Source organism: Hemicordylus capensis, chromosome 1 (assembly GCF_027244095.1).
Source record: "Hemicordylus capensis ecotype Gifberg chromosome 1, rHemCap1.1.pri, whole genome shotgun sequence".
NCBI lineage: Eukaryota > Metazoa > Chordata > Lepidosauria > Squamata > Cordylidae > Hemicordylus > Hemicordylus capensis.
In genome coordinates this window covers 458,029,618-458,099,263 of record NC_069657.1, presented here as the reverse complement: position 1 = coordinate 458,099,263, position 69,646 = coordinate 458,029,618, and the positions used below count along the sequence as shown (strand labels likewise).

The following is a 69,646-nucleotide window of genomic DNA, read 5'->3' as shown; positions in this document are numbered from 1 at the left end:
GAACTCAAGGAGGCCAGATATTGCTCTCCTCCACCCCACCCTGCAATTACATCTCAGCCCCTTTGGCCTTGAAAATCTGACTTGCCTATTAAGACTGGAGAAGAGAAGAACTAAAATTATGAACTATCATTAGGGCAAGATGCCCTAACCCTAACCACCTCCTTGAGTCATGAATCGAGTGCACCAAAGCTGCTGACTAATAATAATAATAGTAATAATGATGATAAAACTTTGTTCACCACCTCATAACAAGTTGTTCTCTGGGCGGCTCACAACACTGCATTAAAGCATGAAATAAAAATGCACAACACAGTACATCATAACAGACCAGACTAGAAGGGACCCCTGAAAGTAGCCAAGGAGCAGTGGGGGGCAGGGGCGGGGTCCACTTCTTCACGTTAACAGCATTAATAGGCAGGTTCCAATAAGTTACCCCAATTTCTCCACGGAAGAGGGCCCTTGTGGCACAAAGGAACGTGTTCAGTTCCACGTGGGCCACATCCCCCAGGGTTAGACTAAGCTGACCAGCCTGCACTAGGATTCTTCCCCTGCACCACAACCTTCGACAACATGTTCTCCATTGTGGCTCCTTCCGTCTATAGCAGAGGCAGTGATGTGCTTACTGCTCAACCCTGCCACATGCATCCAACTGGTTCGAACAGAAGCTTCAATGACAGATGAAGACTCCTTTCACAAGAGAATACTTTTCCAGTCTTTGTTGCAAGAATGCAGAGTCTTGTGGCCCTCTAAAGAGCTGTATTTTAGAATCAGTGTTTGTGGACTAGAGCTCCCTTAAGCAGAGAGGGACATAAGAGCAGCCCTGCCGGATCAGGCCCAAGGAGGCCCATCTAGTCCAGCATCCTGTTTCACACAGTGGCCCACCAGATGCCTCGGGGGAGCCCACAGGCTTCCAGGAGCACAGGAAGCTGCCTCTGAGAAAGCTTCGGCCACAAGCCATGTGCTCGTCTTTAAGGAGCCACAAGTCCCTTTGCTGACACAGGAGGCGGGATCCCTCCTCCTCCTCCGGGCGAGCCCAGCACTGCCCTTGCCTGGACAGGTGGTGAGAGCCCGTCGCTCTGGGGAGCAGCTTCCCTGCGCAGCGGAGGAGGGCGCAGCCAGGAGGGCCGGCTTCAGCAGCCCCCCAGCTCGGGCTCTCTGTCCTACACTGCCCCTTCCATACCCACGGGCGCGCCGGGGGGGCGGGGGGGGGCGGGCAGCACTCACAGCCTTCAGGGCCTCCTCCAGGGTCCGGAACTGGCCTTGCTTGCGCCCCGCGTCCCCCGGCGGCGGCTTCTTGGCGCCCTTCCCGAGCGGCGGCTTCTTCGGAGGCGGCCCGGACGGCGGCGGCACCTGCTCCTGGTTCTGCTTCTTAGGCGCCTTCTCGAAGCCCCGCTCAAAGAGGGTTTCCGAGGCGGCCAGGGGAGCAGCTGCGGAGAAAGGAGAAGGAGGCGGCGGCGGGCCCGTCAGCAGAGGCGGCGGGAGGCAGGGAGCCGGAGCCGGAGCCCGAAGGAGCAGGGCCGCCGCCGCCGCCCCCGCCCCCCTTGGGGGGCCCAGGAGGACCAGGCTCTGCAGAGACCTTGGGCGGCCGCACGGAGTGGCGCTCCCGCCCCCGAGGCTGCTGCTGCTGCTACTACGGAACACGAGGACCGGTTCCGCAGCGAGGAGCAGCTGCCCGCTGGCGCCGCGGAGGCCGCCTGAGGCCCGTGCCTCGTCCCCTCTGTCCTCCGGGCTCTCCCGCCGCCGCCGCCCGCGCTCTCTGGCCGCTCAGCTAGACTGCGCCTGGCCAGGGAAGCTCCACTCGGCCGGCCCACGCACCTGGCGGCGCCAGCCCGCGGCCCCCGTTGGCCTCGCCCAGCGCCTTCCGCCCCGTGGTGGTGCCGCCGCCGGGGCCCCTCCGGGAGGGCTTACGCACCACCTCCCAGCGCCCTGGGGCGGCCATCCCGTCCGGCTGAGGCGCGCCCTCGCCTCTTTCGCGGACCAGAGAGAGGAGAACGCAGCGCGCCTGCGCGGTCGCAGCCGTGCCTACACTGGCGCTTGCCGCCCGAGGGCGGCGCTGATTGGCCAACCCGCCCCCGAAGCGCGAGCCCGCGCTTGACGCTGCTTCTGCCACGTCTCCGCCGGGCCCCGCCCCAGAGTCACGTGGCAAGGCAGCTCCGCCCTCCTAGGGAAATGCCCGAGTAACCCTACTCGTGAGCTGGTTCCGGGAGCTTCCGGTCTGATACCGGAAGCCGCTCCTTGGTGGCGGAGAGAGAGAGAAGCCGGGAGGACAACAAGCCCGCCCTGCGGTGGCCTCTCTGTCGCCGTCAGCGCCGCTCGCTTGCTCGGGGGGGGGGCGGCGCCCCGGTGGCCCCCCGGCCCTCTTATCCTCACCACCACGCTTGATTAAGCCGGGAAACTGACCTGCCACGGGATGCTTGTTTCTTGTGTTTAGAAAGATCTCTATACCGCCCAAAACCTGCGTCTCTGGGCGGTTTACAATTAAAAGCATTTAAAACCTTAAAAACCTTTAAAACCCAAGATTAAAACTCTATGATCCAATGCAATGAACATGGATCGTGGCCTGGATATGGTGGGGCCTGGTGGCCACTAGCTTGGATGGCTTCGACTGACTGATGAAGTGATGCCGTCCCGTCGGTGCCGACTCTTAGCGACCACACGGAGAGATTCTCTCCAGGATGATGATCCGCCTTCGGCTTGGCCTTGACGCTCTCTCGGAGGTGCCTTCATGGCTGTCGCCATCGAGTCCATCCACCTGGCTGCTGGCCGTCCTCTTCTTCTCTTGCCTTCAGTGTTTCCCAGCATGAGGGACTTCTCAAGGGAGCTGGGTCCGCACATAATGTGTCCGAAGTAGGATAGTTTGAGCCTGGCCATTTGTGCCTCGAGTGAAAATTCTGGATGGATTTGTTCTGTGATCCATTTGTTTGTTCTCCTGGCTGTCTTTAAGAGGGGATTAGACAGATTCACAGAGGACAGGTCGATCAATGGCTGCTAGTCGGCTAAGGCCAATTCCAGCCTCTCAGTCCCAGTGGCAGGGGAGCAGTAGCAGAAGAGGAGGCATCCCCTCAGCTCTTGCCTGTGGGCTTCCTGGAGGCATCTGGTGGGCCACTGTGTGCAACCAGGTGCTGGCCCAGAGAGGCTTCCTCAGGCCTGTTACCCTTTGGCTTGTCTCCTGGGGCTGGACTGCAGCTCTCATTACCCCCAGCCACAATTTACTTTACCGGGGGGGGGGGAAGGGAGCCCTGGGAGTACCCAAGTAGCTCCTCTCTCTCCCACCCCACCCAAGAGCCACGCTGCCTGCAGGCTGGCTATTGGTCAGGTACAGTGTGGTGCAGATAACCATGCAGCTGTACCTGATGAATGTCAGGAGGGATGGCGGGAGAGAGAAGCAACCTCCGAGCTGCCTCCTTTGGGGCCCTCCTGGCTCATTAGGAGGAGCACTACTGGGGGGCAAAAGTGTGTGTTTGGGCGGGTGAGCTGTGCCGTGCCCAGGTTTGACTTCTGAAACAGAGAAGGGGGCTCAGCTACTTTTGTAAGGGATGCTCCCCAACTTTGCCACCTCCCCTGGAGCTGCCCTGGTTTCTCTAGCCGTCTCTCTAGGTATCAGGGGCACACCAGAGACCATCAAACAGAACCCTCGGCAGCCCACTGTGACCAATTTGCTTTACATGTTGTGGATAAAATTACTCCTATCTGTTCTGACTTGGATGCCAAGGGCTTTGTGGCACCAGAACTGGCTGCTGCCAATGCACCGTCAGGTCTTGGATGGTTTTCAGGCTGTGTTGCGAGGACAGGCTGCTTGGAAAGCTGAGGCCTACCAAATGTGCCCGTCCCTTGCCCTTCATGGTTGGTGGAGGCTGCTAGGGGGAGGGACTGGGTCCATGGGTAGCGGTGGTGGTGAATGCAGGGGGTAGTCCCCCCTCAGTTGAAGGAAGCCGTTATTCAGCCCCTCCTAAAAAAAACCCTCATCGGTGTCTAATCTCCCCTTCTTGGGCAAGGTCTTGGAGAGCATGGTGGTGTCTTAGCTCCAAATACTCCTCGATTACTTGGATCCTTTCCAGTCTGTCTTCCAACCTGGCTATGGGATAGAAACTGCCTCGGTCGCTCTGGTGGATGACCTACCCGGGGGATAAGACAGAGGGTATGACTCTGTTGATTCTCCTGGACCTCTTAGCGGCTTTTGATACCATCAACCATGGTATCCTTCTGGGACGACTCTGGGTTGGGACTTGGGAGCACAGTGATATGGTGGCTTCGCTCCTTCCTGGAGGATGGTACATGGAAGGTGGTGCTAGGAGACACTTGTCCCACCCCTTGGTCTATGGCCTCTGGGGTGGCACAGAGATCTATTCTGCACCCTATGATGTTTAACATCTACATCAGGGATTCTCAGCCTTGGGTCCCCAGATGTTCTTGGACTTCAACTCCCATAATCCCCAGCCCCAGTGGCCTTTGGTTGGGGATTATGGGAGTTGAAGTCCATCAACATCTGGGGACCCAAGGTTGAGAACCCCTGATCTACATGAATCCCCTGGGAGAGGTCATCTGTGGGTGTGGGCTGCGGTGCCATCAGTATGCAGATGACACCCAGCTCTACCTATCTTTGATGTCAGCAGACACCAGGGAGGCAGCAGATGCTCTGAACCGGGGCTTGGGGGCTGTTCTGGACTGGATGGGGCCAAGAAACAAGCTGAAACTTAATCCAGACAAGACTGAAGTGCTCTGTGTCGGCAAAACTGATTATCTGAGTAGTGAGGTAAATCTGGTCTTGGATGGGGTCACACTCCCCCTGAAAGACAAAGTCTGCAGCTTGGGGGTGCTTCTGGATCCAATGCCGTCCTTGGAGGAACAGGTGGCAGCAGGGTGCAGAAGTGCTCTTTAACAGCTGTGACTCGAGGAGAAGTCAGACTCGACCCTCATAAGAACAGTCCTGCTGGATCAGGCCCAAGGCCCATCTAGTCCAGCATCCTGTTTCTCACAGTGGCCCACCAGATGCTGCTGGAAGCCACAGGCAGGAATTGAGGGCGTGCTCTCTCTCCTGCCATTACTCCCCTGCAACTGGTTCTCAGAGCCATCCTGCCTTTGAGACTGGAGGTGGCCCACAGCCCTCCGACTAGTAGCCATTGATGGACCTCTCCTCCATGAAGTTATCCAAACCCCTCTTAAAGCCTTCCAGGTTGTTGGCTGTCACCACATCTTGTGGCAGAGAGTTCCACAAGTGGATCACACGTTGTGTGAAAAAGTACTTCTGTTTGTTGGTCCTAGACCTCCTGGCAATCAATTGCATAGAGTGACCCCTGGTTCTAGTGTTGGGTGAGAGGGAAAAGAATTTCTCTCTCTCCACTTTCTCCAAACCATGCATAATTTTATAGAACTCTATCAGGTCTCCCCGCAGTCGTCTTTTTCTAAACTAAAAAGCCCCAGGTGTTGTAGCCTGGCCTCATAAGGAAGGTGCTCTAGGCCCCTGATCATCTTGGTTGCCCTCTTCTGCACCTTTTCCAGTTCAACCATATCCTTTTTAAGATGTGGTGACCAGAATTGTATGCAGCACTCCAGGTGTGGCCGCACCATAGTTTTGTATAAGGGCATTATAATATTAACCATTTTATTTTCAATCCCCTTTCTAATGATCCCTAGCATGGAATTGGCCTTTTTCACAGCTGCCGCACATTGAGTCGACACTTTCAACGAGCTGTCCACCACAACCCCAAGATCCCTCTCCTGGTCCGTCACCGACAGCTCGGATCCCATCAGCATATACTTGGATGTGGGGTTTTTTGTCCCAATGTGCATCACTTTACACTTGCTAACATTGAACCGCATTTGCCATTTTGTCGCCCACTCTCCCAGTTTGGAGAGATACTTTTGGAACTGCTCACAATCTGTTTTGGATTTCACTACCCAGAAGAGTTTGGTATCATCTGCAAATTTGGTCACCTCGCTACTTACCCCTGCTTCTAGATAATTGATGAATAAATTAAAAAGCACCGGTCCCAGTACAGATCCCTGGGGGACCCCACTTCTTACTTCCCTCCATTGTGAAAACTCTCCATTTATACCTACCCTCTGTTTCCTGTCTTTCAGCCAGTTAGCAATCCACACATGTACTTGTCCCCTTATTCCATGACTGCTAAGTTTCCTCAGGAGTCTTTGATGAGGAACTTTGTCAAAAGCTTTTTGGAAGTCCAGGTATACTATGTCAACTGGATCACCTTGATCCACACACTCGTTGACACCCTCAAAGAAGTCCAAAAGGTTGGTGAGACAAGATTTACCTTTGCGGAAGCCATGCTGGCTCACTCCCAGCAGGGCCTGTTCTTCTAGGTGCGTTACAAATTTATCCTTGAGGATGCTTTCCATCAATTTGCCTGGAACGGATGTTAAGCTAACTGGCCTGTAATTTCCCGGATCGCCCCTGGATCCCTTTTTGAAAATCAGCGTTACATTTGCTACTCTCCAATCCTCTGGTACAGAGCCCGATTTCAGGGATAAGTGGGAAATTTTAGCGAGGAGGTCGGCAATTTCACGTTTGAGTTCTTTGAGGACTCTTGGATGGATGCCATCCGGCCCTGGTGATTTGTTAGCTTTCACTTTTTCCAGACAGTTTAGTACATCATCTCTTGTCACTTCTATCTGACTCAGCTCTCTAGCCTCCATCCTTTAAAAGCCTAGTTCAGGAACAGATATATGCTCAGTAGCCTCTGCCGTGAAGACAGATGCAAAGAACTCATTCAGCTTCTCTGCAATCTCCATATCCTCCTTAATAATCCCTTTCACTCCCTCATTAGCCAAAGGTCCAACTGCCTCCCTGGCAGGTTTCCTGCTTCTGGTGTACTTAAAGAAGTTTTTGTTATTCCCCTTGATACTTTTGGCTGAATGTTCCTCAAACTCTCTTTTTGCCTCCCTTATTGTTACCTTGCATTTCTTTTGCCAGAGTTTGTGTTCCTTTCTGTTCTCTTCATTTGGACAGGCCTTCCAATTTCGGAAGGAAGTCTTCTTCCCTTTTATGGCTTCCTTGACGGTACCCGTTAGCCATACTGGCATCCTCCTGGACTTAGTGGTACCTTTCCTCCTTTTGGGTATACAATCTAACTGGGTTTCTAGTATTGTGGTTTTGAGTAAACTCCATGCACTCCAGAGCAAAGTGACTCTCCTGGTTTTCCCTTTCAGCTTTCTTTTCACCATACTCCTCATTTTGGAGACGTTTCCTCTTCTGAAATTCAAAATGTCTGTGTTAGACATCCTTGGTGATTCTCTCCCCGCATGTATGCTGAATTTGATGGCACTGTGGTCACTGTTCCCTAAAGGGTCGATGACACTGACATCACGCACCAGGTCCTGGGTGTCACTCAGAATTAGATCCAAGGTCGCCTTCTCTCTGGTCGGTTCCATGACCAACTGTTCTAGGGCATAGTCATTTAGCGTATCTAGAAATTTGACCTCTTTGTCCTGACTTGAATGTGAATTTACCCAGTCTATGTGTGGGTAGTTGAAATCACCCATAATTACAGCTCTGCCTCTCCTTGACGCCTCCCTGATTTCCTCCTGCAACTCCCAGTCACTGTCAGCGTTTTGATCAGGAGGGCAATAGCACGTTCCCTTTCAGGCCTTGTACTGTCACCCACAGGGTTTCTGTGGAGGACTCCAGTCCACCTAGGTTTTCTAGCTTGTTAGATTCTATCCCTTCTCTAACATACAGTGCTACTCCACCTTCAAGGCCCCCCTCCCTGTCCTTTCTGTAGAGTTTATACCCAGGGATAACAGTGTCCCACTGGTTCTCACTGTTCCACCATGTTTCTGTCATGCCCACTATATCTATTTCTGCGTTAGCCACCAAGCACTCCAGCTCACCCATCTTGGCTCGGAGGCTTCTGGCATTGGCATATAAGCACCTATACGCTGAATCTCTCCCCTGATGTACGCTATTCTTATGACTTTGACCTGCTAGCACAGGCTCCCGTCTGCTCTTTATGCGGTTCTGCACTGTCCCCTTCTGTTTTATCTGAATCCTTTGCACCCTCACACTTTAAAGGATGGCTTTTGCCAAACGGGATACTGCCCAGCTCCCGTCGGCTGTTCCCCAGGTGTCATTTTAAAAGCTGCTCTGCAACCTTTTTTATTTTAAGCGCCAGCAGTCTGGTTCCATCTTGGTTCAAGTGCAGCCCGTCCCTTTTGTACAGGCCTTGCTTGCCCCAAAATGTGTCCCATTTCCTAACAAATCTAAACCTCTCCTCCCGGCACCAACGTCTCATCCACGCATTGAAACCCCTCAGCTCTGCCTGTCTCACTGCACCTGCGCGTGGAACAAGTAGCATTTCTGAGAATGCTACCTTGGGGGTCCTGGACTTCAATACACTACCTATCCGCCTAAATTTGGCTTCCAAGACCTCCCGACTACATTTCCCCACATCGTTGGTGCCGACATGCACCACGACAGCTGTCTCCTCCCCAGCACTGCCTAACAGCCTGTCCAGACGCTGCGTAATGTCCGCAACCTTCGCACCAGGCAGGCAAGGTTACAAACCCATCTCTCTATACCTCTAATGATCAAATCACCCACTACAAGGAGGCCCCCACCCCCCCAGAGGAGTATCCCCTGTGCGAGAGGATCTGGGGTCATCATCCACGGAAGGGGTCCCTTCTAAAGGAGCATTTCCTTCCTCAGACTGATATCCTCCTTGCCCAAGACCTTCATTCTCCCTGACAGCAGAGGAGCTATCAGCCCTGGAGTGGGATGCCTCTACCACGTCCCTGAAGGTCTTGTCCACATGCCTCTCCGAGCTTCTCCAGATCCGCCACCTTGGTCTCGAGGGAACGGATTTGTTCCCTGAGGGCCAGGAGCTCCTTGCACCAAGCACACACCCATGACTTCTGCCCATGGGGCAAATAGTCATACATGTGGCACTCTGTGCAATACACTGGGAAGTGCCCCCTCCCCTGCTGACTTTCTATCTTCATACTGTCTTGTTGGCGGTTTAGAGATACCTTATTGTAAGTAGTTTATTATCTGTTTATTAGAAGGATAGGTCTCAGCTGTAATGGTCAGCTATTTAACTGTCCAAACAGCCTTTCCCAAGAATATGAGGGATACAAGGGAGGAATATGTATTTACGTTCTCTTCTCCACCAGGCTCCTTGTGATCCAAACTCCCCCGCACACTTCCCGCTAAACTCCTGCAAAACTCCTATGTCCCGTTTGCTATGCTCTGTTCGCTATTCTCTCAGGCCTTCACCTATTTTTTAGAGTAGCCTTCCAACTCAGTCACTCATGCTTTGGTGATGTCCAGATTGGATTACTGCAATGTGCAGTATTGCATGGGGCTGCCCTTAAACACTGTTTGGAAGCTTCAGCTGGTCCAGAATGCTGCTGCAAGGATGCTCATGGGTGCAAGTCATTCATGAGTGTCACCCTCATCCTGTCACAGCTTCACTGGTTACTGGCCCAGAGGCTGGTTTTGACTTTTAAAGCTCTACATAGTTTGGGGCTGCAGTACCTGTTGGACCATCTGCCCATATGAATCTGCCAGGGCCCTCTGCTCATCATCTCAGGCCCTGCTCATGGCCCTGCCACTAACACAGATCTGGCTGGTGGGGAGAGACAGGGCCTTTTCAGTTGTGGCCCCTTGGCTTTGGAATGCCCTCCCTGAAGAGCTTGACCATACTCCCTCTCTCAGTGTTGTATTTTAAAAACACTGAGAGAGGGAGCATGGTCAAGCGGCAAGTTTCAAATTAAAAGTTATTTTAAAAGCTAAAAACTGCTATAAAATCTAAAGAACCTATCAGATATAAGCAACAGATGAAACATTTAAAAGCCTCTTTTAAAAGGTGCGTTTAATGGAAGCCCTCTTCAGCCACTGGGGATTAACCTTCCCCACACCTGCAAGAAAAGCCAGCTCAGCCAGTGGCCACCACCACCTCTTGGGCCATCTCCTTTTATAACCCTTGGTTGAGTTCCCCACTCCACATCTTTGTCTAAACCAAAATGCACTAAACCTGTTTGCCTTTCCCCGAATTCTGGACAGGAGAGTAGGCTGGGCTTAGAGCACCAACACCTTTTCTCTCTCCCCCCAGTAGGTACCATCTTGGGAGAGATCAGCTTGGTCCATCTCCCAGTGCGTCTTGTCTGTCTGGGCCTAGAATAGCCAATACAGGGTCTTGCTATCCACCATAGTGCTTGGCCCTGATAAACCAAGCAGCCTCCCACTTGGTGACAGCAGCTTCTCCGCAGTTCTCCCTCAGGAAAATGGCATCCCCAGGGAGGAGCAGCTGCTCGTACACCCAAGCCCCAATGCCCCTCCCTGGCAAGAGCTCACACTGGCCTGGCCTGGCCTGGGATGGAAGGTGGCTAGTCAGGAGAGGAGGAAAATGCCTCCAGCTGCTTCTACTAACCAAGGTGGCAACGAGGACAGGTGGGCAACGCAGAAAAAGGGGAAGCCACTCTGGCTACAGAAACCACCACCACCACCACGAGGAGGAGGAGGGCAGACCTCCCGCCCGGGCATGGAAAAGCATGTGAAGGCAGTCAGGTGACAGGAGTGCCTACCTTTCTTCGTGAGATCTTGCTCTTGAGCACTGGTGTGGAGTGGGATATTTCCTATCAAAAGTGTCCATGGAAAAGAGGCCACTACTCTCTTTTTCTGTGGCGAATCCTTTTCTAAAAATTAGGCATGATGCCTCATTCGGGATGGTGGAGTTGTGTATGGCATCACAATAGTGAACCCACTGAAGGCAGATGGCTGCCAAGTGTCAATATTGTTGGAAGTGTTGCTCAGAACCTGTCTGATTTACCTCAAGCCAGATTGGAATCAGGCAGCAGAAGGCCTTCTACAGACACTTACAGTGAACTGCAAGGCTGACCTTAGTGGAAGAAACTGCTGGAGATTGTTGGACATGCGAAAAAGCAGGATCCAGAACGCTGGTCTTTGTTCCGTGCCTTCATTTCCTAGTCACGCAAGTATTGACATTTGTTACAGTGCTGAGCTGCCATATTCAGCTATTTGCAAGCGCTCCAGTATGGTGTACAGTTTAGCGGGGTTTATTCCAAGTACATAGGTAACACGCCAGAGGTACACATCAAATCAGATCATGATCTATTTAGGGATTAAGAAAATATGCATAGTGAAATTTTCTGAGGAAAAATCTGTATGCAAACCAGGAAGAATGGCAGGAACCAGGAATTCAAAATTTTCCAGGAAACGGACATTATTGGGAGAGAGGTTGCTCCCTTCTCCAGGAAGCCCTCCTCTTTTGCAATCAGTCCAGCCTTTATTTCAGTCTTTGGCCAGCAAAAGCCCTCTGATTAGTGTCTGCAGTCTTTGCACACACCCCAGCCCCGCAACTCAACACAGGGAAAACTGAGCAAGGGGCCCAGCCCACTCTTGACCTCCAGGTGGGGGAGGGCACAGCCACGCCTGTCCATCCAGATGGAGTCCGAAAAGCAACGGGGCTTGACGGCACAGATACACTGGGACAGGATTGTAACCACACAAGTTTATTTTAAATAAAACGCAACACAGATGCAGGCTTTGCACACCAGTGTCTGTGGTCAAACAGGCAATGCAAACAGGGAACAGGTCAAGGCAGAGTCTGTGTGGCAATCCTGTCTGAACAGCATGAACTAAACCTCAGTGGGGCCAGAACCAGGGTGGGGGGCAAAGCCCTGGGCCCCTCCCAGCGGTGGGTCCCAAGTGCAATGGGTGGAACTCAAAGAGGCTTTTATGGGACAAAACAAACCGGGGGGGGGGGCCCTGCCACTCACCCTTCTCTTCCCAACAGCAAAGTTGTCACATTTCCATCCACCTCAGCCATGAGAAGGAGCACACACACACACACATACACCCCAGTCCAGTGTTCCTCTCACTCCCCTCAAGCCCACTCGATATGTCAGAGCAACTGGACAAGCCACATTCTCAGCAGCATCATTAAAATCCCACCCCCAATAAATAAATATTCAAAGTCCAACCCCTCCCCCCCCCACTGAGCCGCAGCCTTCTCCAGATTCACTTGCTCCCAAACTCTCTGGAGTCAGGGGGTGGGGGTGGGGGGGGCAGAGCAAGAACACAACAGGCAAAGTGCGAGTGAAATCCAGTACGGAAAAATATACAAAGAATTTGTCTCTCCATATAATACAAGAAGGATCGGGAGCGCTCACACCCAAGACAACTGAAAATCAATAAATAAGGAAAATGAGATGGGTAGGACAGGATGGAGGGGGAGGAGCCTGGGGGCCCCCAGCCAGGCGTCCTGCCCCACCACAGGCCTATTGACAGGCTGATCTCCTCTCTTCATTGACAGCTATTTACCATGTAATCGTGGGTTTCCCACGGAATCTGCAGAACGTACAGAAACCGGCGTGGGCCCCTCATGTCGCTAGAAACCTGTGATAATGTGTGTGCAGGACGAGGCTGTACAACGCAAAACCTTTAATGTCCATGGTCAGTGAGGAGCGTGGGGCGGTCTGTCACGGTGGGACTGCGAGTGAGCGGGCGCGCATGCGCACAGCTAGTATTCATCCTGGTCCTCTGGATGCTGCTCGTCCAGCTCGTCGTCCTCGGGGGGGGCAAAGCCTTCCTGCAAGGGCACAGGGAGGAGCACTGAGACCCCGCGAGGTGGCCCCCGCCCAGCACAAGCGGGCAGGCTCCCTCCCAGCACAAGCAGAGCCCACCCCCCCCACTGACCTCTGTGGCATACAGGATGCCGATGATGCCGGAAACGATGGGGCTGTTCTCACTCTCATGCTCCTGGCAGATCAGCTCGATGTCCCGCAGCTTGCTGAAGTAGAAGTCGCGCTCCTTCTCCAGCCCATCCACAGTCAGCTTCAGGTCCATCAACTGCCCCGGGGGGAGAAACCAGCGAGGGGAGGGGGCTAATGAGCCACTGAGCAAGGCTGGGTGGGAAGGAAGCAACCCTGTGTGTCTGCCGGGGGGGGCCCCCTGCTCTGAGCAGTGTCTGATGGGTGAGGAGAGCAGACCCCCTCTTGGTCAAGGGTTGGGGGAGAGAACGGAGCTGTGGCCTCCTCCCCAAAGGTGGCCTATGTGGGGACAACGTATCCAGGGACTGCAATGCCAAGACCTGCTTCACTTCAGCAGGGTGGCGGTTCCATGCGCCCTTAGAGCACGGCGGCGGCGGCTGCTGCTGGGGGAGTGAGATCTGCTCTGGGAAACAGCCGGGTGGCATGTGGTGCTTCAAGGGCTGGCCTAGTACCAGGGAGATCTGGCTTGAAGTCCCCATTCCGCCCCAGCCCTTCTTGGGTTCTCACTCTCTCACACTCAGCCTAGCCTGCTTCTCAGGATGACCTGAAGGGGCTGATGGTGGAGGAGGAGGAGAAGGCGGAGGAGAATGAGGCAGCCCACCTTGAAGAGTGAGATGAAACAATGCGAGGAGGAAGGCGCCTCTTGAAAGAGACTCTTGCTGGGGCCGTGCAGCTACCTGGAAGCCCTGCCCCAGAGATGATGTTCCCCCCAGCTCGCCCACTCTCCCCAGCCCAAGGAAGAGGTGTGGGAGGCTGGAGGGGCTTTAACCCAAACGATCGCCTCCGAGGGATGGGCCCCCCACGGGAGGAGAGGAGCCAGGCTGGCCGTTCCCACAGACAGGCGGGCCCTGCTTGCCTCTAGCAAGCACCGGGAGGAAGGGGGAGACACCCAGGTCAGCTTCATGTGGCTCTGTGGGGGCAAGCCCTCCCTCCCTCCCCACACCCAGAAAAGGAGGCATCATCTCCAAGGAACTGGTACCTGCTGGTTGAGTTCCAGGATCTGGGCATCAGCTTCACTGCCCCCGTTCCGGGCGGAAGGAGGATTCTTCCGGACAATATTGCTGGGAGCAACATTCATCCGAGCCGGATGCTGCAAATTCTTGGGGCCCGTCGGGGAGGTTCTCTGGGGGACTGTATGGAGAAGCCAGAGAGAAAGAGAGAGAGACTCGTCACCCGGGGCCCTCGGCCGGCCAGCCCCCCCGCCCCGCCACAGGCTGGGCCCCTCCGAGCGCATGTCAGAAACAAGGCGGGGGCTGAGGGGAAGGGGGCCAGGCACACTCCAGCGCAGCACCCGGGAGGAATGGACCAATGGGCCCCGGGGTGAGCCTCCCCCCCCTCCTGAAGACCAAGGCCAGCCTCTTTTCGAGCAAGCCCCCCCGCCCCCCCCACAAGCGGCCGAATGAAGCTACATGCAGGAAAGGGAGCTGCAGCCCTCACTCCTCCCGCTCCAGCCCTAAGCCCCCCCCTGCCCCCCGCAGCAAAGCAAGCGAGCCCAGCAGACCCAGGAGGCGGCAGCGTCGGGAGACTTCCCAGAGTACCGCTGCCTCCCAAAAAGCCCCCCCCTCCACCCAGCAGGCGTCTGCAAGCCACTCTGCCAGCGCTAGAAGAGGAGAGCTGGTCCCCTTTGCTAAGCAGGGTCCACCCTGGTTTGCATTTGAACGGGAGACTCCATGTGTGAGAGAGTCCTCTTCGGGGAGGGGGCCACTCTGGGAAGAGCCCCCGCCTGCCTACTTGCATGCAGAAGGTCCCACGTTCCCTCCCTGGCAGCAGCATCTCCCAGAGAGGGCGGAGAGAGACTCCTGCCTGCCTGCCGCTGCCGGTCTGAGCAGATGATCCTGAGCTAGACGGGCCCAGGGTCTGACTCGGGAGAAGGCCGCTTCCTGTGTCCCTAGAGGCCTCGCCCCAGGAGCCCTGCCACTGCTGCGAGACACAGGCGGGGCTCTGCTGCTGGGAAGGCGGCCCGCTCCCCGCCCCAGCTTCCGGGCACCTCACCCAGCTCTCAACACTCCTCCCAAGGAAGGACCCGGAGGGAAAGGCTGCATGGGGGGCCTCAGCAAGGCCTCTCCTCTCGCCGGCAGGCTTCCCTCAAGTCTGGCTAAGCGAGGCGATGGAGCCGGACACTGGGGAGTGGGGCGGTCAGGGTGGAAGAGCCCGGTGCAAGCCCACCCGCGGCTGCCAAGCTCCCAGGGAGCCCGTCCTCCTCCAGCCAAGAGCCAAGCAGCCTCCGAGGAGAGAGTGGCAGCAGCTCCGACGCCACAGGGTGGGCCGGCAGGCTGGGATCCGAGAGGCCTCCCTGGCTGGCCCCGGCAAGCCACTCTCCCGTGGCGGGGAGCCCGGGCTGCGCACATGGCGAGGGACGGCCAGGCGGCTCTTGCAGGCCTGGAGCTAGCCCAGCCCCTCGGAGCAGCGAGGCCCACCTGGCGCTGCTCCGGGCTGCTGTCAAGAAAGAAGCCCAGCCACGGAAGCCGAGGGAGGGGCTCCGTGGGCAGGCTGGCCAGCCTGCGGGCAGCCCGGGGGACACCAGGTCCCAGCATGCCTTGCCAACAGGCCCAGCCCTGGAAGCACAACCGCTGCATGTGGGGAGGCAGTGGCCTTGGGGGGAGGCCTGCTGGGGCCCGGCTGGCACCCCTCCCTCTCGAAAGCCCCCGCACCACACAGCAGGCGCTGCCTCTCCCGCACCCTCCGTGCTGTGCCCAGCAGCTGCCAAGCCGGATGTCGGGGAGCCGAGGCCATGCTCGAGGCAGGATCCTTGGGGGCCAGCTGTCCCGAGCAACATTACCTGCAGTGCCAATGGGTTTCTTGGGTTTGTTGAAGATCTGATCACCTGGGTTTGGAGCGGGGGCCACCTCCTGGCCTTGCCTTGCCAGCAGCGGGTTGTAGTCCTTCCCGTCGTAGTTGGCGTCAAAGAACTTCTTGAACCACTGAATGAACTCAAAGTTGTCCTGGAACTTCCCCTTCACCAACCTCTCCACAGGGATGATCTGCAGAGAGACCCCAAAACAAGCGACAGGGAGGCAGTGGCCACAGGCCTCCGTGGGCCACACTATGTTCAGTGGCCAGAGCGCAGGGAGGCTGGAGGCCCAGAGCAGCCGGCCCACTCCCTGAAGCCATCTGGCTGGAAGATCAGGGAGGCCGTCTGACTTGGCTTTCTGAGCTGTCCAGTAGGGATGTGCAGGGAACCCGGTGGGGGTGGTTCGAAGGTGCGGCGGGGGGGTGCACTTCCCCCTCCTGCCACCCCTCCCCCACTGGCACTCTGGTTTTCTAAAGCCCAGCGCATCGGCTACTTCCAGATGTTTCCGGTAAATGGGGGCCATGGGGTGGCAGGGAGGTATGCTGCCACGCCGAGGGACTTTAGACAGCTGGAGCGCCAGTGGGGGAAGAGGGGGAAGTGCACCCTCCCCCACCCTGAAAAGCAGCAACCCCCCACCTTCAAACCAGCGGAACTGGCCACCGTTCAAACCGGTCTGGAGGCACACAAAGGGCCTCCAGACTGGTTCCATGCACATCCCTACTGCCCAGAGAACAACTGGTTATGGGATAGCCAAACAAAAATCATTATTATTATTATATCAAACTATTAATTTATTATTATTGTTGTTGTTGTTGTTAGTTGGAGATGCAGCTCCTGATGGCCTCAACTCTTAGTACCAGCAACCCTACTGACCACTAGGGGCAGAGAGCGGCAGGAAGGGCACCCCCCCCGCCACCCCCACCGGGCTTTCTCTACTCTACTTCCCCTTTGTTAGGCCGCTCTCGCCTGGGGAGAGGAGAGACAGACAGACTTCCTCCTCCCCGCTCCCCCTCTTAAGAACCTCAGAACAGCCCTGCTGGATCAGGCCCAAGGAGGCCCATCTAGTCCAGCATGCTGCTTCGCACCGTGGCCCACCACTTCCGGTATGCAGCTGGCAGTAAGGCACATGGGCCTTCCCTCTCTCCCTGATGGAAGTCCTAGAGAAACGCCTTCATTGAGATCTGTATCTGCACGTCTCCAGACAACGTGAACCTGCAGGGGTCTCCTCCGCTGTGCACTTCTGCTGCAGCTGCTGGGGCAGGGGAAGGCATCTCCCCTCCAAGCTCTCTGGCAGCGTCACGGCCGAACGTGGACTCAGCCAGAGGCTCAGCCCTCCCCAGCCCTGGCAGAGGCGTCCCGGGGCTGCACAGCCCCTCCGGGGGCTCCTCTGGCCGTTGCCGCCTCCGGACCTTCTCCTTTCCTTGGGGACTCTCCTGCGCTCGGCTCTGGGGCCCACTTACAGCTCTGTGTCATCTGCGCAGGTTTCAAGGAATGCCGGACCCCGCGTGGATTCGTGCTGGGCTAGCCCCCGGGCAACTGAAGCACAGCCGGCGGCCAAGGCCGAAGCCCAAAGCTTCCCAGAAGCCCAGCGGGAGGCGGGGCTGCCCAGCTGATCAGCCAGGGCCCTGGCCCCCGAGGGAATGCGCCCAGCTCAGCAGTCAGGGGCTGCTTGGTGCCCGGCGGCGGCAAGAGGCGGCGGCGTCTCGCACACCCAGGCTGCAAGCCAAGGGGTCTGGCTTGCAGGCCTGGCCGGCTGGTGGGGGGAGCATGGGCTGCCTGCTGTCCAGCCGGCCCCAGATGAAGGGAGGAGAGTGGGGGCCCTCGGGCTTGCCACCAGGCCAAGGAGGGCAGGGATCCCCCGGCCACTCACCTTGTCCACGCCCATCTTCTTGAAGGCAGCCTGCAGCACCTTGAAGTTGTGGATATACTCGTGCTCCAGCTTGGCCTGGAACTTCACTTTCCTCAGGTGGATGCAGCCTGGGAACAGCATGTCCATGAACTGGCAGTAGGCAGCACCTGGCGGGGCGGGGAAGGAGGCAAGTCAAGAAGCCCTGTACAGAGATGACCTCCACCCGCGGCCTCGCCCGGCCACCCGCCCGGCCCCGCTTCTCCCTCCCTGGGCCCCCCTCCCAGTACCTGAGCACAGCTGCTCGACCTTGGTGTAGTGGAGGTGCAGGGAGTCGTTGACCCAGGACAGCATGTCGTGGCGACTCATGTTCTCGCTGGTCACCGATGTGGAGTACACATTGACGGCCATGCCCCAACTGCAAGAGGGAGGGAGGGAGGGAGGAGACTGGGCTTAGCCAGGGAGCCCCGCCTCAGAGGCTGCCCTAGACCGAGCCAGACCCTCGCTCCGCCTCCCTCAGGGTTGTCTGCACAGACCAGCAGCGGCTTCTCCAAGGTTGCGGGCAGGGGTCTCCCTCAGCCCTGTCGGGAGTCGGGAACCTTCTGCCCGCAGGCACGCAGGTGCCCCACGGCAGATTCTACAAGGCCCACCTGCCCCAGACCAAGGGGGGGAACTGGATGGAGCAGTCAGCCCCACCCACTCCCCCGCCTAGCCCAGAGCAGAGAACGGGCTACCCTCCGGGGCAGCAGCCCCCAGGACTGCTCTCCACAAGGCCCCCCCCCACAGCCCCGTCCACTGCTGCTGGGCCTGCAGCCCCACGTGGTCTCTCCTAATGGCACCTTTAGGGAGGCAGGTGAAGCTGGCATGCCAAACTCCAAGGGCAGGCTGAAGAGAGGGGGCAGTCAAGTCCCCCCGGCATGTTTGGGGCTTCACAGGGGCCCGGCAAATTCACGGCACTCTTTCCACAAGACGCCCTCGGCAAGAGGCTCTCCCCCCGCCCCGCCCCCGGCCCACGCCACCTCACCCCACTGCTGCCAGGACAGGCCTGTGCCTCTGCCTGCAAGCCCCCCCAGGAGGCGAGTATGGTGCCTGAGTGGCCTCTGGGCCTGGGCGGGGGAGGCATGGCTTGGCCCCCGCCCAGAAGCAGCCCGCCAAGGGGAAGCAAAGCCCTGGCCCCCAGACCACTCTCGGGACCCCTTGCCCTTACGGAGCTGTCTGAGGCAGACGCCTGGCCACCCCTGCCACTGCCACTGCCAGGGGGCAGGGGCAAGACCGGGCCAGAGCAACCTCCTCCGCGGGGCCACCCAGCCTGCGGGGAGAGGGCAGGGAGCCAGGGATGGAGCAGCGCCCCAGGGGTCCGCCCCATGCTCACCCCCGCACAGCCCCAGCTCCCCCAGGCCCACACAGGGCTTGCACAGAACCTCCCAGCGCAGCAGCGGGCCTTCAGCTGCCTGTCCGTGGGGAGGAGGGGGAGGCTGGCCTGGCCAGAAGAGGGGCTTCTCTGGGGCTCCGAGGGGGGGCAGCTGCCTGGAAAGCCCCCACGGCAGCTCCCTCACCACCTCCTCCACTCCCCCCCCCCTTCCCAGGATGGGGCCTTTCATTTAATGGCCGATAAGCCGCTTAAGAGCTGGCAGCCCGCCAACTCTCTCCTAATCCCGCCCCCCCCCCAGTGGCTGGGAAGTGGGACATGGCATGGCGAGGTGGATTCCTCTGGTAGCAGGCCCTTTGCTTGCGGGGAGGGGGCTTCTTCCATCCCCCCCTCCCAACCCCCCAAACGCCACCTCATAGTTGGAGGCCATTATCAGGGCAGGCTTGGTGGGCTGGGGGATGAGGGTAACCAATGCCTGCCTAGGAGTTTGCCAGATGGCTAGCAAGAAGATGGGCATCCATCCCTCCGCCCAGCCCCATCCATGCAGATCCTCTCCTCGGCTCCTCCTGGGGAGAGCCCCTCCCTCAAGGACCTGCACATGGCAGCCCACCTCTTGCAAACTGTGGGCTGGGCTGAGCACGCTCTAATGGGCAGCTCTGAGGGGACACATCCTGCTGCCTCCTCAGCTGCAGACTGAGAAGGAGAGCAGGCAGAGTGCGTTCGGGGCCAGTCTGCCAACACAGTCGAGTCAAGGGTTCCTGCGCAGAACACCCGAACGGGTCGCTGCCGGAAGCGGAAGAACAGCCAGGCCACTCTGGCCCCGATCAGTCCAACCAGTGGCAAGAACAGAAGAAGAGCCTTGCTGCTGGATCAGGCCCCCCAAGGAGGCCCATCTAGCCCAGCCTCCTGTTTCACGCAGTGGCCCACCAGATGCCTCTGGGGAGCCCACAGGCAGGAGTTGGAAGGGGCAGGCCCTCTCACCTCCTGCTGCTACTTCCCTGCAACTGGTACCCAGAGGCACCCCGCCCCGAGGCTGGAGGGGGCTCACAGCCCTCCGACTAGTAGGCGTGGATAGACCTCTCTCTCCTCCATGAAGTGATCCAAGCCCCTCTTAAAGCCATCCAGGTGGTTGGCTGTCCCCACATCTTGTGGCAGAGAATTCCACAAGTGGACGATGCGTTGGGTGAAAAAGGACTTCCGTTTGCTGGTCCGAGATTTCCCGGCAACCAATTTCATGGGATGATCCTTCGTTCTAGTGTGGTGGGAGGCCAGGGCAGGCTTGGCACCAGCAAACGGGAAGGGACGCCTTCCCTGGCCAGCCGCACACGCTGCTGCCACCCAGCTGCCCCAGCTAAGTGGCCTTCCTGGCCAAAGGGCTGCAGAGAGTTCCTGGCCAGCCGCCGGACTCCTCCTCTGCCAGGGGCTGCTTGACTGGCAACCTCACAGTTCAGCTTCCCCAGATGCAGGAGGGGGCTGACATCCGCACCTCCGTGGCTTGCCCCAGAATGTTTTCAGTTCCATTTGCATTATTTTAAAGCCAGAAGCACTTAGGAAAAGTTCACAGGGCAGAGTACAAACGTTCTGCACGATAGACTGCGAAAGGGGCTCACTCACCTCAGTAATCCAACCCAAGGCACAGACAGCAACCCCCCCTCCCAAGAGGGAGCCCAGGCACCAGCCCTGCGCAGATGTGCTAGAAAGCACGTGCAGCGACCCGCCCCCCTGCAACGCAAAGCCCTGCCCTGCCCTGCGGGGTCTGTGTGTGTGTGTGTGGGGGGGATGCTGGAGCACCAAGGGAGAGTCTCTCCCCACACACAGCATCCTCTCTTCAGAGAAAACGGCCAGTGGCAAGCCGGCAGGGCTGGAGAGCCCCTGCACTGGGGCAGGGAGCAGAGAACCCCGGACAGGAAACGCCCTGCCCCTGGGGAGCCCCTCCAGCCCCACCCCCCACAGCTGCCCTCCTCGCGGCGGGAGGCCTCCGCGTGCAGGGCTGGGCTCTCCTCCTTCACGGGAGGGTGCCAAACAGAGGCTGGGTGCCAGAGACACCCTGGAGGAGCTCCCTGCCCGGGAACGGGACTCGGGGCCTCCCAGGTCCCTTCCAGCTCCAGCGGGCTAGGATTTGTGCGGTGCACCGCCTAGAGACTTCAGTCGTGGGCAGGAGGCGCATGGAGGAAAGAAACACATTCCACCGTCCTTGCTGCAGAGCGTGGGCTTTTCCAAGAGCCCCACCCCTGCCAGCGGGAGCAAGGGCCCTCTGACACTTCCCGTGAGGAGCACCCACAACCCTCTGCTAACTGAGCCAAGAGGTCATCCTCTCTATGCAGCAGGGGGAGAGCAGCTGGCCCTCTCCATCCCCAGCACAGCATCCCTCCAGGGCCTGCGGCTGGTGTCTGTCTGATGTTTCATTCTTTAGATTGTGAGCCCTTTGGGGACAGGGAGCCCATTCATGCATATCTAGGCAAACCACTTGGGGTCAGAGTTAGGGGAACTTTTGCTGGAAAGTGGTATATCAATATTTGTCATGTCCGCACAGTAAAAACAAGCAAACTCAAAAGGCTTTCTCGCCCCGCCAGCCATGAAGCGCCTTCCCAGACAGGTCCCAGAGACACTTCAGGGGAGCAGCACCCAACTTGCTCAGCTTCAACCCCCCCCCCCAAAGCAGGAGACCTGTAACCTGAAGCGCACTCCCCCCCCACACACACCCCACAGAGCAGCCTTTCCTTTGCTCAGCCCCCAAACTCCAGTGCACCCATGGACAGGAACTGGGGGCAATCTGGGGAGGGTCTGAACTGGATCAGATTAAGGAGCTAAATCTGCTCTCACTCTTGCTGGCAAAGCAGAGATCAAGTGCTTAGCCATGAGCACCGGGATCCTCAAGCGGCGGCGGGGGGCTGCTTCTTGCTGGGTCTCCTCTGGATGGGCAGCAGGCTCCTCACCGCCTCTCAGGGCACCCCCCTCGCCCCCCCAGCCTCCCCCAAAGGGCCCCGTGGCAGAGACCCGTGGTGTGGACAGAGGCAGCCCCGATGCAGGCAGCTCCCTCTGGCTTGCCGGGGAGGGGGTGGGTGGGCTCCTGGTACCACCAGCCTGAATGGGACCAAGAGGGCAACCATCACCCGCCCCCAAGAGGGCAAGCAACTGCTCCCCAGGCGAGCTGGATGATGCCTGGAGTCAGCACGGCTCATGGCTCAGGAGTGGGGGGAGGCCCAAGCAGCCCCGCTGGGCCAATGCAACCGAGCAGCCAGTCAGCAAGCCATGCCCAGCCCACCCATTTGCCGCCGCCCTTCATAAAGGGTCACAAGGCTGTTGACAAAAGTGAAAGTGAAATTCCATCATCCAAACCACACTGAAAACACTAAAACCAGGTAAACAGTAAAAAACATAAAATACCAAAAAACACCCACCATAAAAAGACAAACCGCAGCAGGAGTGCTGAGAGACCCGGCAGCCCCTAAGGCATAAAAGCCGGGAAGAACAACAACAAGAAGAAGGTCTTTAGTTGTTGTTTTTTAAGCAACCAGAGATGTCCAAGAGTGGACATTCACTGGGAGGGCATTCCAGAGCCTGGGAGCAACAACCGAGAAGGCCCCGTCCTGCCTGCATGGCAATTTAGCCTCTCTCAACATCACATATTATCACAACAATACCTATGAAGCTGTTTGAACACTGGGAGAGGAACCTAGGAAGCTGCCCTATACTGAGTCAGACCCTTGGCCTATCTAGCTCAGTATTGTCTTCACAGACTGGCAGGGGCTTCTCCCAGGTTGCCATAGACACAGAGAAATAAATAATGCATCAAGAGGATGATGGCCCCTGGCCCCAAAGGGCTCACAGTCTAAAAAGAAAGGCTCTGGGAGCTTGGGCTGAAGAGCAGTCTAGAAATGCCTGTCGCTTGCTTTGGCCCTGGCCAGTTCAACCCTTGGCAGGCCGGGAGGCTGCCACGGCACCACTCCAGCCCAAGCCCGAGCGGACCCTGCACCTGGGCCAAGCCCAGCCGGCAGCTCCACCACTTGCCTGTTTTTGTCCAGGCGGCAGCAGCAGCAGCATCTCAGGGACAGGCTGGACCCAGGGCAGCCCCTGCAAAGAAGCAGGAGTGTGTGTGTGCCACAGGAGAGGAACAGCCACTACCGGTGGGATGGGTTCGGGGGCACAACGGTACACCCCCATTTAACTGGCCTGACAACTCTGGTTGTGTTGCTGCCCTGGGGGACTGAGCGGAGGCAGACCCGCCGGCCAAACGTGACCCCAAGAGAAGGAGGGCATGAGCCCAGGGGCCTTGCCAGGCGCCCGGCTGGGCTCCCGCTCAGCACAAGAGGCTCCTTTGCGGAGGCAGCTCGGCGCAGGCCTCCCTCCCCAGGAGGAACCAAGCTCAGCCTCGCCAGAGGCCCACCCACGGTCCTGGCCCCCCCGCCAAGGCGCGTGAGAGCTGGAGAGGGCTTGGAGGGCCACAGCAGCCGCTGCCGCCGCCCCGACAGATGGTCACCTAGCCCCTGCTTGCAAAGCAAGAGAGAAGGAAGCTGGAGCAGGAGGGTGCCAAAGCACCAGCCCTGCCCAGGAATCCACCTGGGTCAGCCACGGCAGCACTCCCCTGCCACACTCCCTCCCAAAAACCCCCGAGTCCCATGGGCCAAAGTGGCAGTCACAAAACGGCAAGTGACTCGCCTTCAAGGCAGGCAATCACGCCACACCAGAGGCAAGAACGGGCCCTGAAGCAACGTCCCAGCTCCCTCTGCTGGGCGGGGGGGGGGGGGCGCTCAGCGGCCATTTCCTCAGAATGGATTGCCCCATTCACATCACCTGCCCACACCCTCTAAGCGGGGGTGGGGGTGGGGCGGGAGCCTGCTTGCCAGCCACTCAGCACTTTTCTCAGCCTTTGGCAAAGCCCAAGAAGAGGCAGGAGCAGCCACAAAGCAAGCCTCAGGTGGATTCACACAGGACCCCACAGGGAGGAACCGTTTCTTTTCCTAAAACAGTTTTAGAAAATTAATCCTTAACACAATCACCTGATACAGTACAAGTAAAACGGGTTAATTTCAAAGTTGTAGTGAGCTTTTTTCAGGTGATGGTCCTTGAGAAGCCTCTCTCCCTCAAGCACAACCTTTCAGGCATGTTAATTTTCAGCACCTTCAGTCCCTCCCACCCTTACAATTTAAACAACGTAGGGGAAATGTATGCTATGGTCTTGCAAATATCCTAGTACAAAGTCTCCAGGTAAAGCCTTCCATATGTGGAAACAAGCAAACCACATTTGACGTGCTTCACTGGGCATTTTCCCCTTAAGCAAATATTCCCAAGCAAATATTTCCGTTTAATTACTGTTGAAAGAACAGCTGAGATTGGCAGACAGCACTCCAGGTTAATGGGTAGAGTTGCCATGCCCCACCCCACCCCGCCACTGCACCCAGATTTCAAGCATCTCACCCAGATTGCTTAGCCCACTTGGATTTGCCCGGATTTCAGCTTTCATTTAAAAAAGAAGGGCTAAGCTCTAGTCCTTGTAGAAGCGGAGTTATGGAGCAAAACGTGCAGTCACTCTTCTGTTCAACTTCTGGACTTGGATTAAGAGAGGAAGAGCACAGGAGGCTGGCTGGGAGGGGTTCACTTTTACAAGCACGGTCATCCCCTGAGGAATGTTGCCTTCCCCTCAGCAGGAGACCTCTTTCGGGCAGTTGAGAGGATAGTTTGCTCTTGATGTGAATCACTACCTGCCTACCAGGCTGTGTACTGTAACGTTTAAGGACTTTATAGGCTTTACGTTCAATGCATGCCTGCTTAGAAGTAAGCACCATTGGTTTCAATCAGATCTTGTGTGTGTGTGTGTGTGTGTGTGTGTGTGTGTGTGTGCGCGCGCGCACACGTGCACTATTGCTGCTGTCAAGGAAAATGGTCAGGCAAAGACATCTTCCCCAACTATTGTTGGTAGATATCCAGAGGAAATACAAATCAACTGGAAAGTGCAGCTGCTAATTCGCACAGGCAAAATTATTTTCAAGCCAATTTACATAATATGCAAATTAGGCACCCAGATTTAGAAAGCCAGAATATGGCAACCCTATTAATGGGAGATTGGGTACTTTGGCCATTTTACTAAGCATGCCACACACACAAGTCTCATATTAAACTCCAACGTGGTGGAGCAACAGCACAGAGCCCCCATGGATCAAGGCACAGCAAGATTCACCCCCACTATGTCCCTGGAGCGCCACTTCCCTGTCGGAAAGGGGCAGGCTTTAGCCCAGCATCAACAGGTCGACCGCACACAGATCATCCTGTCCCCACCCCAGCTCCACTTAGCACAGTCCTCCGCCCCAGGCTCTTCAAGCACTTTGCAATGCTCAGCAGATGCTTTTCAGGATCTTGCATGGAAACCCAGAAACTGATAAGAACACAAGAACAGCCCGTCTAGCCCATCCTCCTGTTTCCCACAGTGGCCCAGCAGGTGCCTCTGGGGAGCAGCCCCCTCTCCTGCCATGGCTCCCCTGTGGCTGGTGCTCAGAGGCATCTTGCCCCTGAACCTGGAGGGAGCCTAAAGCCATACAGGCTTCTGTCCAGTCTCAAACAGCAGGACCTCCATCTTGGCTCTCGGAGGTTTTTGAATACTGACTTTAAAGCATAAAGCCGTGATCTCCCAGTTACAAGTCGCCATGGACCATTTGGTGCTGTTGACAGCCAGAGAGAAGTTAATGCAAATAGGAGCGAATGGAAACACCTTTCCTTCTGATGACTGCTGGGGCTGTTCACCAGAGCCTTCAACACCAGTTACCTCTGGTTTGCCCTCCTGGTGCCAGGCTGCTTTGCCATGAGCCCTGCCAACGAGGCAGGTCACAGTCTCAGGGAGGAGCCTTCTCCAGAACTGCCCCTTGGGACTGTGCTTCCTGTCCAAACAAGAGATTCCCCATCTCTGATAGCTTTCAAAAACACTATGAAGACACAGTTTTGCAATAAAGCTTTTAAAGATTTGTAAATGGTTGTTAATTGGCTTTTAAATGTTTTTGTTATTTTAATTCTTATGTTAAATTGCATTGTGTAAAGGGCCTGGAGACAGGAGTTTGGGGAGGACCGTATATAAATGTAAAAAAATACAGATCTATGGTGCGGCCAATCTGGAGTACACTTGTCCCTCACCAATCGCAGATTTGAGTATCTGCGACTGGGAAATTGTGACCGCCCTCAACAACTGCGATCCGAGTATCTGCGGTTTGGCGGGTTTTGTTAAAATTGGCAGTTGGGGGGAGGATTTCCGGGGGTGTCATTTCCAAGGGTCCAGGGGCAATTCTCTTTTTTAACCTTATTTTTGGAATCGCCATGACCATGATTCCCCTAACCCTGTTTGCCATTGGTTTCAACGGCTCGTCTACCATGAATTTGCCAACTGCGAGGTTTTCTGGGAACAGAACCCCTCACAGTTGGCAAGGGACAACTGTACTGCGTGCAGTTCTTGTCACCGTATCTTAAGGACACCAAAATCATGTCCTCCCAGCTCCAGACAGTCTTGGAGGAAAATGGTTATCTAGACCCATTTCAAACTGGCTTCCAGGCTGGCTATGGGGTGGAGGCTGCCTTGGTCTGACTGATGGATGATCTCCAACTGGGAATGGACAGAGGAAGTGTGACTCAGTTGGTCCTTTTGGACCTCTCAGTGGCTTTCGATACTATTGACCAGAGTATCCTTCTGGAGTGTCTGAGGGGGTTGGGGGTGGGAGGCACTGCTTTGCAGTGGTTCCGCTCCTACCTCTCGGGCAGGTTCCAGATGGTGTCCCTTGGGGACTGTTGTTCTTCAAAATCTGAACTTTTGTATGGTGTCCTTCAGGGCTCCGTATTGTCTCTGATGTTGTTTAACATCTACATGAAACCGCTGGGAGAGATCATCAGCACATTGGTGCAGGGTGTTATCAATATGCTGATGACACCCAAATCTATTTCTCCACGTCAGCATCATTGGGAGAGGGCATAAGCTCCCTAAATGCCTGTCTGGAGTCGGTAATGGGCTGGATGAGGGATAACAAACTGAGACTGAATCCAGATAAGACGGAGGTACTCATTGTGTGGGGTCAAAACTCAGGAGACAATTTTGATCTGCCTATTGTGGATGGAGTCACACTTCCCCAGAAGGAACAGGTATGCAGTCTGGGGGTGCTTCTGGATCCAAGTCTCTTCCCTGGCGTCCCAGGTTGAGACAGTGACCAGAGGTGCCTTCTATCGGCTTCGGCTGATACACCGGCTGCATCTGTTTCTTGAGATAGATGACCTCAAAACAGTAGTACATATGCTGGTAACCTCCAGACTGCATTACTGTAATGTGCTCTATGTGGGGCTGCCCTTGTATGTAGTCTGGAAACTACAGTTGGTTCAGAATGCAGCAGCCAGGCTAGTCTCTGGGTCATCTAGAAGAGACCATATTACTCCTGTATTGAAGGAGTTACACTGGCTGCTGATATGTTTCCGGGCAAAATACAAGGTGTTAGTTATAACCTATAAAGCCCTAAACAGCTTGAGCCCTGGGTATTTAAGAGAACGTCTTCTTCGTTATGAACCCCACCGCCCATTGAGATAATCAGGAGAGGTCCGTCTGCATTTGCCACTGGCTCGTCTGGTGTCTACTCAGGGACGGGCCTTCTCCGTTGCTGCCTCGAGGCTTTGGAATGCGCTCCCTGGTGAAATAAGAGCCTCCCCATCTCTTACAATTTTTAAAAAGTCTTTAAAGATGCATCTGTTCACCCCAGCTTTTAACTGATACTGTTTTGATTGTTTTTAATGTTGTTTTAGAATATTGTTTTGAAAATTTTAAATTGTTGTGTTTTAAATTTCTTGTTTTTGTTTTTAACTAATGTTTTAATGTTTTTATCTTGTTGTAAACCGCCCAGAGACGTAAAGTTTTGGGTGGTATTAAAATATGTCCAATCAATCAATCAATCAATCAATCAATCAATAAATCAGGGCCCTAGAGCACCTTCCTTATGAGGCAAGGCTACAGCATCTGGGACTTTTTAGTTTAGAAAAAAAGTCGACTAAGGGGAGATGATAGAGCTCTATAAAATTTGCATGGTGTGGAGGGAGTGCATAGAGAGAATTTCTTCTCTCGCCAGAACCAGAGGTCATCCCATGAAACTGAATGCCAGGAAATTTAGGACAGACAAAAGGAAGTACTTCTTCACATAGCACTTAATTAATCTCTAGGAACATAGGAAGCTGCCTTCTACAGAGTCAGACCCTTGGTCCATCTAGCTCAGTATTGTCTACACAGACTGGCAGCGGCTTCTCCAAGGCTTCAGGCAGGAGTCTCTCAACCCTATCTTGGAGATGCTGCCAGGGAGGGAACTTGAAACCTTTTGCTTTTCCCAGTGCTGCTCCATCCCGAGGAGAATATCTTACAGTGCTCACATGTGGTCTCCCATTCAAATGCAACCAGGGCAGACCCTGCTTAGCTAAGGGGACAAGCCATGCTTGCTACCACAAGACTAGTTCTCCTCTCTCTCTGGCAGAGGTTCTCAAACTTGATCCCCAGATGTTGTTGGACTTCTACTCTTATAATCCCCGGCCACAATGGACCCCAAGTTTAAGAACCTCTGGTCTATGGAATTCTCTGCCACAGGATGTGGTGATTGCCACCAGCTTAGATGGCTTTAAAGGGGCTGAGACAAATGCATGGAGGAGACATCTATAGGTAGCTACTAGTTTGGGTGGCCACAGGCTACCTCTAGATTCAGAGGCACAATGCAAGGGTAGGAGAGGCCAACTGTGATGCTTTTTGGAGGCACCTGGCTGACCCACTGTGGGAAACTGGAGACCAAATAGACCTTGAGGGTCTGATCCAAGGATGGTGGGTCCTTCCTTCTCATTTGAGGGTCCCAAGTGAAAGATTTCATGTGCCCAAAATCTGATATTCTTTATATCAGACTGGATTTTAAAAGAAACAGACACAGCAGCTTTTTCAAACTCAATGTGAAAGGCATTCCAGCGCTCTAACTTGAAGAGTGCATTCAACGAAGTGGATCCTAGTCAACCAACCCCTGGGCTGTATCCTAAGGAAGAAGTTCCACCACTGCAAGGGGGTGGAACAATTTCTGCCAATCTCCCCCTTCTTTCTGCAGTGCCCTGTGCCCCCCACCCCGGGGCAAACCTGCCTCTAAGGGTTCAAGGTGCCTCTGTAGGAAGAGGGCGGGGGCTGGTGATCGGGAGGGGACCATCACCACTGCCCAAGCAGAACTTCTTCCACAGGCACTGGGAGGGCTTAGGATACAACTGGCTGGATGTTGCAAGGCCTGGGTCTGAGGAGCCACAGGCCCGCCCTGGTTCTTGAATACTGTGCCCCATTTCCCTTCATTTCTGCAGCAATATTTCTAGCACAGGGAATTAGGCCTGGCTCCTTGCTGGCCTAAATCCATACATGTCCCCCCCCCCCCCCCATTTTGGGGAATGAACCAGAAAGTTTCTACATTCTCATTTATTTGTGCTCCTAAAGTCTGACTGACGAAACTCTGATTTCATCAGTGCAGAAGCTATAGTTGCCATGCTGCAGACATCACAACCAGCTACTGGAGAAACAGAGATGGCAACCTAGCCCAGCCGCAATTTTAGGAGCCCCATGGCTCACTGCTTTCCTGTTCCCTCCAGCTTTGAACTTACTCTTCCGTTCATCCTCACTGGACACACATTCGTGCCTGGGGCGCTGAGGCAAGCAGTTAAGCGGGAAAAGGACACACCCTGTCCCTCCAGGAGCAGTTCTCAAGCTCTCGTGGGGCTCCTGGTTCCCCCAGGCCGGGTGTGGCAGATGCCCAAGAAGAGCTCCCTCGTGTCTTGTAGCAGCTGCCTCCAGCCCCTGAAAGGGAGGAAGCAGCAGTCTGCCAGGGCTGCTCCGAGGACCCCGGTGGCCACCCAAGGGCCACCTCACAGCCACGGCCTCTGCGTGTCGTCATCACAAACAGGAGACGCAGCACCCAACAAGCAACGGGACCCCAAGCGGCAGAGGCTCAGGCGGATGGGGCTGGCGGAGAAGTCCCGCAGCAGGCCTGGGGGCCCCTCCTGGAGCAGAGCCCTACCCCGAAGCCACCTCCTGCCTAGAGGAAGCTCAGCCAAGCCGCTCCTAGGAGGCCAACCCAGCCCCCAATGGCCGTTGGCAGCTGCCCTAGAAACGCCCACCTCTCCCAGGCACGGTCCCAAAAGGCACTGGCCATCCCCCCACCTCTTCTCACAACTCAGATGCAAGTTCTGAGGCAGCGCCTGACTGGCTGCTGGAGGTCCAAAGAGGAGACGGGGGGCCGGGGAGTCCCGTCTCTGCCACCCATTTAACCACCTCACAAGGGGGCCTGGAGGCAAGGAAGGCGACTGAGAAAGCCCAGCCCTTGGGAGGGCAGTCTGGATGAGGGGGAGCAGCAGCAGCCTCCCCCTCACACCACCCCGCCCCCAAGAGGCCTGCACGCCAAGGCTACCTCTAGCCACAAGGGGAGCCCAGGACCTGGAAGTGCTGACCTCGGGGGACTCCAGCCACGCAGCCGGCTGGTGGAGATGGCAGGAGCCCACAGGGGCCCTCTTGGCCTGGCTCCCCGCAACCCGCACCCAGCGGCTGCTGAGCTGGAGAAGCCAGACGCTGCTGCTCCGTGCCCAGACAAACACACGGGGCAGAGAAAGCACATTTGCCTGGGGAGGACCAGCGAGCAGGTTTCTGATGCGGCTCCTCATCAACAGGGCTAGGCAGGCCCAGGTGCTACGGACACCCCCACCTCTGGCTCCTGTGAACTCACAAGGCATTTCCCACACATGGGTCTTCCCAGTCATCACAGTCCCAGGAGGAGGCACAGCAGCCCCCAGCATCACTCCCTCGAAGCAGCATCAAGCAGCACAACCAATTCCCAGCCCAGAAAGATGGTCCCGATGGCTACAAGTCGGCCCACCGTGTCAAGAACCCTTGAGGCCTGAGAGGGCTGGCAGGGTCACCCTCTCCCAGCACAGGTAGTCCGCCTGATTTAAGACTGCCCTAGATAATCAGCTTAATCCAGAGGCACATGGCACTGTCTGGCCACCGCCTGCTCCAGCACCTTGCCTAAAATAAGCCAGGCAGAGGCTGGCCCCTAACTGCTCCACACAGCAGGGCACAGGCTGGGATGGGAGAGTGCCCTTCTGCAGCCCTGCACCACAAATGACTGCTGGGAGCCGGGCAAGCAGAAGTACTTCCATTGCCCAGAGGAGCGGTGCTCACGCATCTTACGTATCTTGGTTTCCCCAAGCGGAAGAAGAGGGCTTCACTGTGCTGGACACCCAGGTGGCAGAGGGGGTGTGCAGAGGCCACTGCGGCTAGCAGAGCAGGAAAATGGCAACACTCAGTGCCCCTGCCACAGCCGCACCGGAGGAACCAGGACAGCCATGCCAGGTGACATGATTGATTGATTGATTGATTAAGTGCCATCAAGTCGGTGTCGACACTCAGCGACCACATAGATTCTCTCCAGGATGATCTGTCTTCAGCTTGGCCTTGAAGGTCTCTCATTGGTGCCTTCATTGCTGTCATCATTGAGTCCATCCACCTTGCTGCTGATCATCCTCCTCTTCTCTTTCCTTCAACTTCTCCCAGCGTTATGGACTTCTCCAGGGAGCTGGATCTTCACATAATGTGTCCAAAGTATGATAGTTTGAGCCTGGTCATTTGTGCCTCGAGTGAAAATTCTGGATTGATTTCTTCTACGATCCATTTGTTTGTTTTCCTGGCTGTCCATGGTATCCTCAAAAGTCTTCTCCAGCACTAAAGTTCAAAAGCGTCAATACTTTTTCTGTTCTGCTTCTTCAAAGCCCAGCTTTCACATCCATAGAGTGTCATGAGGAAAACCATTGTCTGAATGATTCTAATCTTTGTAGGTACAGACATGTCATGGCATCTAAATCTCCTTTCCAAGACCTTCATTGCTACCCTACCAAGTGCTAGTCTGCAGCGTATTTCTTGGCGGCTGTATCCTTTACTGTTGATGGTCGATCTTAAAGGGCAGAAGCTATCCACCACTTCAGTGTCTTCATTGTCTATTCTGAGGCTGGTTGCTATACCCATTGTCATTAGTTTAATCCTCTTTATATTTAGTTGTAGCCCCATTTTTTCACTGTGCTCCTTGACTTTCATTACTAGAGCTTGCAGATCATCCGTATTCTCAGCCATCAGAGTGGTGTCATCTGCGTAGCGCAGGTTATTGATGTTTCTCCCTCCAACTTTGAAACCACGCTCATCTTCTTCCAATCTAGTTTCTCTCAATATATGTTCAGCATATAAATTGAATAAAGAAGGAGAAAGTAGACAGCCTTGTTTTACTCCTTTGCCGATCTGCAACCAGTCTGTTTCACCATGTTCCATTGGGCTTCCTGTCCTGTGTATAGGTTTCTCATGAGAACAGTGACATGTTCTGGGACACCAATTTTCCTAAGGATATTCCACAACTTGACATGGTCAAAGCAATCGAAGGCTTTTCTTAAATAAATCAAAGCACCTATTGACTTCCTTTTGGTATTCTTTGGCTTTCTCAATTATCCAGCATGCATCAGCAATGATGTCTCTTGTTCCTTGGCCTTTTCTTAAACCAGCTTGAACATCTGGCATTTCCCTTTCCACATAGGGCTCTAATCTGCGTTGGATGATCCTGAGCATTATTTTGCTAGCATGTGAAATTAAGGATATTGTGCAATGATTTCTTAAGTCTCCTTTCTTTGGGTATGTAGTCTGACCTCTTCCAAACAGTTTATCACTGTGATGTTCTCCAGATTTGCTGGCATAGTTTAGTTAGAGCCTTGACTGATTCTTCTTCTGTTGCCTACCATATTTCTGCAGCTATTCCATCCATTCTTGTAGCCTTCCAACTTGGTAATGACACTGGAGTGCTGATCTAACTTCATCATCCCGTACTAAAGGTTCTTGCAAGTCGGGAATATCTTCTAGAGTATAGCATAGCAATAGCAATAGCAATAGCACTTACATTTATATACTGCTCTATAGCCGAAGCTCTCTAAGCGGTTTACAATGATTTTAGCATATTGTCCCCAACATTCTGGGTACATTGACATCCCTGCTGTACAGATTTTCAGTATACTCCTGTTTGATCTTCTCTGAATCAGTTACTACCTGTCCTTTGGCATCCCTTAACATACCAATTTGAGGTTGAATCCTCCTTCTGAGTTCGGAGATCTTTTGGAAAACTTTCCTTCTTTTTCCGTGTCTATTTCCATCTTCAGAGTCTTTACAGATGGCACTCTAGTACTAACAGCTTTCTATTAAGTTCCCTATTAAGTTCCTTCCTGAAGTCTTTATCTTTTTTTGACTTTGGCTTAGAACATAAGAATATAAGAACAACTCTGCTGGATCAGGCCCAAGGCCCATCTAATCCAGCATCCTGTTTCGCACAGTGGCCCACCAGATGCTGCTGAAAGCCACAGGCAGGAGTTGAGGGCATGCCCTCTCCCCTACTGTTACTCCCCTGCAATTGCTACTCAGAGGCATCCTGCCTTTGAGGCTGGAGGTGGCCTGTAGCCCTCCGACTAGTAGCCAATGACAGACCTCTCCTCCACGAAGTTATCCAAGCCCCTCTTAAAGCCATCCAGGTTGTTGGCTGTCACCACATCTTGTGGCCTCTCTCCTCTTCTTAGCAATTTTCACCATCTGTTCTGACATCCATTTTGCTTTCTTCTGTTTGTTGGTCTTTGGTAGTCTCTTTTCACATTCATCCTTAACAACTTCTTTGATTTCATTCCACAGTTCCTCTAGTTCCCTATCAATGAGGTTCAGAACTTCAAAGTGGTTCCTGATGTTCTCCTTGAAAATGGGGGTGGGGTACATTCTCAAGATCATATCGTGGAAACTGCTGGATAGCTTTGTTTTTCTGCTTTAGCTTGACTTGGAACTTGCACATGAGCAGTTAGTGATCTGTTCCACAATCGGCCCCAGGCCACATCTTTGCTGTTATAACTGAGCTCTTCCTCCTTGCACCAGTAATGTAATCAATTTGATTTCTATGTACTCCATCTGGTGATGTCCATGTGTTTAGGCACTGCTTTGGTTGTTTGAAGAATGTGTTAGCAATGAAGAGATCATTGGCTTGGCAGAAACTAATAACCCTAACCCTAACCCACACAATAAAAAGGTTTGGAGAGAAGTATGGTTGCAGATCCATTATGTGTATTGCATTGCCAGTATATCAACTAATTGTAATTAATGTTTTTAAAGTGATTATTCCTAGAAAGTGTGTGAGATAATGCTTATATGTTTTATTACTGAATATATCAGTAAGAACATTTCTTTTCACATAAAATTTTGAGTTTCAGTACAACATTTCAGCTCAGCTACTCAAAAAACATTTTGAGATATAGCTTTGGAAATTAATATAGTTGTGTTTTTGTTTTTAACTAAATAAGTCAAACAACATACCAAATCAAATCACAATCTACTTAGGCCATCAGGAAAATTTGCATAACCAAATGTACTGAGTTGGGGAAAGGCATGGAACCTTTTTCCAGAAAACCCACATTTCCTTGCCCCACCCCCTCCTGCAAGGCGGCTTGCTCCCTGGAGGCAGACAAAGCCCTGTGAGGGGGAAAGGAGGCCACAAGCGCCAGCTGCAGAGGCCATGAGCCACGGCAACAACTCAGCGCAGAGCTTTAAGCAAAGCTCAGAGTTCTCGTGTGCTCTTTGCTTCATCCCAGCCCTCCACTCCCATGTTTCACCATTCTATGCCCCCATGAATCGCTGACCGCGTGGATTGTTGGCTTGCGGCTCGTGACGGCTCTCCAGCTGCATCGGAGCAGAGACAGCCACTCAGCTGAAAGCAGGACATGGGGGCGGGGGGGGGATCTTTACTGGTTCCCTTCTGGGGCAGCCACACTCTGCTCAACAAGGCGTCAGGGAAGCCCCCTGCAAGTGACTTAAGACAGACACAAGACAGCCTGCCCCAAGCCAAGAGAGCTGCCGGGGGGAGGAGTGGGGGACACACACACACACACACCCCTCCAGAGGAGAGTCCTAGCAAACCCTGGCATGGCATGGCAAGAGGGCCGGGCAGGCCCTGCTCCGGTGCAGCTGCAGCAGGGCACGCGAGCTCATTCCCGAGGACCCCGAGCCTGCAAAAAGCAGGATGACGCTTCTCTGCCTTGCAGGCCGATCAGGACTTGCTGCTTGGGATGGTCCAGCCAAGTGGACCAAGCATCAGGGCCCCAAACTCAACAGCATCTGCAGGGCCAACAGCAGACATTACGCAGGAACACCCAAGTGGCACACATGCCGGAGCGGCGGGTCCGACTGAACCAGGGGGGCGCCCAAGGAGGCGTAGCTGCCTCTGCTTCTCGGCAGCAACTCAGGAGGTTCCTCTCCTGGCAGAGAGCCGTGCTGCCTGCAGGCTGGCCATTCACCAAGTAGAGCTGAGTGGCCACCTGACGAATGGCCAGCCTGCAGGCAGCACGGCTCTCAGCCAGGAGAGAGAAGACCGCCCCCCCACCCCCCGGGTGGATCCTCTGGTGCCCCTCGGGCTGATTAGGGCAGGCCGCTACTGGGCATGTGTACATACATGCAATGCACGCACACACACACTAAACAACGTAGGGCACAATCCAACAGCAAGTTTTTGCCACTTTAACAAATGGGAGATACGCCTCCTGGGTTTTTTCCTGAATTGCAACTTTGGATTACTGATATGTTTGGGGGGTGGGGGCAGGGGTTGGTCATCAGCAAGGTTGTCCTCCCCACCCCCACCCCCGGCATTGGTTGTATCTTATGTCTAAGCTGAGTTTAAGGGGCTTTTTCCTCTCCCCCCCCTTCAGTTATAGTCACATGTATCATCATCATCACCACCACCCTCCTCGGTGAGGACACTCCTGGGCAGCTTCCCAGTGAACTCTGCCCCAGAGGTGGACTCTGTCCCTCCCACCCCAATGACATCCAGCAGCCACTTCTCGCCCTGCCTCAGAGCAGAGCCACTTTCGACAAGAGGGCCTCTCTTCTGGAACCAACCAGTAGCATTCAGAGGCTGTCAGCTCCGGCATGACACTGAACGATCCACCAGAACACACCAACATCCTGGCACTTGCCAGCCACAGCCACTGGAGGGATGCTGTGCTGGGGATGGAGAGGGCCAGTTGCTCTCCCCCTGCTTAATGAAGAGAATCGCCACTTTAGGGCGGGCCTCTTTGCTCCATTAGCAGGAGATGCCAGCAGACAAAATGCCAACCACTAACACTTGCTCAGGGGCAGAACCACTCAGAACGTAAGAGCAGCACTGCTGGATGAGACCCATCTACGCCAGCATCCCATTTTCCACAATGGCCCACCAGATGCCTCTGGGAAGCCCCCAAGCAGGAGATGTATCCCCTCTCCTGTCATTGCTCCCCCACAACCGATATTCGGAGGCATCCTCTGGATAACTTTGGGCTGATAAAGTAAACTTTGGAAACAGAAGTGGGGGGTGGGGTCACATTCTTTCTGGGTAGTGTGGATACAGGGATGAATGGTGGTTAGTTGCAGAAGACTCCCAAATAATCAAGTGCTTTTAAGTGAACAAAACATTTATGGAGGATCTGAAATTGTAAAGGCTGTGTGGAAGGGATGGGAGAGTGCAGAATTCAAAACATACACACAAGTTGTTTAACTGTACTGGCTGTTCTGCTGATACGAAAAAATCCGCCACCCTCAGCCACCACCGCACACAGGCTCTAGAGTGGGCAAAAAGCATCCCTTTGGCGGCCTGGGACTCGTGTAGCACAAAGCTCTCAAGACAGCCAGTTGGGTCCTGGAGGTTGACTCCCCCCCCCCCCCTTGGAGGGATGGGGCCGCAGCTCAGTGGCAGAGCATTTGCTCTGCAGGCCCTAGGCTCCAACCCTGGCATCTCTGCGTAGAGCGGATTCCTGCCTGGAGCCTTGGAGAGCTGCTGCTGCCAGTCACTGTTGACAACACTGAGACAGACGGACCAAGGGTCAGACTCAGAATAGGGCCGTTTCCTCTGCTCTCAGCAGGGCAAGTCTGGAGACCACAGTAATGTATCCCTGTGGAGCTGCCACAAAGACAAGAGGTTGTATGCAAATAAGAAATTTCACAGCAGTAATAACAGTAAGAACATCAGAACAGCCCTGCTGGATCAGGCCCAAGAAGGCCCATCTAGTCCTGCATCCTGTTTCGCACAGTGGCCCACCAGATGCCGCTGGAAGCCACAGGCAGGAGTTGAGGGCATGTAGTTAGAGAAAGCTGTCCCACCGACGCCCAGCACGAAGGACATGCCTAAATTCTGCCCAAAACAGCTAGTCCATGTGGGAGCCGATACTACCTCCCGACACCCCAATTCTTTTTTGCTTGATAAGAAACGCCCGCTGCGTTTTTAAATTACGGATGGGTCCAATAAGAGATTCTATCTCGGCAGTTCCTGAGAGCCAAGCAGCCAGCACCAGCCAGGATCCCAAACCAAGTGCTTGCCCGGTGATGCCAACGACGAGGGCCATCAGAGAGCCCCGCCATGCTGCTGCTGCTGCTGCTGCGGCCGAAGAGGCTCCCTCCTTCCCTCCTTCCCTCCAAGAGGGCCTGCAGGCAGGGCTACCGGGTGCTCGAGCTGGGCAGCTGCAGCCACACGCCAGCCTTGCCTGCCCCCCGCCCGGGGCTCGCTGCGGCACACATCTCGGCCTCCAGTCAGAAGCGCTGCCGCCGCCACCACCCGGCACCTCAGACCCAGGGCTGTGCCCTCCTGCTGGCCCGTCAGCTTGCAAGGGGAGAGCCGGGGCAACGTCCACCTGCGGCAACTCCCTTCCTGTTCTCCCTGGGCAGAGGAGCGAGCAGGACTGGGGAGCCTCTCGCGCGGCTGGGAACAGGCTGGGGGTTCGGTGAAGGTTTCCGGGGGCAGGCTTGCTCCCCCACAGCAGGGGGGCAGGACTGCTCTGCCCGCAATCAGCCGCTCAAGGCAGGCCTGCAGACCACAGGCAGCCCCAAACCTCCCTCCCGCCTGCTCGATGAACATGCACCTACCGTTCCAAGCCTGCTCCCCTGGGGCTCCCTAGCCTGGCGTGGAGGGTGGCATCCCAGGCCCCTTCCCTCCCACTGGCTCCAGAGCCGCCCGGCAGTTGCTCAGCCCCTTCTGCTGCTCCTGAACTCACAAGGCACCTCCAAGAGCCGGTCTAAATCAGGCACCTAAATCCCAGGGAAGTTTGTCGGTCACCAAAGCTCGTTTTAAGATGGGATTAGAGCCCCAAAGGCCCTGGCGAGGGGAACGTGGGTCATGAGCCGCAGCAGTCCTGCCAGGCTTTCCACAGCAGCCTGCCTGCCTGCCTGCCCTCCTCTCTCCAGCCCCCCCCCCGCCCCCCGCCCAGCCAGCTAGGAAAGAACACCCAGGTAGGGAAGGAGAAGCAGAGGAAGCACCAGGCAGCTCATCCCTGGTGAGGAGGAGGAGGAGGAGCAGCCTGGCCTGGGCTTGCCTCTTGGCAGCGCAGGGAGGGGAGGGGAGGGGAGGGGAGCCACGTGCTGCTGCGGCCCACTGCCAAGGCCAAGAGGCGGCACATCTGAAGGGCCCCCCACGTTTCAGAGCCAGCAGTGACTGTGCCCCCTTCCCCCCCCCCACTGCTCGGGCCTCTCCTCCTCCTCCTCCAGGCCTCTCGCCCAGCCACCGTGCCGGGCCCCGCGGCTTCCCTCTCCGGCCTGCCAGCCCAGTGTTTGCTTGTTCAGCTCCCCAGGCAGCGGCGATGGCTCTCGGCAGACTGCGGGCTCGACCGACCTGCCGTCAAGGGAAGGCAGCCCGGAGCTGGCAGCCTGCCAGCCGCCAACCTCACAGGAGCCCATTCTGTCGGGCTGCTCTGCCAGGCACGGACATACGTGGGGGGTTGGGGGCTTTTCCCAGGCGCTGCTCCCTGCAGCCTCCAGGCAGCAGCTTCTCCACCCTCCCCAATTATCACCGCTTCATAAAATGGCAGGCAGAGGTTGTCATTTTGCGCAGGAAGGAGCATCTCTGGGAGCTGCAGTCCCCAGAATGCTGCGCTGCAGTTGGGCGCCAGTGCAAAGCTCTCCCTGAGCCAGGCACACACCGCCCTACCCCTGTGCCGCTGACTGGTCCCAGGTGAGACCAGAGGGATGCAGGCAGAGGGGGGGGGCGCCCGGCCAAGGCCCATGTCTGCATCCCAAGCCCTAGACACATAGCCCTGCGCCACCCGAGGCAGCCCCACAGCACAGGGAGCATGCTCACTCCGCACCTTCCTGCCAGGCCGGGAAGCACAGCTCCCGCCTCCTTGGCAAGGCAAGCACAACAATGCGGCATGAGAAAATCAGGCCGCGCAGTCCCCTCAAAGCAGAAACCACCCTCCGCCCAGGAAAACCGAAGGGAAGGCAGCTTGGATAGGAGTGAGTGTCTTGGGCAACTGATTCCACCCAGAAGAGAGTGGAAAGGGACCTGGAGCAGACGCCTCCTGAAGGCTCTCCTAGGACACCAAGGCCGGCCCGGGGGCTTGTGTGTGCCAAACAGCAGAGCAGATCCCCAAGAGGCCAAATCTCGCTGGAGAACACAAGCGACGACGACGACGACAACCGCTACTTATCTACTGCTTTTCAATACAAGTTCTCAAAGCAGTTTACACAGAACAATAAATAAGATGGTGCCCTGTCCCAAAGGGCTCACAATCTAACAACAAACCTAAGGTAGACATCATCAGTGGCGCAGCGGGGAAATGACTCGACTTGCAAGCCAGAGATTGCCGGTTCAAATCCCCGCTGGTATGTTTCCCAGACTATGGGGAACACCTTGATTGGGCAGCAGTGATATAGGAAGGTGCTGAAAGGCAACATCTCATACGACGCGGGAGGTGGCAATGATCAACCCCTCCTGTATTCTACCAAAATAAAATCACAGGGCTCTGTGGGCACCAGGAGTTGAGGGCACACTTTACCTTTAGACATCATCAACAGTCACTGGAAAGATGCTGTTCTGGGGCTTGATTTAACCCCATCTAATCACTACTGCAATTGGTAGCGATTACCCCATTTTTAAAACAGACAGTTCTAGTAAGGGGGCGGGGGGTGGAATAGAGACCTGAGCAGAAAACAAAGTGTGTGTCAGAGAAAGTATTGTAAGAATGCTACAAAGCAGGACTGACATTTATGAATTTAAAGTTCCCCAAACCACCAAAGTGTGTTCCACCAGTCACCAGTGTCCATGCAAAAGATGAGGTCTCCGCTCCCTCCGCATAAGAAGGTCCTCCCCATCTCAAAGATGCCTCCTGACTTGTGTCTCCCTCGTGAGGCCAATGTTAGTCTGAGCCAGATGCCAAGCGCAGGGTAGAAGGGTGGCTGCTCAGAGGTTTGACAAGGTCTGACTCTGTACCACTCGCAGTGTCCCGTCCTGGTCGCTCACGAGACCCAGGCCAGTCTGCAGAGGCTTGCTGAGGTCCAAGGGAGCACATTAGCTGGGCACCAGGCACAAGTATACTCAGCCGGGAAGTACCTCTGAGCTCAGACCATTCTGCCTGGGCTGTGCCTCCCCACCTGGAGAGTTGAAGCCTGAAAGGGGCAGCTCTGTGCAGACTGGTGGGGTGGGGGCGTGATGGTGCTGGAGAGAGCTGGCTCAGCAGTGGGGTTCCAAAGGTGCTGCCCCACAGAGCTACCTGGGGGGACCCTAGCTTTTGAGCTCCATCCAGTTCTGGTTGGTGTCCAGATCCAGGGCTGAAGCTGGTCCTGCCTCTTCAGCATCTGACTCAGAGTAGCTCCTGGGGCTGGGGAACTCTGGGCCACGATACTCCAGACAATGGGAAACACCCAGCAGCAATATAGGAAGGTGCTGAAAGGCACCATCTCACATTGCACGGGAGAAGGCAATGGTAAACCACTCCTGTATTCTATCAAGAAAACCACATGGCTCTGTGGTAGCCAAATTAACTCCATTTTTTAAAAAAGGGATTCAGGGAGAAAGTTACAGGCCGGAGAGCTGATCTAAGAGAGGAGAGCTGGTCTTGTGGTAGCAAGCATGACTTGTCCCCATAGCTAAGCAGGGTCTGCCCAGGTTGCATCTGAATGAGAGACTTGATGTGTGAGCCCTGGAAGAGATTCCCCTCAGGGGATGGAGCCGCTGTGGGAAGAGCAAAAGGTTCCAAGTTCCCTCCCTGGCAGCATCTCCAAGAAAGGGCTGAGAGAGATTCCTGCCTGCAACCTTGGAGAAGCTGCTGCCAGTCTGTGAAGACAATACTGAGCTAGATAGACCAATGGTCTGACTCAGTATATGGCAGTTTCCTATGTTGATAGCAAACAGGACGTTGGAGTTTGGCGGGAGTTTGGCGGGAAGTGTGCAGGGGAGCCTGGAACAAGCCCCTGTGATCACAAGGAGTCTGGTGGAGAAGAGAAGGTAAGTACAAATCCCTCCCTCATATTCTTGAGAAAGGCTGTTTGGACAGTTAAATAGCTGAGCATTACAGCTGAGACCTATCTGTGTAATAAACTATCTAATAAACAGATAATAAACTACTTCTAATAAACTCACTCTAAATACTGTAAACAGCCAACAAAAACAGTATGAAGTTAGAAGGCCAGCAGGGGAGGGGGCACTTCCCAGTGCACAGAGTGCCACATGTATGACTATTTGCCCCATGGGCAGAAGTCATAGGTGTGTGCTCGGTGCAAGCAGCTCCTGGCTCTCAGGGAACAAGTTTGTTCCCTCGAGACAAGGTGGCGGATCTGGAGAAGCTTGGAAAGGCGTGTGGACGAGACCTTCAGGGACGTGGTAGAGGCATCCCACTCCAGGGCTGATAGCTCCTCCGCTGTCAGGGAGAATGAGGGTCTCGGGGAAGGAGGACATCGGTCTGAGGAAGAAGGAAATGCTCCTTTAGAAGGGACCCCTTCTGTGGATGATGAGCCCATAACCTCTTGTGCAGGGGATATTCCTCTGGGGGGTGGGGACCTCCTTGTAGCGAGCAATTCAATCATTGGAGGTATAGAGAGAGGGGTTTGTGACCCACATGTTGACCGCACGGTGACTTGCCTGCCTGGTGCGAAGGTTGCGGACATTACGCAGCGTCTAGACAGGCTCCTAGGCAGTGCTGGGGAGGAGACAGCTGTCGTGGTGCATGTTGGCACCAACGATGTGGGGAAATGTAGTCGGGAGGTCCTGGAAGCCAAATTTAGACTGATAGATAGCGTTTTGAAATCCATGCCCCACAAGGTATGTATCCCCCTGGGATACATTTTGGGGCAAGCAAGGCCTGTACAAAAGGGACAGGCTGCACTTGAACCAAGACAGAAGAGAGCTGGTCTTGGGGTAGCAAGCATGACTTGTCCCCTTAAGCTAAGCAGGATCCACCCTGGTTGCATACAAAAGGGAGACTAGAAGTGTGAGCGCTGTAAGATATTCCCCTTAGGGGATGGAGCCGCTCTGGGAAGAGCACCTAGGCTCCAAGTTCCTTCCCTGGCATCTCCAAGATAGGGCTGAGAGAGATTCCTGCCTGCAACCTTGGAGAAGCTGCTGCCAGTCTGTGTAGATAATACTGAGTGAGATGGACCTATGGTCTGACTCAGTATACGGCAGCTTCCTATGTTCCTATGTAAGGTAGCATTCTCAGAAATATTCCACATGCAGGTACAGTGAGACAGGCAGAGCTGAGGGGTTTCAATGCATTCATGAGGAGGAGTTTAGATTTGTTAGGCACTGGGATACATTTTGGGGGAAGCAAGGCCTGTACAAAAGGGACAGGCGGCACTTGAACCAAGATGGAACCAGACTGCTGGCGCTTAAAATCAAAAAGGCTGCCGAGCAGCTTTTAAAATGACTCCTGGGGAACAGCCGACAGGAGCTGGACAGTATCCGGTTCGGCAAATGTCATCCTTTAAAGTGCAAGGGTGCAGAAGATTCAGATAAAACAGAAGGGGACAGAGCAGAACCACATAAAGAAGGCTGTGCCAGCTGGTCAAAGAGTCGAAAGAAAGATAGCAGACACCAGGGAAGAGATTGAGAACATAGGTGTTTATATGCTTCCAAAATTGGAAGGCCTGCCCAAATGAGAATAGAAAGGAACACAAACTCTGGCAAAAGAAATGCAAGGTGACAATAAGAGAGGCAAAAAGAGAGTTTGAGTGAATTTAGCTAAAAGCACCAAGGGGAATAACAAAAACTTATTTAAATACATCAGATGAAGGAAAACTGCCAGGGAGGCAGTTGAACCACTGGAAAAAGAGGGAGTGAAAGGTATTATTAAGGACGATATGGAGGTTGCAGAGAAGCTAAATGAGTTCTTTGCATCTGACTTCACGGCAGAGGATACTGAGCATATACCTGTTCCTGAACCAGGCTTTTATGGATGCTAAAGAACTAAGTGAGATAGCAGTGACAAGAGATGATGTTCTAAACTGTCTGGAAAAACTGAAAACTAGCAAATCGCCAGTGCCAGATGGCATCCATTCAAGAGTCTTCAAAGAACTCAAATGTGAAATTGCTGACCTCCTTGCTAAAATATATAACTTATCCCTGCAATCAGTCTCTGTACTGGAGGACTGGAAAGTAGCAAATGTAACACTGATTTTCAAAAAGGGATCCAGGCGAAATTACAGGCTGATTAGCTTAACTTCCATTCCAGGCAAATTGATGAAAAGCATCCTGAAGGATACAATGGTAACGTACATAGAACAAAAGGCCCTGGGAGAGAACCAACATGGCTTCTGCAAAGGTAAATCTTGCCTCACGTACTTTTTGGAGTTCTTTGAGAGTGTCAACAAGTGTGTGGATAAGGGTGACCCAGTTGACATAGTATACCTGTACTTCCAAAAAGCTTTTGACAAAGTTCCTCATCAAAGACTCCTGAGAAAACTTAGCAGTCATGGGATAAAGGGACAAGTATATGTGTGGATTGCTAACTGGTTGAAGGACAGGAAACAGAGGGTAGGGATCAATGGAGAGTTTTCACAATGGAGAGAAGAAGTGGGGTCCCCCAGGGATCTGTACTGGGACCAGTGCTTTTAAATTGATTCATAAATGATCTAGAAGCAGGGGTAAACAGCGAGGTGGCCAAATTTGCAGATGATACCCAACTCCTTCGGGTAGTGAAATCTCAAACAGATTGTGAGGAGCTCCAAAAGGATCTTTCCAAAATGGGGGAATAGGCGACAAAATGGCAAATGAAGTTCAATGTTGGCAAGTGTCAAGTGGTGCACATTGGGATGAAAAACCCTAACTTCAAGTATACGTTGATGGGATCTGAGCTGTTGGTGACTGACCAGGAAAGGGATTTTGAAAGTGTTGATTCAATGTTCGGCAGCAGTGAAAAAGGCCAATTCCATGCTAGGGATCATTAGGAAGGGGACTGAAAATAAAACGGCCCATATTATAATGCCCTTATACAAATCTATGGTGCGGCCACACCTGGAGTACTGCGTACAATTCTGGTCACCACATCTAAAAAAGGACAATGTAGAACTGGAAAAGGTGCAGAAGAGAGCAACCAAGATGATCAGGGGCCTAGAGCACCTTCCTTATGAGGCAAGACTACAAAACCTGGGGTTATTTAGTTTTTTTTAAAAAGACAACTGTGGGGAGACATGATAGAGGTCTATAAAATCATGCAAGGAGTGGAGAAAGTGGATAGGGAGAAATTCTTCTCCTTCTCACATAACACTAGAACCAGGGGTCATCCCATGAAATTGATTGCCAGGAAATTTAGGACCAGCAAACAGAAGTATTTTTTCACACAACACATAATCAACTTGTGGAATTTTCTGCCACAAAATGTGGTGACAGCCAACAGCCTGGAAGGCTTTAAGAGGGGTTTGGATAACTTCATGGAGGAGAGGTCTATCAGTGGCTACTAGTCGGAGGGCTATAGGCCACTTCCAGCCTCAAAGGCAGGATGCCTCTGAGTACCAGTTGCGGGGGAGTAACAGCAGGAGAGAGGGCATGCCCTCAGCTCTTGCCTGTGGCTTCCAGTGGCATCTGGTGGGCCACTGTGTGAAACAGGATGCTGGACTAGATGGGCCTTGGGTCTTATCCAGCAGGGCTGTTCTTATGTTCTTATCTGTTCCAGGCAAATTGATGGAAAGCATTCTCAAGGATAAAAGTGTTAAGCATATAGAAGAACAGGCCCTGGAGAAGGAGAAGCAGTATGGCTTCTGCAAAGGTAGATCTTGTCTCACTTATTTTTTGAAGTTCTTTGAGAGAGTCAACAGGTGTGTGTATATCTGGACCTTCAAAAAGCTTTTGAGAAATTTCCTAATTAAAGACTATTGAGAAAACCTAGCAGTCAAGGATAAGGGGACATGTTCATGCATGGATTGGTAACTGGTTGAAGGACAGGATGCAGAGGGCAGGTATAAATGGACAGTTTTCTAAATGGAAGTAAGAAGTGGGGTCCCCCAGGGATCTGTACTGAGACCGGTGCTTTTTAATTTATTCATAAATGATCCAGAAGTTGGGGTAAGCAGCGAGGTGGCTGAATTTGCAGACACGAAACTATTTAGGGCAGTGAAATCCAAAAGATATTGCGAGGAGCTCCAAAAGGATCCCGCCCAAATTGTGGGAGTGGGCAACAAGATGGCAAATCCGGTTCAGTGTTAACAGGTGCAAACTGATGCATTTTGGGGCAAAAAGAAACACTGGTCTTACTGTGAAGTGTTCTTTTTTTACAGCCGAGGAGGTCATCCTCCAAGGTATGGGTGGAATAATGAGCATGCTCCAGACAGGACCAATCAAAAGTTGCAGGCGTGGCTAGCTTACTGTGTGGGAGGCGACCCAGCCCCAGTTCAAATAGGAAAAAAATATATAGTTAGGAAAAAGAAGAGAAGTGGAGAACAAAGGCAGGGGTGGGGGGAGAAAGCCTAAAAAGCTAAATGCCCTGGAAGCTGCCCCCACCCAAGCACACCCTGCCCAAAGGAAACTGTATGAATGGGGAAAACCTGATGAGCATCCTAGGGCGGGCCAGATGACCTCCTTGGCTGTGAAAAAGAACACTTCACAGTAAGACCAATGTTTCTTTTTCCACAGCCTGAGGAAGTCATCCTCCAAAGTATGGGACATACCCAAGCCAAAAGAGACAGGCTGGGACCCAAACCAGATGTAAATCTGACCACCTGTTGAAGACCAAGGGCCGCCTGAGTGGAGTGAAAGGCGGAAATCTTATAATGCTTTATAAAGGGAGTAATAGAGGACCACGTGGCTGCCTTGCAGATTTCGAGTAAGGGCATAGTGGCGGTAAAAGCTGCCGCAGTAGGTGCGCTGAGGGTGGAGTGCACCATAATGCCGGAAGGTATGGGCAGGCCAAGGGACTCATAGGCGAGGGTGATGCAGGATTTTATCCAGGCAGCAATTGAGGTTTTGGAGTCCTAAGAGTCACCTGTTGAAAACAGACAAAGAGAGTCTGAACGTCGGAAGGGTTTAGTTCTGTGCAAGTAGATCCAGAGGGCACGTCGGACATCGAGTGAGTGCCATTATTTTTCTTCAGGATGAACCGGGGACAGACAGAAGGACGGCAGGACAATGTCCTGCGATCGGTGAAAGGCGGAGTTGACCTTTGCGAGAAAGATAGGATTGGGCTTGAGGATGACTGCTTCGGATTGGAAAACACAGAATTCTTTGCGTGCAGACAGGGCCCCAAGTTCTGAAATTCTCCAAGCAGAGGTAATAGCCACTAAAAATATGACTTTAAAGGAAAGTAAGTGTAGATCTATTTCTGACAGAGGTTCGAATGGGGCCTTAGTGAGGGCATTGAGAACTTTGTTCAGGTTCCATGTGGGGAACCTACAGACAGGTGGAGGAGCCAAATTAGACATCCCCTTCAGGAATCGTTGAAGGTGGGGATGCAGGCGTGAGGAAGTGGAAGAGCCTAAAGAAAGCACCGAAGATAATGCCAAAGTCTAACACTTCAGTGTACGGGGGCAGAGGCCCATGTCAAGCCCGCTTGGAGAAAGGAAAGAACCTCGGCGACACCAGCCAATGAAGTATCAATACGTTTCCTGTGTGCCCATGTGGTGGACCATCTGGAGGAACTACAGCAGGGCCAGTCACACTGCGCGAAGCTCTAACCAATTGATGTTGTGACCCCTCTCCCACATTGACCAGACACTTTGAGCATATTGGCCGTTGCAGTGGGCACCCCAGCCCAACAGACTGGCATCTGTGGTCACCAGGATTCAACTCGGGACTGTGAGAGGAATGCCTCTCAACATGGCTGATGACAACCACCAGCGTAGAGACTGCTAGATTACTGCTGGTAAGGGAATCTCTCTGTGTGTGCAGGCCATGATGTCCTCCTGGAAGGGGAGGAGGAGCAACTGAAGAAGGCACGAGTGCCAGTGGGTCCACGGAGTACACTCCAGACATGCATTCATGAACTTGAGCAACCGAGCTAGGGTCATCAAGTCTGCCGACGTCGCGTGGAGCAGAGGTTGAATAATGGAAATCAATTTCCGGTGTCTCTCTGGAGGTAAGGAGACGCCCGCTGTAGAGTGTTGAAAATTGCTCCCAGGTGTTGGAGAGTTTGAGATGGGATGAGGTGACTCTTGATGGTTTATCAGGAAACCATGTGAGTCGAGGACCGAGAGGGTCTTTTGCACGACAAGCTGGGCCTGATGGAACAAGGCTGCTCTAATGAGCAGATCATCTAGCTATGGGTAAACATGGACCTGGCATATACGGAGATGGGTGACTAGGGCAACCATTAGCTTGGTGAAGACCCCAGAGCTGATGACAGGCCAAAGGGGAGAGCCCTGTATTGGTAATAGCGGCCATCGTATACGAAACTGAGAAACCTTCGGTGGAGGGGGAGGATAGGAACATGGAAGGAAGCCTCGGTCAGATCGATAGAGGCCAGAAAGTCCTCCTTCGATATTGATTCCTTGATTGACCGAAGGGATTCCATCCAGAAATTCCTCTTGCGGATGAATCAGTTGAGAGATCTTAAGTTCAGGACCGCCCTCCAAGATCTGTCCTTTTTGGGGACCAGAAACAATAGTGAATAGACGCCGTGCCATAACTCGGTCGATGGTACTGGTTCGATGGCACTGATCTGAACGAAGTGCTGAATAGCCCGATTTATCTGAAGCTGTTTGTCCAGATGTTTCGATTTGGGAGACCTGGTGATCTGGTCTGGAGGATGAGACTTGAAGTCCAAGGCATATCCTGGGAGACAGGGGAGCGTACCCAACAATCCTGTGTAGTAGCTTCCTACTGTGGGTAGAAGTCAAGAAGCCTGCCTCCCATGGGGGGGAAGTCATTGTTTTCTGGATGGGTGTGTGGAGATGGGGGGAAGGGTTCGGTAGAACGACCCCTAGTAGGTCCTCCTCCTCGCTGCTGCCATCAGTTGCACCAAGCAGGGCGGTATGAGAAATTTATGTTGTCTCTGTGGGAAGACAAGACTGGTCTTTACGAACCTCTGAAGGGGCGAAAGGACTGGGCATCAGGCTGAAAGGGCCTATGAGCATCCCTGCGGGATGACGGAAGGGTCTTCTTCCTATCCTTGGTCTCTATGAGTATCGAGTCTAAGGAGTCACCGAAGAGACGGGCACCTGCAAAAGGAGTAGCTGAAAGTTTAAGCCTAGACCTGGAATCAACATTCTAGTGTTTAAGCCATAAGGAACGGCGAACTGCTACCTCCGAGGCCATCGCCTGGGCTGCATACTGAATGCAATTGAGACTTGAATCTGCCATGAGGGCAGTTGCTTTGGCTAATTTGTTTAGACCCTGGCGGACCTTGGTGAGTTCAGGCGGAACCATAGCGGCGATCTCTTTCACCCAGAGCATAGATGCTCTGGCAAAGATGGAATTAGTAGTGGCCACTTTGATGCCCGTGGCCGAGTGGTTCTTATGGAGTAGCATATCGGACTTACGATCCTCAGAGGACCTTAGTTGCGCCTCCCGTTCCTTGACAATGACAGATGCAGATACCAGTTGAGCCACTGGGGGGTCGACCGGGGGCACTGTCAGGAGAGATGTGACTTCTGGAGGCAAATTATAGTGTTTCTTAGGAAAGGGTCCCAAGGCCTTAGATGAGGCGGGGGCTGCCCATTCAGCCAGCATAACATCCTTGAAAAGAGAGGGAAAAGGGACCATAGCCGTAGGAACAGAGATGGAAAGAAATACACTATGGTCAAGAGCAGGCGTAGCCTGAACATTTTCAATAGGAGCTACATCATTAATGGCGCACCTCACCTTAGAGAGCATAACTTCAAAATCAGAAGATGAGAATAGGTGATAAGAGGCTGGGATCAGAGCCAAGGTATTCTCATCAGACAATTTCCCCTCCTCCTTGTCTGAATGCCATTGTCCCCACACAAGCCAGCTTCATGGACAGAGTGGGGGTTGATGGGTATGGGTCGATGGACACCAGGAGTAGGGAGGATCTCCGCTGGGACTGGCAGGGTGGATCTCGATGGGATAGCTGTGGGTGGGGGGGAGGTCGCTTTGGCGAAGGGACCTCCCTAGAGGAAGAGGAGGGGGAAGGTGACCTGGGCCTCTTCTTTCTTCTCCTCAATATTATAGTCCATGGTTGAAAAAGGGCCCCTTTCATTGGTAGGAATAGGCTGCCCGCTAGGGCTGGAGACAGGGGAGGAGGAGCAGGAATGATGCCTATTAGCCCTAGGTGCCATAGGATGTGTGGGTGGTAGGATAGGCGAGGCTGGCGGCAGCACATGGGCTTTGATCAAGGCTCAGCACTGCCACTTGATGAAGTCACCCAGCTAAGCCGCGACGTCGGGTGGGAAGGGGTGCTTGCCAAGGGTAGGTATGGTACTCAGCTCAGAAGAGCCGAAAATGTTGCAGGAGCAAAGCCACAGACCTGTTCGTGGAGCAAAATCAGGACTGGAATTGGGGCTGGGTCACCTCCCACACAGTAAGCTAGCCACGCCTGCAACTTTTGATTGGTCCTGTCTGGAGCATGCTCACTATTCAACTCATACTTTGGAGGATGACCTCCTCGGGCTGTGAAAAAACCCAACTTCACATATACGCTGATGGGGTCTGAGGTGAGCTGTCAATGGCTGACCAGAAGAAGGATCTTGGGGTCATGGTGGACAGTTCATTCAAATGTTGACTCAATGTGCGGCAGCTGTGAAAAAGACCAATTCCATGATTGAAATAATTAGGAAGGGGGCTGAAAATAAAACTGCTAATATTTATTTATTTATTTAATATATTTCTATACTGCCCAAAACTTTGTCTCATTGTAATATTTACAATGCCCTTATACAAAACTATAGTGCAGTCACATTTGGAGTTCTGCATGCAGTTCTGGTCACTATACCTGAAGAGGGACATTGTAGGAAAGGTGCCAAACAGGGCAATCAAGAAGATCAGGGGCCTAGAGCACCTTCCTTGTGAGGCAAGTCTACAACACCTGTGGCTCTTTAGATTGGAAAAGAGGCAACCGAGTGGAGACACAATAGAGGTTTATAAAGTTATGCATGGTGTGGAGAGAGAGAAGTTCTTTTCCGTCTCTCACAACACTAGGACTAGGGTCATCCCATGAAACTTGTTGCCAGGAAATTTATGAGCGCCAAATTAAAGTGCTCTTTCACACAGTGCACAATTAATCTATGGAATTCCCTGCCATGGGGTGTGGTGGTGGTCACTAGTTTGGATGGCTTTAAAAAGGGCTCATAAAACTTCATGGAGGACAGGTCTATCAATGGCTACTAGTCTGGTGGCTATAGGCCACCTCCAGCCTCAAAGTCAAAATGCCTCTTAATACCAGTTGCAGGGGAGCAGCAGTAGGAGAGAGGCCATGCCCTCAGCTCTTGCCTGTGAGCTTCCCACAGGCATCTGGTGGGCCACTATGTGATGCCAAATGCTGGACTATGCAATTTTGATTAATCTGCGGAATATACATCACACTGGACCTGAGCCATCCCCAGAGGTGCCGGTCCTCATGTTAACACTGCTGCTCTCTCCCCCAGCAGCTGAAAGCCTAAACCCTTAGACTGACTCACAGAGACCATTCCCACATCCACTCGCTCCTGAAACAAGACAGGCTCCCCCAGTGTGTGTATGTGGGAGGGGGCGGTCTTCTCATTGCCACTGGGCACACTTCTCAACAAGCTGTGCTCAGCTGGGGAGGTCACAAGCCCTCTGCCCTGCAGCAAACAGGATTCCTCCCTACCCACCACCCACCCTCCAAAGGCTCACGGTGGATTAAGCACAAAATGTTATTGACAATGCAGTTAAAATGTTTAGAACTCCACCTAATCCCAGCTGGCAAAAGAGGGTCCAGATAAACAGGATTTAGCCAGCTTCTAAAAGACAATCAGGTTCTGGTTTTGATGGGTCTCTAGCGAGATGGGGACTCCATTACTGCTGCTGGTGGAAGGGCAGGGAGATGGAGCTTTGCAGAACAGACACCCCAGACCTAACGGGAGGTACAAGCACATTTGTTCAGAACCCAGGCAATGAAGTAACAGATTCTGTTCAGACCAAGAATAGTCTGACGCAGGGCTGGGAAAGTATTTCACGTCCCACGACGCCAGCATCACATTTCTAGCCTCCCCACTGGCACTTCCCCCAGAACACCAGGCTGCAACTGCAAAGCAGGACTCGGAGAGAAGCAAATCCTAGTTCATCACGCCAGGTGGGGGGGCCACTGCAATACAACCCCCGCCCCCCCCACACACTTATTCAGATTTGGGGGGTCCCTGTCCTTAAGGGAAACTGAAAATAAGCACTGCTTCCCTACTTGTGGGAATCTGAAATCGCAGATGTCCGCTCCAATGGCTTCAAGCGAGGGCGTGTGGCAGCATCCGCATGGCAAGGAGCACCCCACCCCAGTCCCATGCAGCTTTGCCAGCTCCACTGCCAGTCCTCCCCGACTTGTTATCTGGAACTCTCAAGCAAGCAGCCGTCTCTTTGCTCCCACCAACCCCAAGGACATCCTCTCCCCTAGCCAGCCAGGGAGAAGGGCAGCCACAGAGCACAACAGCATTCCAAGTCAGCTCATGCCCGGTCTTAACTGGGTTTTGCCCTAGAGCATGAGCAAAGAGTTTCTCAAAACACCTGCGGAGCACTGCCCCTTCCTCCCCACTGAGAAACCACAACCAGACCACACACATCAGGGGCTGAGGATCAGGACTTCTAAGGCAGGCTCCGAGTGTGGGAGACGGCAGCTGTGCACACCAGACTCTGGGCCCCATCCGGACCACAGCTCTTCACTCGAGAAGCCCTAGATTGGCAGCAAACGTCCTCAACACGCGCAAGCCCCGCAGCCCCCACCCCCAGCATTCCATCTGGAGCTTTAATAACGCTGCTGCCTCCCTCCAACAGCCTCCCGTGTCTATATTCTCTTCAGAGGAAGCATATGGTTAGGAAGCATTTTGTTATGCTTCTGTAGTAAACCCTGCTGCTCTTGCTGGCTTGTGCTGATGAAGCCACAGGTCCACACGGCACTGGCAAAGCCAGGCACATCCTTGCACGGGGACAGGGTGCTCGTTCTTACCCCAAGAACCAAGCGGACAGTCCTCCCACCTTTTGGGGGTCAGGGATGAGCTGAAGGGCTCCTGCAACTGAGCAGCAACTGGCTAGAAGGTCAGGTGGTGTCTCTCGGGGAGATTTTAGAGGAGTTGGGGGGCACCCATGAGGGACCACTAGGAGTGCTGTGAGCAAGCAGAAGGAGAGCTGGTGGTGGGATCAAGCTGGCTGTTGGGGGTGGGGGGAGAAGATATGCACAGGCCATTTCCCCTTACAATTCTGCCCCCAAGAGAAGTGACCCCGGACATTCTAGCAAATGGCCCCCCAGGACTGAAAGTTCCGCTGCTTAATGCCAGGTTGGTAAGTGGCAAGAAACTCATTAGAATACAGTAGATGATGGGTATAACTTATGCAAAATAAGCAGACCCAACAGAAAGGGAAGAACAAATCCATGAGCTGCCCTGAAGCCCCGCCCAGAGCATCCACATACAAGTAGGAGAAAGACACACAAGCGGCACCATGGCGGAAGTGTCTGCGAGGCCACATGGCCAAACCAAAGGCATGGGCGATGCTCCCTTAAAGCAAGTTACCAGGCTTTCAGAGAGAACCAGAGTAGCAATGGGGGCTTCAGGAAGAGATCAGGATAGTGGATGTCCCACTCTGAGAGGCAGATAATAATCCAGTGGGTTATTGTCCTATCTTGCTGCCAACTCCATCTTTCAGAAGGTGGAAGGAAGAACTAGGAGACTGCTTGTCCTTGACTTAATTCTTACTCAGAGGAAAGAATTAGCTGATGAAGTGGCAGAAAAGCATACCCTCTCTCCTGCTATTGCTCCCCTGCAAACGGAATTCAGAGGCACACTGCATCTGAGCCTGGACATAGCATACAATTATCAAAAGTTGTAGCTATTGCTGATTTTCTAAATGAAATATTTAAGTCCTTATGCCAAAGGACTGGAAGACAGCCAATGTAACACTTATTTTTAAAAACAAAGAATTGAGGGGAAGCCAGGAAGTTATAGGGTGGTTAGTTTAACGTATGTTCCAAGTCAGTTGGTGGAAAGCATGACTAAAGTTATTAAACATATAGAAGAACAAGCCTTGCTCAAGGAGAATCAGCATGGCTTCTACGAAGATCTCCTGCCTGACTAACCTTTTTGAGTTCTTTAAGAGCACAGACAGGTATGTGAATAGAGGTAATCCAGCTGACACAGTATACCTGGCTTTTCAAAAAGCTTTTGACAGAATCTCTCAACAAAGGCTCTTGAGGAAAATTTAGCAGTCACAGAATAAGATGACAGGGATTTTATAGACTAGTTAACTGGTCCTACAAGAAACAGGTGATGGAAGTCAACTGGGAATTGGGTGTCATCAGTATATTGGAAGATCCCAGCTTTGCGTGTCTGTGCCTTCCCTAGCTGGAGAGGGTGGGGCTTATTAAATTATGAATGGGATAGAAAGGGAGATGTTTTTCTTCCTCTCTTACACTATGGGTTATTCCATGAAACCGACTGGCAGAGGTTTCAGACAAAAAGAACTACTCGTGCATAATTCATCTATGGAATTTGTTGTCACAAGATGCAACAACGACTACTAGCTTGGACGGCTTTTTCAGGGGAGCAGACCAATTCATGGAGGACGTGTCACTACTAGTCTTGATGGCTGCATGCTGCCTCCAGATTCAGAGGCAGGATACCTCCAAATATTAGTTGCAGGAGCGGGGTACTGCCCTCACCTCTTCCCTCCAGTCTTTCCAGAGGCATCTGGTGGGCCACTGAGGAAATCAAGATGCTGGACTAGAGAGGCCTTGGCCCAGTTCCACAGGGCTGTTCCTAAGATACACCTCCTTGGGTGCTCTTGGGTGGAAGGATGGCATACCAGATCAACAAATTAAAGACATTAATTTAGACACCCGGACAACTCCAAGGACTCCGAGGTTAAGCTAAAAAAGCAACAACAAAGTGCACTGTTGGTGAGTTCATAAGCCACTGAAACCCAACTGAGTTCAGCAGGAGAACTGATGGTCAGGGAGGGGAGAGAAGGGGTGAGAAGGCCTGCCCCAGAATTCAGCTGAGTAACACTGGCCTAAGAAATGGCCCATGAAGAAAATAGGGAAGACCAACCGGGGGGGGGGGGAGGGAGAGGAATTCCCGGCATGCCTCTCCCACCCACCCATCGTTCACCACTGTGTTTCTGGCCTGGCAGCTGCAAGCAGAGAGCTGAGCAGGGTGCTGGGTGGGGGAAGAAGAAGAGAGACAGCCACATCTGCTTCATGAGTCAAGCAAGTTCCTTTTGCCTATTTTTAAGGTTTTTGGTCTCACTGGAACTCTCACACCCAGACTGCTGGGAACTGATGAGGGTAAAAAGAATGCAACTGGAGATGCGATCCCGTCCCCAAGATCCTTTGCATCTCTCCCTCCAGAGGCTGATGCACAGTGTGATGTGCCAGAGAAAATACAATCTGGGGCAAGATGTGGTGATCAGGGGCACAAACATTCTAGATTGGCATTTCAAGTGAAGGAAGACGGTGACCTTATTTTAAACTTCCTATTACTTTTACTGTTGCAAGCTGCCCCAAGCAGTATTGCACTGGAGAGGCAGGGAATACATACCGTATTTTATGGACTATAAGACTCACTTTTTTCCTCGAAAAATATCCGCCAAAATTCAGGTGCGTCTTATATGTTTTAACAGTTTAATATGTTAAAACTCTGAAAAACTGGATTAAAATTAAGGTGCGTCTTATAGTCCGTAGCGTCTTATAGTCCGTAAAATACGGTATTTCAAATAAGCAAACAAACAATTCAGCCATGTAGCACTGCTGCCAAAGCCTCATTAGCAACTGCCCAAGCTAGTTCCCAGCCATGCCGCCATACTGCTTCCTACAATCAAAGCGATCGGCAAGTGACCTGGGCAACAGCCCATGGCAAGACATCGAGAAAGGGGTAAGGTTTTCATGGCCTGCTGCTCCAGATGGGACAGGAGGAGGCCATGGTTTGGGTGCCTCAGGACAAGGCAACTTGGGCTGGCTGCTGGCTTTCCAGCAGGGCCACAACAGGTCCTCACATTTGCTCGAGCCACACTCTTCTCCGTCTTCCTACAATATGTGGAAGGTACGCCAGGACCGCCGAGCCTCTGCCTCTCTTTTGGCCCTGCTGCCAATGCTGCTCCCAAAGCACGTCAGCACACAAGTATTCAGAAACAAGAGGGGAGAGGAGGCTCTTTGGTGGAAGCAGCTGCCTAGGCAAGCTTTTGGAATCTCTCCCTTTGGAAATGTCCACAGCTAGGTCAGACAGGCATTCATTAGCAGCTGTTGGGGTCTGACTTGGAAACACCCCCACCCCCGGCTGCCTAAACGCTCAGATATGTGAGAAGTTTACACAGCTTGTGCAGGGAGAGAGGCCAGAGCTTGTGCTGGCTCCCCCAAAGACGGAGGCTTGAGCCCAGAGGACAAATTGTTCCCTCAGCTTGTGGTTCAAGGTGCCTCCTCAGACTCTTCCTGCACCCCTGAAATCTCATCCGCTGAGCGAGAGGAATCCTTCACGCCACCCTAGATGCATTTGTTTGGCCTGCAGGTGCAATGCTATTTCTTCAGTATATAAGGATCACAGAAGCCTCCAGTTAAGGAGAATGATCAGACGCAATTGCCAAGAGGAGGGCACGCAGCATCTGAGCCATCCAAACAGTAGTCAGCAGTGCGCCCAGCCCCTGAAGGTACCTGCTGGATCCTGTGCAGAGACAGGTAGCGTCAGCACCTCTCACTCCAGGGAACGCCTCTCAGGCCCCAGTGCAGGGATCCTGCCCAGTAGTTGCCTCAGTCTCAATGCCACTGGAGTGCCAGGGTGATCAAGACTGTGGCAGGCCATGCAGAAGCGTCAGAGACACTTCCCTCTTGCTAGCTTCCCAGATGCCCCTGGTTGGCCACTGTGTGAGGCAGGATGCTGGAGTGGATGGGTCTGCTGCCTGATCCAGCAGAACTTTTCCTATGTTCCGCAAAGCCAGCTCCCTCCAGAGCCCTGCCAGGGTTTTCCTCTTTGGCACAACCAGAGCAGCAGCCAGCAGCAAGAGTCAAAAGAAGAACCCAGAGGGCTACATGACAGGTCAGCACTTCTCTCCCCTCCCCAAGTTGGGAACCATTCATACAGCTACCAAGGCCCCAGACACTCATCTCTGGGTGCGGCCTCCCCGAGCCCCACTGCCCAGAATGGGGTTCAAAGGCAGCATGACATTTCGGGAGTGCGTTGTGCCTAGGCAGATGGCGGCTCCGACGCCCGCTGGCGCTCCATCCCTCTCTGGCCTGGAGGGCCAAGGAATGGCCATCCAGGCAGGCAGGGGCTGCGCAAGAAGAGGCTTGCCAGCGCCTTGGAAGACGGCACCGGGCTGCCCCTCCAGACAGGGCACGACGGCGGCGGCCACGTGTGAGCAGCTGAATGCGGACACCCCCAGGAGGACCGCCCGCGGGAGCACCCTGGGCTGGGCTGGGCTGGGCTGGAGAGCCGGCCTCCCGCAGGCAGCTGCATCTCCGCAAGGGCACTCCCAGCCACACCCCGCGGCTTCCCCTCGGATGAAGCAGGTGCCTCCGCCGGGGCCGGAGCAGGCGCCCGGGGGAGCCACCCGCGCTTGCGGCATGCTGCCTACCTCAGGCCCGGATCGCGCCCGGCACCGGGAGCCCGCTGGGCTGGCCAGGGGTCTGCCGTACGAGAGGCGGCCTCCAGGGGCTCCTCCTCCTCCTCCTCGGACGGGCCTTCCAGCCGCCCCTTCATCCCCCCTGGCGGGCCGTGAGCCCCCGGGCGAGGGGGCAGGCTCAGGCTGCGGAGGAGCCCAGTCACCCGGCCGGCCAGGCAGCGCGCGCCCTGCAGAGCCGCCCGGCCGCGGCGGGCCAGCCAAGGGGCGCGCGCCCTCCTCTTGCGCCGCGGGGTCGGCCATGCCCGCCAGACAGGGCCCGGGCCGCCGAGGCGAGTCCTGCAGCCAGCCAGGCCCGAGCGGCGGGGGCTCCTCGTTCTCTCGAGCGCCCGCTACCTGCAGGCGGGCCCTTCGTCAGGTAGAGCGGCGCCCGCGCCGCTCTACCTGACGAAGGGCCAGCCTGCTGCCCACGCGTCAAGCCACACAGGGGCCGCCCGGCCAGGCGCCGCGCCCGCTCCCCGACGCGCAGCAGGGCCGGGGGGAGGAGGCCCGCTCGCCCAGTCACGGCCGTCCTCGCGGGGGCCTCCCCCTCCTCCCCCCTCCTCCTCCTCCCCCCTCACTGCAGTGGCGCTGCGGCCTTTTCGGGGGGGGGGTGTCGCGACTCCGAGGCCGGGTCTCGGTCGCTCCCTCCCTCGGTCGGTGCGGCGCGGGGGGCAATCCCACCCCCGCTCTGCCGCCTCCTCCTCCCCCCCGCTCCCCGGTCCTCACTCACGGCGGCGGCGTGCCGGCCTCCCTTCCCGCGGCGGCGGCGGCGGCGGCGGCTCCTCCTCTGACTCTTCGGCCTCCAAGTCGCAGCAACCGGGGAGGCGAGGCTCCCGCGCATGCGCCGCCCCCAGCGGGGACCGGCTGGCCGCCCCGCCCCTCCCCGCTCGGCTGCCGTGGCAACCGCGCGAGGTGCTGGGGACAGGGCGCGCGAGCGGCGACGGCTCCGCTCCCATGGCAACCGCCGCGGAGCAGCCCTGCCCACGCGCCTCCCGCCTCGAGCATGTGCAGAGTGCCGCGCGCGCGCTCCTCCCCCTCCCTGCTTGCCTTCCGGGCGCCCCCCGGGGGGGGCGCTCTGCTGGCTCAGGCTCCGGGGGAGGGGGCAGCCCAGGGGGGCGCCCTGGGCTGGGCCCGGCTGCCTCTCTCTCTCTCTCCCCCCCCCCCCGCCATGCCGCTTCATGGTGCAGCTCTCCCGGACGAATGCCCCGCCTGCAGGCAGCGCGGCTCTCGGGTGTGGTGGGGCAGGAAGGAAGAGGGCAGCGACCCCCCAGCGGCCTCCTTGGGCGCCCCCCAGGCTCCTCAGGAGGAGCTGCTGCGGAAGGCCCTTGGCCAGGGGCTTCTGGGGCCCCCCAGACATGCTTCTGCCCATCAGGGCAACCAACCACCGGAGGCTCTCCAGCTGGCTGGACTCCGGCTCCCATCTAAATTGGGGCGGGGGGGCGATGGGAGTTGTAGTCCCGCCACAGCTGGAGAGCCTCTGGTTGGCCTTGAGCTGCTGCCGGAAACCCCGGGGTGGGGGGCCCCACCACTTGCCCTGCTCTGCCTCTCTCTCCTCCCAGGGAGGCTGCTGGGAGGCTGAGCCCAGCTGGATGAGGGCGGCAGGCCAGCGGGACCTCATCCAGGCCCTGGGGGTGGGGGCTCTTGGGGGAGAGTCCCTCTTGCCAGAGGGAGGTATTGGCCCTGCCCTAGGCAGAGTCGCACTGCTCTTGGCATTGCTGATGGAGCCCGCTCTGTTCCTGGATGGCCAAGCCTTGGGGGCGGCCAGGAGCCCCAGACGAACACAGGCACAGCCCTGCTGCAGGAGGATCAGGCCCCCCAAGGCAGCCCATCCAGCCCAGCGTCCAGGTTCACCCACAGGCAGGAGCTGAGGGCACGGCCCCTCCTGCTGCTCTTGCTCCCCTGCCCCTGGCATTGGGAGGCATCCTTTGACCAGCTCCAGCTGGTTCAGCAACTGCTGGGCCCGCTTGCTGATCCATGCATTGCTTGCCGGGGGGGGGGGGTCGTGGCAAATCCAGACGAGGAGCCGGTGCCCTCTCTGGCAGCCGGCATAGCGATGCCCACCCCAAGAGCCACACACCCCTTGGGTTAGATTGTGGGAGTTCCCTTACAAGAAGTCAGGGGTCCTTTGCTAACCCCACAGAGCTTGAACCTCGTGTGCTCGTTCACCCAGAAGAGCCGCCTGGACGCCCCCCACCCACCTCCCAGGGGGGAGGGTGCTCCTTGTAACGGAAGACGGGGAGGAGGGTCATCAAATCCCACTGCAGCCCCATATGCAGTCATGTCCCAAATGGCTGGAATAGCTGGAGCAGCAAATTGTCTCCATTTAGAAAGCAAAAGGCTTAGACTCAGCCACGGAGGACAAGTCTGTCAGTGGCGACTAGTCTGGTGGCTAGATAGGCCACTTCCAGCCTCAGAGGCAGGATGCCTCCAAATGCCAGTTGCAGGAGGGCGGCAGCAGCAGCAGCAGCAGCAGAGAAGGCCTGCCCTCCTCTCTTGCCTGTGGGGCTCCCCAGAGGCATCAGGAGGCCGGATTGGAGGGCCTGATCCAGCGGGGCTGTTCTTATGTGCCCCTGCTGTAGTAGCAGGACTGCGTCCCTGCCTGTCCCTGCAGCACCTTTGCTTACACCCAGGATAGTCTACTGACACATGCTCTACATCAGGCTGCCCTTGAAGACAGTTCAGAAGCTCCAGAGGGGGTGGAATGCAGCTGCTGGATTCCGGGCAAGTACAGGGCAGCTGGGACATGGGACCATTAGCCAGGAGGGGGCAAATGTTCCTGGGCCCCTGCTGGCTGGGTGTCAACTCGCTTTTTACTTATTTTGATTGGTTGGTTAATTGTTCGCTTTATATACCGCCTATCAGAAAATTATCCCAAGGTGGTTTACAAAAGTTAATACAATAACATTCCATGAAATCACCCTCAAATGTCACAGTCAGTTAAAACCATAACACACCAAACCAGCTGTCAAAACAGAACAGAGCAGCCACAAAGGAGAGACTGACAACTCCTCGGGCATCAAAGCTTGCACAAATGAAAGCATTTTCCGGGGTTTTTTAAAAGCAGCCACAGACACCCACGGAAGTGTCTCTTCCAGAGTCTGGGGGCAGCAACAGACAGTCAAGCCTCCCTCCATGTCAGCACACGGAGCAGAGCCCTCTCGGGCGGGCAAAACCGGCACCCCTCTGGCTCCTGATCAGATACCTCCAGAAACCCGAGAAACTGTGTGTGGGATGGGAGGGGTGAGAAAGCGGCAGGGGGGGGGCACAAGAATGGGCCAATAAGAAAGAGAGAAGCGTTGCTGATGTATGAATATATGAGAGGACTCGAGCAGAGACATATATTAAGAAATATTTCCGAGCCAAGGCAATGTGCAAGAGTGTGTGTGTGTGTGTGTGTGTGTGTGTGTGCGATTATTTGCATGGGAGTGAAAGGGTGTGCAGAGAGTGTCCTTCCGTCAGGTCCTTGCCGCCCTCCTGCAGCAAAGATACAGCGGAGGCCAAGAGGGCTGGGGGCCCAGCTCCACCTTTTGTCCCAGGGCACACTCCAACCTCACCGCTACGCCCCTGTGGGTGACCCTCTGCTCTGGCTCCTGGCCGTTTCAGGGCTCAATCCGAGGTGCTGGTTTTAAGCTCTGAAGCTTCACACAATCCGGGGGGGGGGCACCTTCTCCCACATGACCCTGCGTGAGCCTTGGGACCAGCCATTAGCAGAGGTCCAGGGGGCCCCTGGCCGGGGCTGGCTGGGCCCCAGGGAGGGCCTGCTGCACAGTGGGGAAAGCTTCTCTGAGGAGATCCATGTAGCCCCCTCTTTGGACTTGTCTTCTCTTCCCAAAAAGGTTGGCTCTCTTAAGATTCTGTCTTAAATGGTTTGCTGCTGCTGCTGCTGCTGCTGCTGCTATTTTACTATATGGTATTGATTGTCTAGTATATGCAGTAGCTGCTCTTCCTGACAGCCGGGGGTGGGGTGGGGAAAGCAGGCCTCTGGGGTTGCTGTTGCCTCTCCTGCCCTGCCGGAGGGCAGCTACCACTGGCCAGCCTGCAGGCAGTGTGGCTCTTGTTCAGGCCAGGGTGGGGAGAGAGGGAGGTGCCCCCCCCGGCTCCTTGGGATGAGCCGCTACTGAGGAGGCGGCTGGATGCATTTGGACCTGAGCACCGGCAGCGTTTAGGGATGCCAGAGAGGGAGAGTGCCACCCCCACACTGGAGACCAGCCTTGGCGCCAGGTTGCAGGGGGCCCTGGGGCAAAGGGGTGCGCTGGTGTCTGGGCAGCAGCAGTCAGGAGGGGTTAGCCGGCCAGGCCAGCTGCTGCCATCTTCTTACACAGCGGTGCAACCAACAGACCCACCGACCCCCTCGCCGTGTTGCAGTCAGGCAGCGATGGGATGAGCACATGGCCTGGTGGCGGTGACTGTAAATTTAAAGGGAAAGATGGTGGCATCCAGCACAGCTGCCACAATGCTGCACTGTGAAGTCCTTGGCCACCCAAGACTCAGGGCCTCTGGACTGGGCCACAGTCATAGGAAGCTGCCGTAGCCCGAGTCAGACCCTTGGTCTATCTCGCTCAGCATTGTCTACACAGCCTGGCAGCGGCTTCTCCAAGAGGTTGCAGGCAGGAGTCTCTCGTTGGAGCTGCCGCCAGGGAGGGGACTGGGAACCTTCTTCTGCTCTTCCCAGAGCGGCCCCATCATCCCCTGAGGGGAATCTCTTGCAGTGCTGCTCACACCTCTAGTCTCCCATTCAGATGCCACCAGGGCAGACCCTGCTTAGCTATGGGGACAAGTCATGCTTGCTGCCACCAGACCAGCTCTCCTCCCTTGTCTTCTGAGATGCTGGGCTTTGGTCCAGTGCCCAGCCTGGCAGCCCTCTGACACTTTCCTGCTTGAGACTCTGCAGCTGTGGGGTGGTGCTCAGACTGTACAGCGTGGCTGGGCTGGCCACCCATCTCCCTCCCGCCTTCTATTCGTGAGCGGACTAACATCAGCCTGAACATGGGGCACCTTGCCTCTTTGCAGACTCTCTGCATTTGAAGGAGTCCTCCAGCACTGGGAAAAGTCCAGTCGATTTCAACTCCTGGTGCCCACAGAGCACCAGCGGGGATTCGAACTGGCAACCTTCTGCTTGCTAGTCAAGCATTTCCCCACCGCACCATTTCAGTTGACCCTGCTAAAAGAGCAAAGAGGCCCCCTTTTCAAGTGGCGATTCTCTTTATTTAGCAGGGAGAGAGAGCAACTGGCCCAATCCAACCCCAGCACACCATCCCTCCAGTGGCTGTTGCTTGTGTCCATCATCATCATCATCATCATCATCATCATCATCATCATCATCATGTTTTCTTTTTTCACACAGACAGAAGTTATTGGCTGGTTTGTTTTATTCAGACATCAAGTCTTTCCCAAAGACCTGGGATGGCTGAATTTTATTGTCACCATTGTTGTTGTTGCTATAAATATCTTCGCAAAATGTAAGCTGTTCCCAGTAAAGTTGCTTTTTGTGATTGACTGATGCTAATTTCTGTGACCCCTATGATACTGAGGTGCTCTTCAGGGTATTTTTGAATTGCACCTCGGGCACCAGTTACTACTGGGATTATTTTGGTCTTCTTCTGCCACAATCTTTCAATTTCGATGTGAAGATCTTAATATTTTGTTATTTTTTCTATTTCTTTTTCTTCTATTCTGCTGTCACCTGATATTGCTATGTCAATTATTTTGACTTCTTTTTCTTTCTTCTTGACTACAGTTCTATCTGGTGTGTTGTGTAGCAGATGCTTATTATTTATTTATTTACTTGTTTGTTTGTTTGTTTGTTTGTTTATTTTAAGATGGTGAATATTTTGGGGAACGGGGAGCCATTTTAATTATTTATATCTGTGTAAACTATTTTGGGGACTTCTGTTGAGAAACGGTATATAAATGTTGGTCGCATTGGCCGTGTGACTCAGTATCTCTTGCATTTCAAGGCCAATCTCTCCAGCAGGCCAGCCGCCTTCCTTCCATCCCCAGCTCTCCAGCCTGGCCTCTCTCTGGACAGCCCCAGCAGCGGCCAGGCCTCTCCCCCTGGGGGGGCAGATCCTTCCTGCTGAAATGGGCCCCCGTGCCAGTGTCCCCCTGGCGCTCCTTTGCAGTGCTAGCTAGCCCTGTGCCGCCCCAGGCATGGCGCTTGCGGGGAGCGCTTGAGCATAGCCCGTTCAGGGGAGCCATGGCAGGAGAGGGGGCAAGGCTTCACCTCGTGCTTGTGGGATCGGATGGGCCACTGTGGGAAGCAGGATGCTGGGCTAGATGGGCCTCCAGCAGGGCCGTCCTCCTGTCCTATGGGCTTCCCCCCCCCTCCACTTAAGGGAGCCCAGGAAGAGGGAGTCAGTCTCATGGGGTCCCTCCCAGCCTTGGGGCCCCAGAGCATGGCTTAAGGCACACGGGTCAGCCCCCTTGCTGAAGCTAAGCAGCTCTGGTGTGATCAGTGCCTGGACGGGAGACCCACACGGGCCACTTTTGGGGGCGGGGCCATAGCTCCTCCGTGGGAGAGCATCTGCTTTGCATGCAGAAGGTCCCAGGTTCACTTCCTAGCTAGCATGGTTGGGAGAGACTTTGGAGAAGCCGCTGCCAGTCAGTGTGGACAATCCTGAGCCAGATGGACCAGTGGTCTGACTTGGTAGAAGGCAGCTTCCTGTGGCCCTTCGCCAAGGAAACATCCCTTCTCAGGATCCAAGAGGAGCCATTTTCTGCCCTTGCCCATTGCCTCTGCAGTCCGCCCTGCCTGGGCTAAGGAGTCCCACAACCCTTTGTGGGGGAGAGCATTGTCCCTTTCCAGGCCAGCATCGCGTCCCTCCCTGTGGCTGGTTGTTTTCAGATGGTGAGCCCCTTTGGGAGAGGGATCTGGCCCTTGGGAGTGCTCCTGGACCCAAAGCCCTCCCTGGTTTCTTAGGTTGAGGCGGTGGCCACACGTGCTTTAGCTACGTCCATTTCTAGAGTCGAGTGACCTTAAAACAGTGGTACATATGCTGGTAACCTCCGGTCTTGACTACTGTAATGCGCTCTACGTGGGGCTGCCTTTGTACGTAGTCCGGAAACTACAATTGGTACAGGATGCGGCAGCCAGACTGGTCCCTGGGACAACACGAAGGGACCACATAACACCGGTTTTGAAAGAATTGCACTGGCTGCCGATATGTTTCTGGGTGAAATACAAAGTGCTGGTTCTTACCTATAAAGCCCTTAACGGCTTGGGCCCAGGCAATTTGAGAGAGCACCTCCTTTGCCATAATCCCCGACGCCTATTATGATCTTTTGGAGAGGTCCGGTTATGTTTGCCACCGGCTCGTCTGGTGGCGACCCAGGACCAGGCTTTTTCTGTGGCTGCCCCAGGGCTTTGGACTAAGCTCCCTGCTGAAATAAGAGCATCTCCTTCTCTGTTTGTTTGCAGGAAGGACCTCAAGACTCTCCTATTTTGGCAGGATTTTAATTAGAATTAATTTTTAATAATTTTTAAAACTGGATTTAATAATAATTATTATATTGTTTTATTGTCAGTATTTTAATCTGTGTTGACTTTTCCATATTTTAAATTTTGTACACTGCCTAGAGATGTACATATCAGGCAATATAGAAATATGATAAATAAATAAATATTCTGTGGCCATGTTCAGGAGGGGCTTGTCCTAATCAGCTGGGGGGGAGGGGGAACGCCAAAGGAGGCACAGCTGCCTCTGCTTCCCAGAGCTCTTTTTGTTCCTCTCCCCTGCCCTGTGTGCTGCCTGCAGGCTGGGCATTCGTCAGGTAGAGCTGCATGGTTTACATGCGCAGCTCTGTGCAACAAATGCCCAGCATGGCTCTCATTCATGCTGGGGTGGGGAGGGAGAGGAGCAAATGGTGCTCCGGGAAGCAGATGAGCTGCTCCTCGCCGTGTTCTTAGGATCAAGAAAGTTAGTCTGAGGAGTAGCCAGTTAAGACTCAGAGCCCTGCACCCTCCTCCAAAACATGCATGTGGTGGTGGGAATCCCCATCGGAGGACTGGGAATTGGGGGGGGGGGTGCTGCGAGGCACGGTCAAGCTCAGCTTCACAGTTTCAGACCTGACTAGGGTGGCTTGGCACAACTCCTGGCCGGCTGTGATGCCCTCTCACACAACATGACTTCCCAGTCCTCCAACAGGGCTTTGCGCTGCCACGTGATGTGAGGTTTCCGGGAGCATGCACGGCTCTGGGTCTTAGCTAGCCACTCCTCAGATTAGCATTCAGCAACACACAAGGACACCTGCGCTGGGAGGCTGAAACAAACCCCCCAGCCCTGGGGGTCTCTCCAGGATGCCCCGTGTGCTCGCGTGGGGCATCCTGGAACTTCCAGCGGCCACGCAGCCCCCGATCCCCGCAGCCCCCACCGGCTCTGTGACAGAACCGGCAGTCACGTGGGCGGCCACTCCGGCTGCCCAGGGCTCCCTGCCTGATCATCTGCTTGTGGAATTCTCTGACACCAGATGTGGTGACAGCCAACAACCTGGATGGCTTCAAGAGGGGTTTGGGTCACTTCATGGAGGTCCAAACCACTAGCCCAGCTTCTGTACGGTGCACAACTGGGCCCCTATTCCAACTACAAATCACTGGAGATTGTCCAGTCTAAGTTTAGAAGAGCTGTACTCAGGGCCCCCAGATGTATTTCTAATGCTGCACTAAGGTTAGAAACGGGCTTTCAGAGGGTGGGATCCAAAGCATGGATTTCAATTTTCAACTACTGACTTAAGATCAATTCCACCCCCACCCCCCGCCCTCTGGGGCTGATTCCCCTTGTACTGGCCGGCAGATTTCAATCTTCCTGGACACAAGCACTGCTGGCAAAACTCTCATTATTTGGCTTCTCTTTAGAATATTTGTCACTATTAGGATATAATCATGCCAAGAAGATCCTCCAACAGAGGGTCTTGGACACTGAGCACCAACATGACCGAGGTGTCATCCCACAGACCATAAGAGGGCACCTTGGCACTCTCAGATGAGAACCAGCCACTTATTTATTGTCACTCTCTCAATCCAACCATCAGAGAGTGTTCCTTAGAGCAAGATATGAGGCCTTACCATGGGCAGTTTTTTATGGGACATTTCTGAAAATCCCCCTGGCCAATCGGATCTGCCTGATCCTTTTATAATGATGGTCGACGTAGTCTTATTACTCCCTTGCTATTACATTACCCTGGCCAAACTGATGAATTTTACATCACACTTTTCCTTGCAGACAGGAAATCTTCTATTACACACAAGGTTGCTAAATTTTGTCTGGCCACTTTTAAGATCCGCCAACAATTAATTTCCACCCTTTAGTTTTTACCATAAAACGTTTACTTTGTTGGTGTATTCTATGATAGATTTCTTAACTGAATTTTTAAAGTATTTGTTGTGTTTATGTCTGATCTATGATTGTAATAAAGCTATTTTCATTCATTCATTCATTCATTCATTCATTCATGGAGGAGAGGTCTATCAACAGCTACTAGTCTGAGGGCTATAGGCCACCTCCAACCTCAGGGGCAGGATGCTGCAAAATTCCAGATGCAGGAGAGCAACAGTGGGAGAGAGAGGGTGTGCCCCGTTCAGCTCTTGCCTGTGGGCTTCCCAGAGGCGTCTGGCGGGCCACTGTGTGAGACAGGATGCTGGGCGAGATGGGCCTTCTTGGGTCTGGCCCAGCAGGGCTGCTCTGACGAGTCCCATCTCTGAACAGATTCAGCGCAGCTGCCTGCCTCGGCTAGCCCCACTTCTGTGATCTCATGATCTTCAGACCAACCTGGAGGTCACGAAGGGAACTCCCCCTCCATGAGGCCAAACTCACCAGTTCCATCCTGTCTCACGCAGTGAATGTGGTGGCACCTGTTGCCTTACACCCCTTGGCAGCTCATGGGACCAACTGGACAGCCTTCATTTTTGTTGACAGTGTGGATTTCCAGCCACAAAACATGACTGTGTCCTCCCTGCTTGGTCTGATGTGGTCTGCAGGAGATATTTCTATGCCACACCCAGATCTTGAATGAAATGAACAAGAAGAGACCATTGATTCACATCACTCCTTCAAATGCAGATGTTCAGCAAAAGTTTAAAAAAACAAACCCCAAAAACACCAAGAGACCCCACGTTTAGGCTGATGATAATCCACACAAGAACAGAAGGATCCTGGAAGGAAACCTCTCCCCAGCCCAGTCGTCTGTGTTTTATAATGATGGCAGAGATCTTTTGCCTGGACATAGCTGCCTTGGGGGGGACAAAAGACCCAGAGAATAAACCCCAGACCAGGAGGAAAGAGTTTCCTCTTTTCCCATCTCTGAGAAACAGGGTCATTCCAGCCATGGAAACTGACTCTCCTCTCTCTCTCTCTCTCTCCCTCTCCCCCAATGCCAGCCCCAGTTTTGCAACAAGAGCTAGCTCCTGTATTCATTGCTTTGGGCTGGTTTGGTTGGTCTCCTTTCTTCTGCAGACTATGGCGCCTGAGAGGGTCCTGCCTGCATCTGGGCTGTGCTAGCAAGGTCCCTCTGCTGCCTGTCCAAGGTTGGGGGGGCCTGCAAAGATGCCTGGGCAAGTCGCCTGGCCCAGGCCCACCCTCCAGCCCTCTGGTTCCTGGGCTGCTCGGGCCTGGAGGTGGGCAGGGGGACCAGGCCACGGGGAGGGACCGAGGCTTTGGCTTCTCCTCCATCCCGCATTGCCAGGACAGACCTTGCCAAGGCTCCCTCACCAACGCCCGGAAGCAGCAGCAAAGCTGGGCGAGAGCCTGGCTGCATGCACTGGACATGCAAAGACACGTGTGCCCTGGAACCCCCTCGCGCCCCCACCTGGCCGAAGGCCCCTCGAAGAGGAGCGGTTTTGAGCAGAGCTGGGGCACGAGGAGGAAGTGGCACTTGGGCCTCTTCCTGCCCACCATGTTTCTGCTCCAAATCGCCCCCTCTGGAAGCTGCTCTTCCTGGAGATGGAAAATGATGAGGGAGGGGGTGGGGGGGGGCTGTGAAGGTTTGGTAGCAGGCATGTGTGTGTGGAACCAGCCGCGGAACCCCAGGCAGGTCCTGGGTGGACCCGGCGGGGGGCAGGACTCTGCTGAGGAGGCTGCCGTGGTGCCCCAGAGGGGTGGGTCAGAGCCGGCTGGCAGGCCCAGCCCCCAGCTGCTGCTCAAGCACCCCCTGCCCCCCGGGGGCCCCTCCTGCTTACCTGGGGGGCAAGTCTCCTTCCACGGCCATGGCTCCTCTGTGGCAGCCCCAGCAGAAGCTTGGCTGCTCTCTGAGGGAGGGAGCAGCACTCGGCCGCTGCCCAGCAACCAGGGAACACACACTGCCCGCCTGGGAAGGGGCTGCTGCTAGGCGACCACCAGGGCTGCTGCTGCTGCTGCCACCGCTGCCCCACGGCTGCCACTTCCCCAGCTATGTTGAGGCTGGGGGGCTCGGGGCGTGAGCGAGGATTCAGCAGATGGGGGGAAGCCCTTCGAGGCAAGGTCATCAGGGCCAGGCCCCGGAGCAGCAAACGGGGGGCTTGGCCAGGAGGGCAGAGAGGTTTGGGAAGGACCCCACCCATGTTACCCTTTGGAGCCAAATGTGATGCTGAGCATCCACTCGGCCCCCCCCCACGGAAGAGTGGGCCGCGCCGCTGTGGGGAGGCCACGTTGCTGGGAGGAGCTGCTGCCGCCCTGCCCGGGCGCTTCCTGGGCACATGCGGCAGGCCACACGTAACGCAGAAACCCGCCTCCGGCCCCAGCTCAGCAGGGCTCCTCTGCCCCCGGGCGGCGGGGGGGACGGGGGACATGGCGCCAGAAGCCAAGGCCCAGCACCGGCTCTTGTCAGCACGAGACCACTGGTCACTGTTGCAAATGGCTTGGGTTTGGTTTGAATCTGTTTCGACTGTAAACCACCCAGAGATGCAAGTCTGGGGCGGCACATACATATGCTAAACGAAGCGGTACAGAGAGAGAGGGAGAAGCATGCAGCAAGGCCGGGGGCGATGCAGCCTGCCCAGAGCCGAGCTGGTCTGGATACGTGCAGGCACCACTGGGCTTGTGCTCACAACTGCTGTGAGGTGGGCAGCAGGAGCCCAGCTGAGACATCCGCCAGAACGAGGCACGGAGACACCGAGGCGGCCACCGAGCCTGGGAGCACCCCTGTGGGGCGGGCGCCTCTTAAGAGCCCAGGAGCCAGCCAGAGAGGGGTCTGCCCCACCTGCAAAGAGGCCGGGCTCCTCCCAGACACACAGTAACTCTTTCCCATGAGATGCATTGTGGTCTCCAAGGATGAGGAATTGGGGAGAGGTGGGGGCAGGGCTGAACTGGGGCTGAGTGCCCCCCTCCCTTCTGGGCTTGGACTGGGGAGACCTGAGTTCGAATCCCCATTCAACCATGAAACTCCCTGGGTTACTCTGGGCCAGTCATGTATCTCTCAACCTAACCTACCTCACAGGGTTGTTGTGAGGATAAAAATAAGCATGTGCTCTGTGTACATCTAAGCATGTACCACCTACTCTGAACTCCTTGGAGGAAAAGCGAGTTATAAATGTGATAGATAGATAGATAGATAGATAGATAGATAGATAGATAGATAGATGATAGATCGATCAATGTACATCCATCCATCCATCCATGCTTGGGCATGGTTGGCTGTGGCTGAAGCCCAGAGGCCATCTCTGGAAGACACCCCAATAGCGGCTTGTCCTAACCAGCCAGCGGGCACCAAAGGAGGCCCCTTGGGTTGCTCCTCTCTCTCTTCCCGCCCTGCCTGCAGGCTGGCCATTCACCAAGTGAGCGCAGCTCTACCTGATGAATGGCCAGCCTCCAGCAGCGTGGCTCTTAGATGGGAGGGAGGAGCAGCCCGAGCTGCCGCCAGGAAGCAGAGGCAGCTGAGCCTCCTCGGGTGCTCCCTTTGGCTTCTTGGGACGAGCCGCTGCCGAG

General features: G+C 54.7%; 2 protein-coding genes across 5 annotated transcripts in view; both read right to left on the bottom strand.

Annotated features, from left to right (window-relative positions):
- TMEM214 (transmembrane protein 214) overlaps positions 1-2,065 on the bottom strand; it is a 16,795-nt gene extending 14,730 nt beyond the window's left edge. Inside the window, exons 1-2 of the mRNA XM_053250741.1 lie at positions 1,816-2,065; positions 1,225-1,427 (exon numbers count right to left, since the gene is read on the bottom strand). Of these exons, the coding sequence (XP_053106716.1) occupies positions 1,225-1,427; positions 1,816-1,939 (327 nt within the window). The 5' untranslated portion in view covers positions 1,940-2,065. The remainder of the gene's footprint in view (positions 1-1,224; positions 1,428-1,815) is intronic.
- A 9,406-nt stretch (positions 2,066-11,471) lies between these two features.
- Positions 11,472-57,639, bottom strand: MAPRE3 (microtubule associated protein RP/EB family member 3). 4 transcript variants are annotated; one of them, XM_053250700.1, is made up of 7 exons: positions 57,484-57,639; positions 17,675-17,802; positions 17,409-17,554; positions 15,527-15,728; positions 13,727-13,878; positions 12,674-12,826; positions 11,472-12,566 (listed from the first exon to the last, which is right to left on the bottom strand). In XM_053250700.1, exons 2-7 carry the CDS (start codon positions 17,793-17,795, stop codon positions 12,498-12,500), a joined length of 843 nt encoding a protein of 280 aa, XP_053106675.1. In that variant the 5' UTR covers positions 17,796-17,802; positions 57,484-57,639; the 3' UTR covers positions 11,472-12,497. The 4 variants fall into 4 exon arrangements, with proteins under 4 accessions (XP_053106675.1, XP_053106686.1, XP_053106694.1 ...); XM_053250711.1 differs by having other exon boundaries at positions 15,572-15,728; XM_053250719.1 differs by having other exon boundaries at positions 57,480-57,607.
- Positions 57,640-69,646: the final 12,007 nt, after the last annotated feature.

Coding starts and splice junctions, on each gene's coding strand:
- MAPRE3 (XM_053250727.1), bottom strand. CDS start 56,851: ATGAAGGGGCGGCTGGAAGGCCCGTCCGAGGAGGAGGAGGAGGAGCCC. Junction 17,803..56,726: donor GGGCGCGATCCGGGCCTGAG/GTAGGCAGCATG, acceptor TCCCTCTTGCAG/TTGGGGCATGGCCGTCAATG. Junction 12,567..12,673: donor GCATCCTGTATGCCACAGAG/GTCAGTGGGGGG, acceptor GTGCCCTTGCAG/GAAGGCTTTGCCCCCCCCGA.